We start from the raw sequence: 67,236 nt of genomic DNA, 5'->3' as shown, positions 1-67,236 counted from the left end.
AGGGCACGTGGGGTGGTGAACCCAATACTCACGTCCGTGAGACGGCTGCCCCTGGGGAAGGAGGAGACACCTGTGTTAGCCCCGTCTCAGCTGCACTCAGACATGACGTGACATGTGATGTGACAGACGTGACACGACAGATGTGACAGACATGACATAGTGATGTCAGACGTGACACGACAGATATGACAGATGCGACAAGTGTGACGTCAGACATGACATGACATAAGACATGGCATGACAGATGTAACAGACATGACATGACAGATGTGACAGACATGACAGCTGTGACATGAGACATGAAACAGGACAGTTGTGACATGACAGATGTGAGACATGACAGATGTGACGTGATGACAGATGTGACATGACACGAGAATGAGACATGACATTGCTGACATGATAGGACATGACAGATGTGACATGACAGATGTAATGTGAGACACGACAGACATGAGATGTGACAGATGTGACACAGCAGGTATGGCAGATGTGACATGTGACAGACATGACAAGTGTGACATCAGACATGACGTGATACAATGACGTGACACACATGTGACAGACATGACAGATGTGACAGACCTGACATACAAGGCATGAGACATGACATGGCTGACATGATAGGACATGACACGTGACACTTGACACGTGAGATGACACGACAGATATGACAGCTGTGATGTGACAGAGCCCGAGGCTCAAGGACGCACACCCACATAACCGGGAGGCTGGCCGTCCCCAGGCTGGACGGGGGATGCTGGGGGCACGGGGGCCGCCTCCCCCGCCCGTGCAGCCGGGGCGCACTGCGAGGGGCCCAGCCCGAGCTGACCGCGCCGCTCCCTGGCCGCTGTCCCTGCTGAACACAGGTGGCGCCCGGCTCCTGCCCCCACACGCAGCCCACACCCTCCAGCCTGGGGACACACGGGCTGAGGCCCCAACCTCAAACTCTGCCCTTCCAGGGGGGGTGGGGTCCTAACCTCCACGAGGCCCAGCGCCTGCTCTGGGCCAGTGACCCCGGGGCCACCCCACAGCCCCTGCCCTCCCCGCCCTCTGCACCTGGCCACCCCACAGCCCCTGCCCTCCCTGCGCTCTGTACCTGGCCACCCCACAGCCCCTGCCCTTCCCCTCGCCCGCCCTCTGTACCTGGCCACCCCACAGCCCCTGCCCTCCCCGCCCTCTGCACCTGGCCACCCCACAGCCCCTGCCCTCCCTGCGCTCTACCTGGCCACCCCACAGCCCCTGCCCTTCCCCTCCCTGCGCTCTGTACCTGGCCACCCCACAGCCCCTGCCCTCCCCGCCCTCTGCACCTGGTCACCCCACAGCCCCTGCCCTCTGTACCTGGCGTCCCCACAGCGCCTGCCCCTCCCCTCGCCCGCCCTCTGCACCTGGCCACCCCACAGCCCCTGCCCTCCCTGCCCTCTGTGCCTGGCGTCCCCACAGCACCTGTGCCCCTCCCCTCCCCGCCCTCTGCACCTGGCCACCCCACAGCCCCGCGCCCCCTCCTCTCGCCCGCCCCACCTGGAGCGACCCCACGTGTTCACCGCCCTGGCCACGCACAGGCAGACGGCGCGGCCGGCCACGCCCCGGCGCACTTGCTCCGGGCGGCCGCAGCACGGGGGCGTCGTGGGGCCCGCCGCGCCGCGCAGGAGCCCTGCGTGTCATTCTGATGCCCGCGGCCAGGGCGGGGCGGCCCCGCGTCGGCCCTCACCAGCAGTTGAGCTTCCGCACGTTGTGCAGCTCCGAGGCCTTGGCCCGGGACAGGACCATCTTCCGCGTCAGCTTCATGGCAGCCGCGGGACCCTAGGCCCCGGCGGGCCCTGCCGTCGCTCCCTGAGCGGGCGGCGGCGCGTCCCCAGGGGGCGGAGCCCGCGTCGTCAGGGGCGGGGACTGACAGCCTATTGGCGGCCGGGCGAGGGGCGGGGCGGCGCGGGCGAGGCGGGACCTCCTGAACGCCGCCTGAACGCGTCGGCTCCGCCCTCCGGCCCGCCCTCCGGCCCGCCGGCGCCTCTCTGCGCATGCTCCACAGTGGCGCCTGGCTCTGACGCATTTCTTCGCGACGCGCGGTGGGCGGGGCCTCGGGGTCCTGTTGGGGCGAGCACAGGTGTGCCGGGACAGTGGCTTCGGCGTCGGGAGGGCGAGTCGTGTCTCTGTGCCGGGTTCGTGGCGGGCAGTGGCCGGACCTTCCGCGCGTGGACTCTGCCATGGGACCCCCCCATGCCACCCGGCCCGCGCTGTCACAGGCTGTGGGCCTCTCCCAACGCCATCTCGGTCCGGGCTGTCGTCCTGTGCGTGGTCACGCGCGCTCGACGGGGTTCAGGGGCACGGAGGAGGGGCGGTGACGCTGGCCGGACCCGCAGCGGGACACGGGGCCTTGGTGGTGGCTTGCTGGAACGAGGAGGTGCTCCAGGCGGAGCGGCCCTGGGGCTGGGCAGTGAGGAAGGGGGTGTTGGCTGCGCTCGGCGCGGGCGGGGCTGTGGATTCTCCTGGTGCAGGAATCGGCGGCAGCCCGAGCCGCCCTCGGCGTGACGTGGGGGAAGAGGGGTGGCAGGCGCGGGGTCCTTGGCCTCGGGGCGGTGGAGCAGCGGCGGGCCCTGGCGGTGCTGGTGCAGTTGGACTTACAGAGGGCGAGGGCCGTGGTCTGGGCTCCGCGGCTGGTGGGGATCGGGACGGTGACCGCACAGGGACCCCGCACCGCGGGCGTCACCACCCTTGGAGGGGCTCCTGGCTCCCCACCCCGGCCCCACGCTGCCTTCTCGTGCGCCTGCTTCAGCCTCAGGAGGGAATGGGCCCCCCTTGCTGGCCAGAGCGGCCGTCTCCCGGCGTGGACAGCACAAGGTACACACACCCACCTCCCCAGCTGCCAGCCGGACGCCTGCGCCGTGCTCCTGGGCTTCCAGAACCTTCTTCACGCTGCGCTCGGTTTGCGGCGCCGGTCGGGAGACGCTGCTCAGGGACCGGCCTGGCTGCTCCTGCTCCCTGCCTCCCGCATCGCCAATGGCTGCACAGCCACGAATTCCTAGAATCAGCATCGGGACTCTCAAGGGTTCACTTCCTCGAAGGCGCCCTGACATGGGCAGAAACGCACCCCAAACTTTTCCGGCGCAAAACCGGACGGGGCTCCCCTGGCTGAGCAGCCCCGTGGCGTCTGGGAGCCTGGCTGGGCCTCGTCCCCACCCTCACGGCAGACAGGCCTCCCCACCACTCAGGCCAGGCTGGGTCACCTGTGGCTGTCGCTGGGCCCTGCTGGGCTTGCGTTTGACGTGCAGGCCGGAGCGGGGGTCCCCCGGGAACCCTGATGGGAAGTGGGTGCCGCCTTTCCAGCTTCCTTCTTCCCGCGGAGCTCCCTCTGGTGGGCAGCAGGCCAGGGTCGCCTGTCCATCTGGTGCTCAGGTTCCTGTGGGGTCACGGGGAGCCCAGGGCCAGCGGGAGCACGGGGAGCAGCAGTGACAGCGTGGGGTCCCTGGCTGCTCACAGGTGAGACCCTCGCCTGCACCTGCCTCGGGGGGCTGCTGGCCCTCGGTCCTGCGCCTCCCCAGAGGCCACTGGGCAGGGGCTTGGGGGTCCGCGGCTCCGGGGCCTGCAGTCCTCGTCCTCTTCCAGCCCAGCTCCTCCCTCCTCCAAAGTGGCGACTCCGGGGGCTCCTGCCCCTCGACACCCCCGGGGCCCGACTCTGAGCCTGCCTGGTGAGGGTGACACACCTGCTGACATCCTTCTGTTACCGTAGAACTGCAGGGTTCTTGTCTTCACGCAAGGAAGAATTCAGGCGTGAGACAGAGAGCAGCGGAAAGCAAACAGCAAGGTTTATTAGGGCAGGGACATCCGTAAGGACGGACGGGCACCTCTCCAGACAGGACCTGAGAGAGAGCCCAGTCGCTCGGACTGGGGAAAGCGGGGATACATGGTTGAGTGGAGAGAACACACCTGGGCAGGCCAGGCGGGCGGTCAGCAGAGAGAAGAGGGCTGAGCGCGCCATCCGGGTGAGGCCGGGGGGTTTTAAGAGGATGGGCCTTGCCTGCCCATCTCTGCTCCTCTTGGAACAAAGGACTTCTTGGATGTAAATAGAAAATCTCCTGAGTTTTCCCCCTGAAGGTATCAGACAGGGGGAAGCCCGGCTGGCGCTGCCCCCGGTTAGAGGAAGGATGGGCAGGACCCCCTGGAGTCAGGATCCGGAGCAGGGTATCTGAAATGCAGATGTCAGGCAGGCAGAAGGGCCGGGGACCCCACGGTAGGAGGGGGCGGGGCAGGATGCGACACTGGGCTGCCCCTGGAACGTTGTGGGGATGACTTTGAGATGCAGATGCTGGACCTGGATGTCAGCTCTGTGGGCCTTTGTCACACACACAAGCCCAGATCTGACTTCCCACCTAACACTTCCAGTAGCAGGGCCTGACACTGTCGGAGACCGTGCGACATGCGGCCTCTTAGTGGAAAACTACTGAAGTAGAGCTAAGCAGCCGGGCCGGGGAGTGCTGGTAACGCCACCCTGTGCCTTAAGACTTCATGACCGTTCCCCCACCTGCACAAGCATCGCAGCTGCAAGGTAAACTCCCCGTCTCCCCCCGCCCGACATCCTGCCTTTATGATATATAAGTGTGTGCTTGAAAAATAAAAATCGCAGCTTGATCGGCACTTGTCTTGCTGCCATCTTGGTGTCTCCTGTCCCTTTCCTTTCTCCTTCTAGGTGCTCGGCCCCAGTTGCTGTCCCGCGGGACGGGACAACTGGCGCCCAACGTGGGGCTCGAGTGCGGCCCTTGGGGTTCGAGTGCCTGCGAGATTGGAGGAACGCCGCCTTCCAGGAGGAAAACTTGGATCCAAGTGATTGTGCGACCGGCTCGGAACTGCCCACCCGAGATCATTAGCGTCGGTCGACGCTGCGGAGTGAAGACAGCGCAAGGTAAGTGACAGCCATGGGACAGGCATTATCGTCACGGGAAATGTTCATTTCGGGTCTCAGGGAGGCCCTCAAGACACGAGGAGTTCGGGTTAAAAATAAGGATCGAAAGGCATTTTTTGAGTATGTAGAAAGATTGTGTCCCTGGTTCCCCAAGGAAGGAACAATTGACAGATCAAGTGGGAAAGACTTGGAAGTTGTTTAAAGGATTTTCATGAGACCTTTGGCCCTGCAAAAGTGCCTATTACGATTTTTTCATATTGGAACCTGATTAATGACATTCTAAAAACCCGTCACCTAGATGAGACTATTGATGCCCTAGTAAGGGATGGTGAGGAGACGTTACAGCGATCCTCCCGACCTGCATCTAAATGCCCATCTGTCATTCTGGATACACCCTCCACTGATGATGACCCCAGCAATAAAATCAAAGAGCCCACTTTAGCCCCTACCAACGAAGCGAGCCGACTCTATCCTGCCATCCGAGACAAATCAGATTCGGATGAGGAAGCTGCCCCAGGGGAAGAGGTTGTGCACCATCATAATTCCAGTTGGCCCCACAATGTTAAAAATCCCCCGCCGTACAATACTCACCCGCACCCTCCCATTTGTGCCCCCGCTCTCTATGACCTTAACCCTCCCGTGCCTGACTTGTCGGCCTTGCGACAGTCACTTCAACACGGACGAGAGCACATCCAGCTCCGCCACCTTGCCTTAGAGCAGCCCCTCACAAAACCTGAACAAGGTAAAGTCAGGTCCAAAACCCAACCCCTTCCAGCCTTCCCTGAAGCCAGGAGGCAAGCCGGAGGTCGCTCTGAGCCTGCCGCTGAAGGGGAAAATGAGGCTGCGGAGAATTCGCCCCACCCCTCTGGGGAAGACAGTGAGGAACCTGTCGGAGGAGGAAGACCAGGACCCCAATCAAGGACCTGGTAACGGACAGCCGCCACCCTATAAAAGCCTTAGTCTCAGATTTATTGAAAAACTTAAAACTGCTTGCACCCAGTATGGTCCCACCGCCCCGTATACTCAGGCCTTACTGGAAAGCCAGAGTGCCCGCTGGCTTACACCTAATGATTGGGACTTCCTCGCCAGAGCCGCTCTCAGCGGAGGTGACTACGTTCTGTGGAGGGCTGACTATGTTCAAATTTGTAAAGAAATAGCCCAACAAAATCTTGCTAAAACTTCATCTAAAAATTGGACCCTCAAAAAACTTTTGGGAGATGCTCCGTATAATTCCAACAATTCACAAGTCCGGTTCCCCGATGGACTTCTGGCGCAAATTAAAACTGCCGGACTAGGGGCTTGGAGAAAGCTTCCTCAAAGGGGGCCAGTCACCGCCTCCTTGGCTAAGATTCAGCAGGGCCCGACGAGCCTTACAGTGATTTTGTCTCGCGCCTTAATGTTGCGGCTGAGAGACTAGTTGGCCAGGAGAAAATGGAAGTGCATTTGTTACGCACCTCGCCTTTGAAAATGCCAACCCAGCTTGTAAAGATATTCTTCGGCCTCAGAAACATAAGGGTGATCTTTCAGACTATGTGAGGCTCTGCGCTGGTGTGGGATCGGCCCATGCCGTGGGCTTGGCAATTGGGGCCGCGCTCAAACTGACCAAAAATCCCTCCAAGGGGACCTCCACTTGCCACGCCTGTAAACAGCCCGGACATTTTGCCCACAAATGTCCAACCGCCTTATCAAACAGGCCCACGGCCCAAGGCATGGCTCCATCTCCCCCAGACAGCCCCTCCCCTCCACCCCATGCCCCCATGTCATAGGGGTTATCACTGGGCAAACGAATGCAGGTCAAAGACTAATTCTTCAGGCCAACCCCTCCCTCCTCGCGTGCGGGGGGGGGGGGGGGGACTCCCAGAGGGGCCAGCCCCTGGCCCCGGTTTCTCAAAGGACAGACCCTGGGGCAGTACGGTTTGCCCCCTCCCAGCCTCAGGCTCAGCAACCCCAGGTAGGCAGCACTGGACCTCTGTGCCGCCTCCCATACAATATTAGGTTCCACCCAGGCCCACAAAGTATCCCTACAGGGGTGCGGGGCCCCTTGCCTTCGGGTACCTGTGCTTTTATTCTTGGCCCAGCGTCAGCCACCCTTAAAGGCATTCAAGTTTTTCCTGGTATTATGGACGGTGGCTTTACCGGGGAGATAAAAATCCTAGCAGCCGCTATCAGTGGAGTAGCTGCCGTTCCACAGGGCAGCCGTCCAGCACAGCTGGTTCTTCTGCCTTTAATTACTGGAAATTCATCCTCACTTTCTTCCAGGCCCCGAGGCACTACCCCTTTGGGCTCCCCGGATGCTTATTGGGTCCAGCCAATTACAAAAAATAGGCCTGTGTTAACCCTTACTATGACAGGAAAGGATTTCAAGGGCATTTTGGACGCAGGGGCAGATGCCACAGTCATAGCTCAAGATCATTGGCCCGCCCATTGGCCGCTGACCGCATCTCTCACCGATTTGCGAGGTATAGGCCAGTCCAATAACCCCCAAGTCAGCTCAAGGGTATTACGCTGGAAAGATAAGGAAGGCAATCCGGGCACTGTGACTCCTTTTGTATTACCAGGCCTCCCTGTTAACCTGTGGGGACGTGCCGTTCTCTCCCAAATGGAAGTTATCCTGTGCAGCCCTGATGCTGTGGTCACACAACAGATGCTGCGCATGGATTATGTGCCTGGCACAGGACTTGGAAAATGAGACAGGGCGTGACTCAGCCTATTACAGCCCCTCTATACAGATAGACATGGGCTCGGATATTCGGATTTTTAGCAACGGCCACTGGCCTTCCTGTACCCCATGCAGACGAAATCACATGGAATACTCAAACTCCTGTTTGGGTGGATCAGTGGCCGCTTACTCAAGAAAAGCTAAATGCCGCTACATGTAGCGCTTGTACAGGAGCAGCTCGCGGCCAGACACCTAGAGCCTTCCAATTCTCCCTGGAATACGCCCATTTTTGTCATAAGGAAAAAATCTGGTAAATGGTGCCTTTTACAGGATTTGCGCACCGTTAATAAGGTCATGGCACCCATGGGAGCCCTCCAACCTGGCATCCCAACCCCCGTGGCCATCCCAAATGGTTATTACAAAATCATTATAGATCTCAAAGACTGCTTTTTCACTATTCCTCTACACCCTGATGACCGTCCTTATTTTGCCTTTAGCCTCCCCCGTGTTAATTTGCAGGGACCGATGCAAAGATTTCATTGGAAAGTCCTGCCCCAGGGAATGGCCAATAGCCCCACCCTTTGTCAAAAGTTTGTAGCACAGGCAGTGGACCCGGTTCGTTTGCACTGGCCGCACATTTATATTCTACATTATATGGATGACATTTTACTGGCGGCTCAGAACAAGTCAGACCTACAAGATTGCTTTACGGCACTTTCTAAAGCCTTTCTTGCCCTTGGTTTACAAATTGCTCCTGATAAGGTCCAGTTACAAGACCCCTTTACCTATTTGGGTTTAAAATTACAGCAGGATTTGGTTTTTGTGCCCCGCATCCAGTTCCGCTTGGATTGCCTCCAGACCCTTAATGATTTTCAAAGACTTCTAGGAGATATTCAGTGGCTCAGGCCCTATTTAAAAATATCTAATAATGTCCTTTTGCCCCTCAATGACATTCTGCGAGGAGACCCAGGTCCCTCTTCCCCCCGCGAGCTCGCCCCTGCTGCGGGAGACGCATTAAACCAAGTAGCGCAAGCCATCAGCCAACAGTTTGTTTCACAGACTTCTTTTTTTTTTTTTTTTTTTTTTTTTTTTTGACAGGCAGAGTGGACAGTGAGAGAGACAGAGAGAAAGGTCTTCCTTTGCCGTTGGTTCACCCTCCAATGGCCGCCGCGGCCGGCGCACCACGCTGATCCGATGGCAGGAGCCAGGAGCCAGGAGCCAGGTACTTTTCTTGGTCTCCCATGGGGTGCAGGGCCCAAGCACCTGGACCATCCTCCACTGCACTCCCTGGCCACAGCAGAGAGCTGGCCTGGAAGAGGGGCAACCGGGACAGAATCCGGCGCCCCGACCGGGACTAGAACCCGGTGTGCTGGTGCCGCAAGGTGGAGGATTAGCCTAGTGAGCCGCGGCGCCGGCCTTCACAGATTTCTTATACTCTCCCCCTGCTTTTTGTAGTTTTAGCCACACCACATGCGCCCACTGGAGTTTTTTGGCAAAAATCCCTCATGCCCAATAAAAAAGGTCAACCTCTTTTCTGGGTTCATCTCCCCATTTCCTCATCTAAGGTAATTACAGTATATTTGTCTCAGGTTGCTTCAATAATCATCAAGGCTCGCTTCCTTTCCCGCCAATATTTCGGAAAAGACCCCGATGTTGTAGTAGTGCCATATACCCGAGAACAGACCCAGTTCCTTCTTCAAACTCCTGATGACTGGGGAATAGCCATGTCAGGATTTATGGGAGTCATTGACAATCACCTCCCTGATGACCCCGTGTTACACTTTGCCCGATCCTATTCCTTTATTTTCCCCAAAAATACAAAAAGTAACCCCATTCCAAAGGCTGTTACGGTGTTTACAGATATCCCTTCCCATGTTTTTAAAGCATCAGTCGGCCCAGTTGGTTGAGCTGTATGCCATACTTCAAGTCTTTACACAGTTTTCCAGTCAGGCTGTAAATATTTATACCGATAGTGCATATGTAGCTCACTCCATTCCGTTGCTTGAGACTTCTCCTTTTCTTACAACAACTTCCAACGCTATGCCCTTGTTTATACGAATTCAAAAGCTAATATGAGAAAGACAACTGCCCTTCTATTTGGGACACATTAGGGCGCACACAAGCCTACCAGGATCACTCTCAGAAGGTAATGCCCAGGCAGGTGCTGCTACAAGGCTCAGCTTCCCCACGACTGTGGGATCGGTGCAGAAAGCTCAGAACTCAGAAGGTAATGCCCAGGCAGGTGCTGCTACAAGGCTCAGCTTCCCCACGACTGTGGGATCAGTGCAGGAAGCTCAGAACTCAGAAGGTGATGCCCAGGCAGGTGCTGCTACAAGGCTTACCTTCCCCACAACCGTGGGATCAGTGCAGGAAGCTCAGAACGCAGAAGGTAATGCCCAGGCAGGTGCTGCTACAAGGCTTACCTTCCCCACGACTGTGGGATCAGTGCAGGAAGCTCAGAACGTGCATCGGTTGCGTCTCTTAAATGCTCAGCCTCTCCGTTTGTTTTGTAAAATTTCACGAGAACAGGCTCGTGAAAGAGTCAAAAAATGCCCCCATGCGGTACAAGCCAACCTGTACCGCATTTGGGAGTCCATCTGCGTGGTCTTCTCCCTAATCAACTGTGGCAAATGGATGTCACACACGTCCCAAAATGTGGCAAACTGAAGTATCTCCGTGTCTCTATAGACGCCTACAGTGGCTTTGTCTCTGCCCCCCCCCCCCCCCCCCCGGAGAAGCTGCTAAGGATGTTACCTCGCACCTTGTCACGGCTCTTTCTGTACTGGGAAACCTGTTCAGATGAAGACAGACAACGGTCCTGCTCATGTCAGCGCTAAGTTTGAACAGTTTTGTGAGGCGCTCCGTATTAACCACATTACAGGAATTCCCTACAATCCACAGGGAAAAGAGCCCGTCAAACACTACAAACTTGGCTCACTCGGCTTGAAGCCACTTCCTTATCCTTTGCCTCTCCCCGCGACCGATTGAATCATGCGCTCTGTGCTAAACTTCCTGACCTCGGATAATAATAATCATTCAGCTGCGGACCGTCAATGGCACCCTTCCCCTGACACGGCTCCGCCTATGGTAGTGTGGCGAGACCCCCTCACCAGTAGCTGGCACGGCCCAGATCCAGTACTCATTTGGGGACGTGCTCAGCCTGCATCCTGGACCAAAAACAATCGGCACCACGATGGCTACCCGAAAGATTAATTAAACAAGTTAATTCGCCAATTCCTACAATAATGATGTTGTTCCAGAGCCTGCACTTGGCCCTGAGAACACTTTTTCTTTATACCCACAGGAATGAAAAGACCCGGCTGGACTGGACGCTACTGGGACTCATTACAGGACTCCTTATTATTGCCAGCATTGTTGCCATTGTTGCTATTTGTGTATCTTATCTTCTCTCTGTTCTCTCCTCCCCCGCCACATTACCTGAGGGCTCGCTGATTAACCCCTCCAAAGGGCCCTAATAGAATGGCCCTCAGCCTTGCTCTCCTGATGGTGGCAATCTACACCATCCATTGGGCGCCACCAGTCTTTGCAGGGCTTGACACCCCTCAGGGCATTCAAAAACCCCTTCAACAGCATCACCCTTGTACCTGCTGGGGGGCAGGGGGGGGCATAATAGTATCCTTCCCACAAACCCATGGCTGCGCTCAAAAGCCGCATTTTACACGAGACTGCGGAGATAAAACTGCTTATCTGACCATCCTGGTTCCGATGGATGGTTCTGTGCTCCCAAACCTAAGCTAGACTCTTACCCGCGCTGGGGATCAGTGCCCGGCAGAGGGCAATAAAACTATCCGTTACTCCGTGCACTCCTCCTGTTATACGCAGTATCAAGCCTGTAACAAGGGAAATCAGCGTTTATTGTTTGCTGTTACATCAGGAGATTATGAGGGAACTTTGTTCGGAGGAGAGTTGTCCTCTTCACGCTTCAGCTCCCCCTCCTGCCCCACTAAGGGACAAGTAGCCTGCTGGTACCCCATAGCCCCTGTGGGAGTGTCTGACGGTGGAGGCCCTCAGGATACCCTTACACAATCAAAAACACAGAAGGTACTCGAAACCGTATTTGAAAGCCTTTACCCTTCCCTCCAGTACCACCCCCTGGCTCAAGTTCTTTCCAGAGGAAACAAAGACTTGGATGTCAATACCATCGATACCCTTCCCAACACCCATAAACTGCTTAATCTCTCTGCCCCAAACCTTGAAGAGACTGCTGGCTCTGTCCATGCCAGGGATCCCCCTTCCTCTTGCCATTTTTCTACCGCTTAATAATACCCTTGAGTTCAGTATCTCCTTGGGCCGCCCCCCCATGCAGCCCTTCCCTGTTCTTCCTGTCCCAACGGAAAATATCACTTGCCTTTACAGACCTCCCAACAACAATCCCTCCGATATCGACGTGGGCCTTGCTCCTTTCTGTACAAATAATATGCCCCTAATTCCACTGTTTTTGTATGTAGGGATAATTTAGCTGATACCATTTTACCAACAAATTGGACCGGTAATTGCATGCATGCTATACTTTTTCCTGATATAGAGGTTATCAATGGAGATACCCTGCTCCTATCCCCTCCCTTGATTATATTGCAGGGAGACAAAAACGAGCTATTCAATTTATTCCTTTATTAGCCACATTGGGAATTTCCTCAGCTATGCTTACAGGATCCGCAGGACTAGGAATCGCGGTCCACAAATATAGAGAGTTGTCCCAACAACTTATTAATGATGTGCAGACCCTATCCACCACCATTCAGGACCTTCAAGATCAAATTGACTCCCTAGCGGAAGTGGTTCTACAAAATCGTAGAGGCTTAGACTTGCTGAACAGGGAGGTATTTGCTTGGCTTTACAGGAAAAATGCTGTTTGTATGCTAACAAATCCGGCGTTGTTCGCGATAAAATCAAGACACTTCAAGAAGATCTGGCGCGTCCTCGAGGTGCCATGATGGAATGGACTGCTTCCCTATTTGCTACCGCTTTTAGGCCCCGTTGTTGGGTTGCTTGTTGTGCTATCTATAGGTCCTTGTCTGCTCAATAGGCTGATGACCTTTATCAGACAGCAAGTAGATAATTTAGCAGCCAGACCAAGTCAGATACATTACCAAAGTCTGGCCATGGAAGGTCCCCTGGAGAACGTTACCGCTCTCTCTGGCCGGTGAGGTCTGGCCGGTGAAGTCACGGTCCCTCCAACAACTGACTCTCCCCTTCGGTCTGCTGCTGCCCCAGTCGGGAGCCCAGGAAGGGTCCTAGGCCTATCAATTAAACGAGCAGTAAGCCAATGACGGGCACCTTCCCGGAACCTCACCCACCTAAGACGGGAGTCCTTGGGGACTGGCAGGGGTGTCCAATGACGGGTGAGAGGTGCTGGAGCTCCGGGTCGATTCCTAAGACAGGCGCTGCTCGCTCATCACGCTTGGCCTAACCAGCACCATTTCTGTTTAACTGATAAGAAAGGAGGAGATGTCGGGGACGTGCGATATGTGGCCTCTTAGTGGAAAACTACTGAGGTAGAGCTAAGCAGCCGGGCCGGGGAGTACTGATAACGCCACCCTGTGCCTTAAGACTTTATGACTGTTCCCCTACCTGCACAAGCATTGCACCCCCTTCATAGTTTCACCGGCGAATGGGGGGTTCCAGTGCTTCTGGTCGGTGCTGCTTGGGGGCACCGCCATAGGTGTGTGTGTGTGTGCATGTGTGTGTGTGTGCTGGGAGGCTGCGGGGTGTGTGTGAGTGTGTGTGCATGTGTGTGTGTGCTGGGAGGCTGTGGGGTATGTGTGAGTGTGTGTGTGCTGGGAGGCTGCAGGGTGTGTGTGAGTGTGTGTTGGGAGGCTGCGGGGTGTGTTAGTGTGTGTGCATGTGTGTGTGTGCTGGGAGGCTGTGGGGTGTGTGTGAGTGTGTGCTGGGAGGCTGTGGGGTATGTGTGTGAGTGTGTGCAAGTGTGTGTGTGCTGGGAGGCTACGGGGTGTGTGTGAGTGTGAGTGTGTGCTGGGAGGCTGCAGGGTATGTGTGTGTGCTGGGAGGCTGTGGGGGTATATGTGAGTGTGTGTGCAAGTGTGTGTGCTGGGAGGCTGCAGGGTGTGTGTGAGTGTGTGTGTGTGTGTGTGTGTGTGCGCGTGTCAGAGTGTGGCCCGGAGATGGCGGGAGGGACCCGGGAGTGACTGCCCGAGGTGGGCAGGGAGGGTTCGGTGAGCAGATGTGGAGGGGCGGGCGGGTGGGGGAAGGGCATGGGGAGAGGGAGCAGAGCCCTGACCCCGGGTGACCTTCCCCCACCTTCCGTGACCCCGCAGCCAGGTCAACTTCCACTTGGCGCTGTGGCCGCCGCACCGCAGTGAGGGCTACAGAAACTGAAAGCCGCTCTGGTTAGTGGGCTTGTTTGCCAGGGCTGTGCCACTTCTCGAAGTCACTCTGTGGGCATTGAGGGCTTTTTCTCATTTTTGGAAAGCGAAAAGGAAAGTGAATTGGCTTGTGCAGAAGTGGAACCGTGGGCTGGCGGGGGGCTCTCAGCAGGCGGCTGTGGCTACTGCCCCACTGGTCCAGGGTCAGGCTGGTCCATGGTCCAGGCCCCACCCCTGCCCCTGACTGACACCTGTGGTGGCCTGAGCGTCAGGAAGCCCCAGAGGCCAGGGTGGCCATCGGGACAGCCTGCAGGGTCACTCAGCTCCATCCCCACCCTGGAGCCCTCCTCGGGACCCCTTACAACTATGGCTGCTGACAGCGGGAGAGCGAGATTGGGGGAAGAGAGCGAGGTGGGGGGAAGAGAGAGAGATGGAAAGAGAAGGGAGAGAGACGGGGAGACGGAGAGACGGGGAGAGGGAGAGAGACGGGGAGACAGACGTGGAGACAGAGATGGGGAGAGATGGGGGGATGGGGAGAGAGATGGGGAGAGACAGGGGGACAGGGAGAGAGATGGAGAGAGAGAGAGATGGGGAGACAGGGAGACAGGCAGAGGGAGAGAGATGGGCAGACGGGAGAGACAGGGAGACAGAGAGACGGGGAGAGAGGGAGAGGGAGATGGGGAGAGACGGAGATGGGATGGGGAGAGATATGGGGAGACGGGGAGAGAGACGGGGGGACGGGGAGAGAGAGACGGGGGGACAGGGAGAGGCTGAGGCCCTGTCAGGGCTCAGGAGGCGTCGTCTTTGCGATCTCAGCTGACGCCAATGCCCCGCAGCCCTGGTGCAGTATGGGAAGTGGCCCCCAGGGTCCATCTTAGAGCTCTTGTCTGGCCGGCTCAGTGGTGGGCTCCATGGGCCCCTCCCCAGGTCCCCTCAGGGTGCAGGCTGGGCCCTCAGTCACCAGTTCTCCTTGCTAGGGGGGGTCTGTGCCAAGGAAACCGCCTCCCCCAGCTCCCAGGGCCCCCTCCCCTGTCCCAGCCCCGGGACCCCCAGGGTGACCCATGTGGGTGCCAAGCCCCGTTCCTCACCCCGACACCGGGCGCTGCTGAGGTGCGGGTGGCCCCGCTCTGGCCTGCAGCACCTGCTGAGCCCTACAGTGCTGGTGTCAGGGAAGGGGACAGGAGTCCCTGGGGCTCAGAATCCCAGCAGAGCATCATGGCAGGCCCCATCCGAGGGGCCTGCTGGGCCACGCGGGGTGGCAGGGTGGGAGCTCCAGCAGCGGTGAGCCGAGCTGAGGGCACCGTGCGCCTCGCGCAGCTGCCCCGGGCTCGTCTGGAGGCCTTTCAGGAGGGTGAGCGTGTGCAGGGTGCCCGGGCGGGGAGGGTGAGCTCGCACACAGGGCGCCCGGCCAGGAGGAGGCTCGGGTGGGGGGCGCAGGGAGAGACAGGAGGCAGCGCGGCAGGACAGGGGGAGTGACAGACGCGGATTTCTACCAGGTCCCTGGAGAAGGGGGAGCCGTGAGGGCTGATGGGAATTCCGGGGCAGCGGGAAGCTCAGCCAGGAGGGGAGAGGGGCACGGTGGGGGAGCCGGGAGCTGCCCAGGGTGCCCGAGCTGGGCCCTGGCACGAGGAATCTAGATCAGGGTCAGAACGGACGCCGAGGCCTGGCAGCGTGACAGGGTGGCTGTACGTTTAAGGTTTTCCTGTGGGACACAGCCTGCCTGGGGGGTTATCTTGGTTGTTTCAGAGCACTGAGAGAAACAAGTCAGAGGTACCGGTCTGCTCCTCCGGCTGTAACCGGCACATTTCTGGCTTCTGTTCGTCTGCCTGCTTGATAACAGTCAAGGCCACCAAAATGTGGTTTCTGCCTTTAACCCCCCCCCCCCCCCCAGCAACTCGGGGCTGTCTTCTCTGGACCTGCTCTGTGACAGGGCCGTCGCCAGCTGGCTAATAGACTCCTGATCTGACCTCAAAGTCTCGCTGTGTTTTTAGTCTGTGTGCCCCACAACAGCAGCCCCGAGAGCTCTGGGTGCCGGCCGATGCCTCCAGTGAGTGGGGTGCGCGGTGGCTGAAGTCGGGGGCTCCGGTCAGACACGGGGCACGGCCGGTCACTCCCAGCATGGCAGGCAATGCCGACACCGGCGCATTTTCCCAGGTCACCCTGACCCCAGGGAGACACATGGCAGGCCCCGTGGACGCTGCACACGTCCAGGGACGCCCAGCAGAGTCCATGGCTTCCAAAGCAAGCAGGAAGTGACCCCGAATTTGTCTGGGGAGACATTGCCAGTTGCAGGAGCCACCCTGAGAACTGGCCTGGGCACCCCAGCAAGACGGGGGTAGGGGTGGGCTGGGCCCCACAGGGGCTGCGGGTCATCCGCTTTGAGTGGCAGGAGAAGTGGGCGGGATAAGTGGGCGGGACAGAGAGGTGCAGGCTCGTGGGTGGGGCCGGTGGCTCCGCCCCCCGGGAGGGACTTGAGAAGGAATGGAGAAGGGGCAGAGGCAGCCTCAGATGTGAACACCCAGCAGGGGCTCAGCCACGCACAGTCACGGGGCCACCAGGCAAGAAAGCAGTGTGGGGCCAGCACCGCGGCTCAATAGGCTAATCCTCCGTCTAGCGGTGCCGGCACACCAGGTTCTAGTCCCAGTTGGGCCGCCGGATTCTGTCCTGGTTGCCCCTCTTCCAGGCCAGCTCTCTGCTGTGTCCCGGGAGTGCAGTGGAGAACGGCCCAAGTGCTTGGGCCCTGCACCCCATGGGAGACCAGGAGAAGCACCTGGCTCCTGCCTTCGGATCAGTGTGGTGCGCCGGCCGTGGCAGCCATTGGAGGGTGAACCAACGGCAAAAGGAAGACCTTTCTCTCTGTCTCTCTCACTGTCCACTCTGCCTGTCAAAAAATAAAAATAAATAAAAAGAAAAAGAAAGAAAGAAGGAAAGCAAGCAAGCAAGCAAGCAGTGTGGCCATTGGCATCCGTCACCACCATCCTTGGCTGTTCTGGCCACTGACGGCTGGGTGGGCACAGAGGGTAGGCACGGTGGCCAAGATGGAGGCCGGGCCTGAGCCACAGCCTGGGCTCCCTGCGTGCCAGGCTGACTTGGCTGCCACCCTTGCCCAGAGGCCAGCTGGCCAGTGGCGACTCCAGCCTGAGCCCCACGTGCAGCACCCACCCCAAGGACAGGTGGCTAGATTCTCGCCAGGGCTCACCCTTCCTGACCAAGGGTTCCCGGCCCCATAGCCCCAGGGCTCACAGGATGTCTGGCCCAACAGGTTGCTAGGGGGACCCATGCCCAGAGCCTGCAGGCCCCCTGACCTGCTGCTGCCCCACCCCCACCCAGTCCACAGCATCCTGGCTTGCTGTGCCGGCTGCCCCCATCTCAAATGCAAGGACTGGTGTCCCCGGGGACCCCCACCCTTACCTGCTCCGTCACTGGGCTTGGCCCCGCTCGTGTAGGCCACCCTGCTGGCGGCTGCCCGCCGTTCTCCCGCGGCTCCTCTGTGGATGAGCTCACAGCCCGAGACGCTGGACGCTGGGTGTGCCCGTGTCCTGGGTTCCTGCAGACCGCAGGGCAGCCGACGCCGTCTCCTCGTTCTCCCTGTGCACCTGCCCTGGCTGTGGCACTCACCACTCGCGGTTGTGGGTGAGCCGGGCAGAGCTGGGTTCCTGTCTACCTTTGGCTGTGTCCTCCCATGGGGAGAGAAAGGCCAGCAGGCTGCACCCATGTGACCTCAGCGCCTCCCAGACAGCCCCGCCCTCAACCACTGGGCAGTGGGGTTTGGACACCTCGCAGACGATGCAGCTCATCAACAGCAGAGACTTGGCCTGGACACGGCGAGGGTGGGGACTCCCCGTGATGGACAGCCCTGGCCGCCGACGCCCCTCGATCCCCCCCAGCGTGGCCTGGGGGGAGGGGGAGCAGAGTCTGTTCAGAGGTCACTTCCAGCTGTGCGCCCGGCATCGTAGCCATGGGGATGGGGGTGTGCCACCTGTCCGTGGAGGTGGGGGCGGGGCCGGGGGTGCAGCCCGGTGGCCGCACCACTCGCTGCCCTTCCACGGGTGTGGGCTTTCGATTCTAGAGCAGTGCTTTTGTACGCGATTTTTTTGTGTGTATTTTTAAAAAGCTGCACTTATTTGAAAGGTGGGGTGCAGGGAGAGAAAGAGAGAGAGAGAGAGAGAGAGAGAGAAAGAGAAAGGGGGGGGACAGAATCTTCCAGCCACTGGTTCACTCCAGAAATGCCTACAAGTCAGGTGTGGGCCAGAATGAAGCCCAGAGCCCAGCACTCCGTGGGTTTCCCACACGCGTGGCGGGAGCGCGAGCACTCGGGCCGTCACCGCTGCCTCCGGCGCATCAGCAGGGAGGCGAGCGGGAGCCGAGCAGCTGGGACTGCACGCAGCTCTCCAGCCGGAGGCCGGTGTCACCAGCCACTGCTTAACCTGCGCCGCCCGAGGAGCTGTTCTGCACGGCAGGCAGGCAGGCGGCTGGCGGAGAGCCAAGGTGGTCCCCAGCCTGGAACCCACTTCCCTCGACCAGGGCTCAGCAAATACAGTCCACCAGCTCCGTCTGCCCCGCTGCCTGCTTCTCAAGAATGTTTTATTGGCACAGCCACACCGGTCCAGTATGAACTGCCCGCGGCTGCTTCCCGCTGCAGAGCAGGGGCCGGCGGCCAGCAAGGCTTGTGGAGTGAGCGTGTGGCCCCTGCCTGTCCTCTGCCTTCTCCGGCCCCAGGGCTTCCTGGCTCTGTCATTGTGAGCAGAGGCCCCCATGGAGCCCGGAGCCCTCAGACAGGTCATGGTTTTCTTCCTACTGCCAGAGTCGGGGGGAGGGCTTGTGTCTTGGGCGATGGCTGGGCCGTGGACGGTTCCTGCCCTGGAGGCCGGGACCCGCGCTCCGCGGGGATCGGCCGGTGCCGCTCACGAGGCCTCCGTGTGGACAGGAAGGGTGTTTTGCAATAACCGCTGCGGTGGTGGCTGCAGGCGGAACACGGCCTGTGGATGTCAGCTCGCCCACCACTTCCCTTGAAGTTCCCCCTCAGAGGCTTCCGGGGACCTGGGAACCGAAGCCCAGCCTGCCCGCCCAGGGCTCTGCGGCGCCTGCCGTCTTAGGAAGTATTAACTGCCCTGCACGAGAGGTTTTAGTTCAAGAGATGGTCCCGGGGAGGGGGGGACGGTGCTGGGCATGGCTGGCTGGGGCCCAGGGCACCTGGCATCACACAGCCGAGTTGCCAGGCTCTGAGGAGGCAGCGGTGGCCAGGGCGGGGGTCTGTGCCACCGACCCTGGGCAGAGCTGCCCAAGCAGCGTGCTTCCCTGACGCAGCTGGGTGCGGGCGGGGGCCGGGCTCTGCCAACCACGCTTACCACAGCTCATCGCGGGCCAGGGAGGCGAGTGTGTGTGTGTGTGTGTGTGTGGTCGTGCCCATCAGCCCTGGTGTGGCAGATGCCCAGCGCCCCCAAAGAAGGTCCCGGGCTTGGGTTCCGCTGCGAGGTGGGCTGAGAGGTCTCAGCAGGGGGTCCCGGGGTCTGGGGGGTGGCGTCCACCTGGGACTGGCGCCCCGCCTCCCGCTCCAGAACGTCCGGGTCATTTCGAGGCCGGTTCCCAGGGTTTCGGGGGCGGCCGCACCAGCAGGCGGGGCGCCTCGGGGGCGGGGTGTGAGAGCCCCGCCTCGCCTGCCTGTTCCGTGCTCCAGCCTCGGGGGCGCGCAGGCATCACTCTGGGCCCCAGTGCCGCAGAACGCGCCGCGGGCGTCTCGGGCGGTGCGGGGCACAGGGCGCAGGGTGTTCGCTCCGCCCCCGATGCGGGCGGCCCAGCTAGCGCTGCGGCGCGAGTGAGGCGGGGCGCGGGGCAGGTTCGGAGCAGGTGCGCGACCCGGGCGCGCTGCAGGCACGCGCTCAGGAGCGGGGGTGGGGGTGCAGCGGAGGACAGTGCGGGGCGGGCGGGGCGCTGGCCCGGTGAGTGGCGCGTTGCTGCAGCCCGGGCTTGCGGAGACCGCGCTGGGCAGGCGGGAGGCTGTGCTTGGGTCCGGGGGCGCGGTGCAGAGTGCGTGCAGGGGTGCGGGTGCGAGGTGGTCCAGAGGCCCAGGCGGTGACGGGATCCCTCGCGGTGTCTGTGGGGGGCTGGGGAGGTTGTGCCCCACAGGGGCGACCTTGTCCCAGTCGGGCGAAGCGGGGGCTGAAGGACTTCAGCTCCTCAGACCAGAGGGCAGGGGTCCCAGCCTGTGGCTGACAGAAGTGGCTTTCAGAGGCCTGGGAGGGGCACCACCGGGCTTACAGCGGGGCAGCTGAGTGCGGGTACCCAGCGCTGGGGGAGACCCCGGGACTGGGTGCCCAGCGTGGGCGTGGGGCCGAGTCCTGCTGCTCCTGGCCTCTCTTCCTGACCCGGGGCCACGGCAGGTGCAACACCACCCCTCCGCCCTCTCTGGGGCTCCTCCAGGGCCTCTCTCCTCCAGGAGGTATTGGGGCAGAGTTCAGCTTTGGAAATCCGCCTGCCCCAGCTTGCTCGTCCTGTGTCCGCCAGGTGCCCGGGTCAGGGAGCAGTCACGGAGGTCCTTCTGGTACCGACACGGATCCAGGCACCCGATCCTGGCTGTTCCTTCTAACTACAAAAGGTTTTAGGCTCCAGCTTGTGTGGATTTCGACCGTAAGCCCAGGTGGCCAGCAGGCATCCAGGTGCTGTGTGGAACAGAGAGCAGCCACGGGGGTTGGACGGAGGAGCCGGGGAGGAGGGTGTGGGACCCACTGAGGCACCGGCTCCTGCTGGACCCTGGCTTTCTGGCCTGGCAGGGCAGGGGCTGGGGGGCCTCCCCGTGATCAGGTGCCACTGGGGTCCCGGGAGTCTGCCTGAGGCCCGGGGGGTGCTGAGACGGCCCCCGTCAAGGCCCCCGTGGCGCCATCGTCCGTCCTGCCCGGGCCCGACCCCTTCCAGACCTCGGCCCCTGGTGGGGTCTTGCCCACAGCCCTGCACGGGCAGGTTGGAGGCCAGGTTGGCTGTGGAGGGAGGGACAGTACCCTGCCTTGCTCCCACCTCCCAGCAGGCTGGGAGGCTGCGGGGTGTGTGTGAGTGTGTGTGCTGGGAGGCTGCGGGGTGTGTGTGAGTGTGTGCTGGGAGGCTGCAGGGTGTGTGTGTGAGTGTGTGTGCTGGGAGGCTGTGGGGGGTATATGTGAGTGTGTGTGCAAGTGTGCGTGTGCTGGGAGGCTGCAGGGTGTGTGAGTGTGTGAGTGAGTGTGTGTGCGCGCGCGTGTCAGAGTGTGGCCCGGAGATGGCGGGAGGGACCCGGGAGTGACTGCCCGAGGTGGGCAGGGAGGGTTCGGTGAGCAGATGTGGAGGGGCGGGCGGGTGGGGGAAGGGCGTGGGGAGAGGGAGCAGAGCCCTGACCCCGGGTGACCTTCCCCCACCTTCTGTGACCCCGCAGCCAGGTCAACTTCCACTTGGCGCTGTGGCCGCCGCACCGCAGTGAGGGCTACAGAAACTGAAAGCCGCTCTGGTTAAGTGGGCTTGTTTGCCAGGGCTGTGCCACTTCTCGAAGGCACTCTGTGGGCACTGGGGTCCTTTTCTTAATTTTGGAAAGCGAAAGCGAATTGGCTTGTGCGGAAGTGGAATCGTGGGCTGGCGGGGGGCTCTCAGCAGGCGGCTGCGGCTGCTGCCCCGCTGGTCCGGGGAGGTGAGGGCCCTGCTCAGCTGTGCTCTTCCCGACTGCCCGGGGCGGGGCCGTGCCCTCTGGAGATGCTGGGCCCTAGAAGCCAGATGCAGAGGCAGGCTCTGGGCCCGCCGACCTCATCTCCCTCTCTCGCTTTCTGTCCAGAGCCCGGTCCCAGCAGCAGGAGGCGAGCGCGGGTCAGCATGGAGCCCCTGGTCTCCCAGAAGGCCAGCTCGGAGCTGCAGGAGGGCTCTGGGGGGCCGCCCAGGAGTGTCCCGGACGGGGTGGTCCTCCGTATACAGCGGAGCGACAGCCTGCGTGGCAACCGGAGGCTGCAGGGCTCCATCGACCACACTGAAAAGGTGGGCTCGCGCCGGCCCTCGTGGGCACAGCCCGCACCGCGGAGTGGGCACGTGTCCTGCCCGGGTGGGGGAGTCTGCTGAGGGACAGCGGGGAGAGGAAGGCTGGGGGGCTGCAGCGGCGAGATTGGCACAGCTGTTTCCCGTCCTGGGCTGACTGGGGAATCGGCTGCCCCCCTGCCCCTTGCACCCCGATTTCATCACCTCCATCCCACTGAGGGCTCGGCGCATCGCCACGAGGCCCAGGTGCCCTCGCACCAGGAGCCCCGGGGAGCTGTGCAGGTCGCACCGGCGATGTCTGGCGCCCTGGTCAGGGCGTGGGCAACAGCAAGGGCAGGGCATTGGCCCAGGTTCCCAGGCGGGGAGGCGGGCGGAGCCCCGGGGAGGAGTGGGGGGCTCGTTCCCCCTCGCCTGGGAGCCCACCGTGTGTTAGAGGGTGCGGCCTGATGCGTGTCGGGGGCGTAGCCATGGCGCAGCGTGGCCACCGGTGGACACCGACTCCATGGCCCGGGAACCTCACGCCGCTCTCTGCCCTCAGCGAGAGAGTCTCAGGTCGTGGATTCCAGAAAACATCAAGAAGAAGGCGTGCGTGTATTTCGTGGAGAGCTGCAAGCTTTCGGATGCTGGGTGAGTGGCGCCTGTGTCCCAGGCTCCCTGCTCGCCCTTCTGCCCCGGGCGGCCAGTGACGCCCGGAGCACGCAGAGCCTCTGCGGAGTGGACAGGACATCCCGGTGCCCACTAAGGCTGAGCACCCCCAGAGCGTGTCCACTTGACCCCCACGTGGGGAGTGGGCCAGCCTGCCCACTCTGCTTGCAGGTGAAGAGACTCAGGTGTGCGGTGCGGGTGGCTTGTGGGGTGGCACGGGGCCGCCGTCCTCGCTCTTGGGTGCAGCTGGGGGTCTCAGCCCCACTGAGGGCACGTGGAGGCCCTGGCTCAGGCCCAGGTCCCTCCTCCCCAGGGAGCTGTCCTGGGGGCGGCTCTGGCACTGCCCAGGGACCCCCGGCCACCCCGTTCACACCGGTGCCTTGGGCCACGTTCTCGCTTCACGTCTTCATCCACTGCTGGGCTCCTGCTCCCCCTTTGGGGCCTTTGCAGGTGCCACCGCTGCCGTGCAGCCCTCCTGGGCCATAGGCTCCTCGTGGCTTTGCCTTGTCTCCCCTTTCAGGCTGGGATGCAGGCTGAGTTGTTTCCTGTTTCCTGGGTGCTGTGGGGAGGAGGAGCCTCCCTGGGGAGCAGGAGAGGGTCCCTGTGGAACTGTGGGCACCCCGATGGGCGCATCCTTTCTCTGGGGCAGCGCGGGGAGCACACGCCGGTGGGGTCGCAGGCGGCCACCTCGCCCGGCTGACGGCCGCGGTGTCCTGGGACACAGCCAGAGCGTTCTAGTCGCTGCTCCCAACAACCGGCAGAGCACCTGCCGCCAGGTGCTGGCAGTTGTCTGGATGCTCCGGCTCCCGCAGAGAGGGCGGAGCCGAGACCGCGGGGTGCAGGCGGGAGCAGGGCTGGATTGGCAGTGGGGCCATGAGAGACTCGCGTGTGGACTGCGGGGTCCCCGGGACCCTGGAGCAGGTACTGAGAGACAGCGGACAGAGGAGGAGGACGGGGTGCCCCGTGGGAAGAGTGGGGTCTGTAGCATGGGCTGGCGCCGGCACGTGCTGAGCAGGCTGGGGTGGGACCCCTGCAGCTGCTGCCCCCCCCCCCCCCGTGCACTCAGAAGCGAGGGGGGCGGGGAAGGGGCGTGGCTTTGCTGTGGTTTGCTTCTGCTGGCCACACGGAGGCGGATGGGACTGTGTGGCTCAGCTCCTCGCCACCGAGCATTGTGGCCGAGGGACCCATGGCTGCTCGGCCAGGGGTAGGGGCCAGGCGGGGTCTGCGTGCTCCCCTGCTGTGCTCGCCCACGGTGGAGGGGGACGCAGTGCACCGCTGGCACAGACATCTCTGTGCGTCAGCCCTGTGTCCCTGACTGTCCAGCGTGAGCCCCAGTGTTTGCAAGCTGGGGTCAGTCATTGTCGTATCTATCAGTCATGTCTGTTCTAGCTGTCTTGTCATATCATGCTGTGTCACGTCTGCCACATGTGTCATGTCTTGACATGTCATGTCAATCAGTGTTGTACGTTATATCTGTATGTCAGGTCATGTCGTGTCTCATGTCACGTGTCTCGTGTCATGTCTGTTATATCTGTCACATCTGTCATGTCCTAGCTATCATGCTGTCTCACAACTGCCACATGTGTCATGTCTGGCATATCATGTCTATCATGTGCTGTATCTGTCATGTCTGTATGTCAGGTCATGTGTCTCATGTCACGTGTCTCATGTCATGTCTGTTATATCTGTCACATCTGTCACCTCTGTCTCTGGGCCCTTGGGCACCCAGCATGTGTTCTGGTTGATTCCTTTCTGGGTCAGTTTCCGGATTGTCGAGGGTGGGGCCCAGGGACTCTGGGAAGGAGGCCACTTGGTACAGACCAAGCCTGGAAGTGAGAGCAAGGGGGCAGCGCTGGGCCGGGCTTTCTTTCCTGCCTTGGAGCCAGGTCCTGTCCCCTCAGAAGGGGGTCACGCGGGGGTCTCTGAGGTCCCCGCGGGGTTTCAAGTACCGGGATCTGCCTCAGGAGCAGCCGAGGGTCAGAGCCCTGGCCCTCCTCCTCCTCCCCCTACTTCACCCCTCCCCCTCCCCCTCCCCCTCCCCCTCCTCCCCTCCTCCTTCTCCTCCCCCTTGTCATTCTCCCCCTTCCTTTCCCACTCCTCCCCTCCTCTCCTCCTCCTCCCTTTCCCCTCCTCCCTCTCCCCTCCTCCCCCTCTTCCTGACCCTATTCTCTTTCCTCCCCCTCCCCCTCCTCCTCATCTCCCTCTCTGTCCCCTCCTCCTGCCCCTTCTCATCCTCCCCCTTCCTTTCCCCCTCCTCCCCTCCTCCCCTTCTCATTCTCCCCCTTCCTCTCTCCCTCCTCCCCTCCCCCTCCTCCCCTCCTCCCCCTCCTCCTTCTCCCCCTCTGCCCCCTCCTCCCCCTCCTCCCCCTCCTTCACCCTCCTCCTCCCCCTTCTTCCCCCCTCCTCCCCCTCCTCCTGCTCCTCCTCCCTGTGCGAGTGTCACACAGGTGGAAGCGGGCACTGCGTGACCTTTGCCCTCTGTGCGGAGCACCTGAGAGCCCCCAGGGTGTGCTTGTCGGTGGTTTGCTCTTTTTTATTGCTGAGCAATCGCCTCCTTCAGCCTGGCTAGTAATTATATCTGGAGTGGTAATGGCACCCTATTTTTTAAAAATACAAACTGCCTGTCTCTTTTCTTTTAAATATTTATTTATTAGGAAGGCAGAGTTGGAGAGAGAGAGAGATCTCCCATCTGCTGCTGGTTTACTTCCCAAATGACCACCAGGAGCCAGGAGCTTCTTCCAGATCTCCCACGCGGGTGCAGGAGCCCAAGCACTTGGGCATCTTCTCCTGCTCTCCCAGGCCACAGCAGAGAGCTGGATTGGAAGTGGAGCAGCCGGGACTCGAACTGACGCCCACATGGGAGCCGGCACTGCAGGCGGCAGCTTTACCTGCTACACCACAGCACTGGCTGCTGTCTTTGGCTTTTCTGGGCTACTTTTCTGAGCACATCTCCTCCTGGACAGTTTAAAGTTGTCACTATCAGAGCTGCATAAGCAGCGACTGGTGCCATGTGGGAGGTGCAGAAACACCGCCTCTGCAGTGCCGGCATCACATGCGGGCGCCAGTCCGAGTCCCGGCTGCTCCTCTTCCCATCCAGCTCTCTGCTGTGGCCTGGGAGAGCAGTGGAGGATGACCCAAGTCCTTGGGCCCCTGCACCTGCGTGGGAAACCCGGAAGAAGCTCCTGGCTCCTGGCTTTGGATCGGCTCAGCTCTGGCTGTTGCAGCCATCTGGGGAGTGAACCAGCAGATGGACCTCTCTCTCCCCGCCCCCAACCCTGCCTTTCAAATAAATAGAAAACAAACCTTTACAAAAGAAGCACCTCAAGCATTTAAAGCGCTTCCTCCCGTGAACCAAGACCCACGAGAGACAGGGTTGAACCCAGGGAATTCAGGCCACGGAGCGGGTGTCCCGTGGCCACCGTGACTTCTTCCCTCAGGATCCCAGGCCTCGTGCTGCTTGTGTCTGCTTGCCAAGCTGCCCCTGGTCCTCGCTGTGGGAGCCGACCCGGGGAGCGCCCCCCTCCTCGCCGCTGAGTGGGGTTCTGGCTGGATGGTCACCGTCTTCCGGGTCCCCAGAGCCTCTCTGAGGCCGAGTGTTGGAGGCTGACTGGGCTGTGCCATGACAGCCTCTGTGGCTTCTTCCGGCTGCGTCTTTAGGCTGTGGTCGGGGGGGGGGGGGAGATGGGGAGGGCCTGACCCTCCCCCCACCTCCCCCGGGGCTGCGGTGACAGGAGAAGAGCCCCCATGACTGTCCCCAGGCCCCATCCCGCCCTCTCCCCTTCCCCCCACCGTGACCATCGATGACAGGAGTGGAGCCCCCATGACTGTCCCCAGGCCCCGTCCCGCCCTCTCCCCTTCCCACCTCCGTGACCATCGATGACAGGAGTGGAGCCCCCGTGACCGTCCCCATGCCCCGTCCCGCCCTCTCCCCTTCCCCCCTGCCGTGACCATCGATGACAGGAGTGGAGCCCCCGTGACCGTCCCCAGGCCCCGTCCCGCCCCCCGGTGACCATCAATGACAGGGTGGAGCCCCTGTGACCGTCCCCAGGCCCTGTCCCGCCCTCTCCCCTTGGTTGATTTGCCATCTGTGGTCCGTGGCGGTGACTTCTGTGGTTTCACCTCCTGGCCCGAGGATCCGTCCGCCTCCTCTGGCCCCTGCAGCCTGCTGCTGAGCCCATCTGGGGAGCTTCTTTAGGATTTAGGTTTCTGTATTTCTCACTGCTGAATTCCCCACGTGGCATGTGGTTCCTGTTCTCTGTCTTTGCTGAATCAGCGTTGTTCACGTTTCCACACAGACATGACTGCTTAGTCACGATGGCCACTTAGATCCTTGTCTGAGGATTCCCACAGCCACGTCCCTCCATGTGGTGGTCAGGATTCCCCAGACCACGCCCCCTCCACGTCCCTCCACAGCCACGCCCCCTCCACGCTGTGGTCAGAATTCCCACGGCCACGTCCCTCCATGTGGTGGTCAGGATTCCCCCGGCCACGCCCCCTCCACATCCCTCCCCAGCACGCCCCCTCCACGCGGTGGTCAGAATTCCCACGGCCACGTCCCTCCATGTGGTGGTCAGGATTCCCCCGGCCACGCCCCCTCCACATGGTGGCTGTTGATTCTTTCCTCGTTCCCGGGTTCTCTGGGTCCCCTGGTGGAGCCCCGGCCGTGGGTTTTGTGGGCTGAGCCTCCGGGTCCCGGGTGGAGCTGCCCCTGGATCTTGCCGCTGGGCGCAGAATCTAACTTGTCCTCAGCCTGAACTTATACTTGGTGTTGGGGGGGAGCAGGAGAAAGAGGCCCCACCCTGCGAGCGTCCCTTGCCCCGCCCTCACCTGTCCCTGCAGGGACCTGAGCGGCCACTCCTTCCGTGGTGACCCGTGTGCCCCGTGTCTTGCAGGAAGGTGGCGTGTGAGTGTGGCTACACGCGTGAGCAGCACCTGGAGGCGGTCCCCCAGTCCCCCACCTTACAGGGCAAGAAATGGGATCCAGAAACGCACGTCAAGGAGCTGCCCACGGACGCCTTCGGCGACATCGTCTTCAAGGGCCTGCGCCAGAAGCAGGGGAGGGTGAGCTCCATCTCCCGCGCTGCCTGGCGGCTGGCGCTGCGGTGACACGGGGACCTCTGAGCTTCCCGGGGCGACGGGGAGATGGGCGGGCACACGGGCCCCGAGCACCCCAGGTGCCGAAGGAGGCCCAGACTGTGCTGTCCCAGAGTGTGGCCAGTGCAGGCCCACGGGACGCTGGCAAATTCCGGCGGATTCTGGTGAATTCTGGCTGGGTAGCCCAGGGCATCGTGGGAAGGAGGGGCCCGGGGTGGGGCTCACTCGGAGGTCTCTGAGCCTCAGAGCCTGCCCGGAGAAGAGGAGATGCGGAGACTGCCAGAGGGAGCCCAGGCCCAGGTTGCGGTCCCCCCGCCCCTGTGGTCCCCGCAGCAGCGCCCCCTGTAGCCTGGCACAGCTTCCGGAGGCTTCCGCCAGGGCTCCCGACGCCACTGCCCCGTGCTGAGGGTGGGGCTGGCATCTCCTTTAGCACTGGGGTTGCTGACACCCCAGCTCCCCAAGTGTCCCCAAGGCCCTTGGCCAAGGGTGATGAGGAGGACAGTCCTGGGGAGGGGGCCTCGTGGCCTGGGGTCCCTGGTGGGGTGGGGCCCCAGGGCCCCCTGCTCTCACCTGGCTTCAGGTAAGGAGCCCTGCCCGCTGCTCAAGGCCATGGTGGGTGTCCAGGTCCTGAGCCCTGAGCCCTCCTGGCTCCAGCTCCTCTGTGCAGGTCCAACGGGGACAGCTGGTGACCAGGACAGCGCTCAGTCCCTCGGCGAGAGGGCGTCTGGGGACAAAGTCCTGCGGGCACCTGCCAGCCCCGGGGGCCTGCTGCTCTGACCAGGGACTGGCCGCTGCCCCTGTGGTGCAGATTAGGTCTTTAAGAAGAATGTTTACCTATTTTCCTCCACCTGAAGGGAGGAGTGGGGGCATGGAGAGAGAGAGGGGGAGGGAGAGAGAGAGAGACAGAGACTCAGAGGGGTCTTCTGTGTGTCTGTTCACTTGCCATATGCCTGCAGCAGCCAGGGCTGGGCCAGGCTGAAGCCAGGAGCCAGGAGCTGCATCGAATCCCCCTTGTTGGTGGCAGGGGCCCAGACTTGAGCCCTCGCCCGGTTCTCTGCCAGGGGCTTTGGGCAGAAGCGGAGCGGCTGGGCTGGAACCCAGGCAGCGGCCGAGCTGGGACCCGCGCGCTCTGAGGTCACCTTGGCCATTTCCTGGGCTCTGTGACCACTCTCGGGTCTGGGTGGGTGAGCCAGGCCAGGTGACCGACATGGCCGAGCAGAGAGAGGACGAGGCCCCGGGGGCTCCTGGGGAACAGAGGCTACCTCCCCGCCCCCAGCAAGAACCGCCCCCCCCGGGAGGGGGGATGCGTGGGATGGGCGGCGGGCAGCCCTAGGAGGCCAAGGTCAGGGCGGAGGGCGCCCGTGACGGCTGAGCTGATCCTGAGACGTGGAGACAGAGCGGGTGCTGTTCTCTCCCGGGTCCCTGCCCCGCTCACTCCTTGCTGGGTCTGAGGCTCAGGTGCCTGGTGTCCTCCACCCAGCGGGCATTGTCCGAGGCTGTGTCACATTGCTTGCGGCTGCAGGGCCCTGGGCTTGGCACTGGCGTCTGGTCCCCCTCAGAGGCCCCACCCCCACAAGTGACAGCTGCCATGCTCCGGGGCTGAGCTGCCGGGCTCAGGGCCGGGGTGGCGGGGCGGGTGGACAGCGCCGCCTGCTGAACCCGGCTGCCCACTGCTGTGCCCTGACCCCTGCAGTACGTGCGCGTCGCCCAGGATACGCCGCCCAGCGTCCTGTACCACCTCATGACCCAGCACTGGGACCTGGAGGTCCCCAGCCTCCTCATCTCGGTGACCGGGGGCGCCAAGAACTTCAACATGAAGCCGCGGCTGAAGAGCATCTTCCGCAGGGGCCTGGTCAAGGTGGCGCAGACCACAGGTACCCGTGATGCCCATGGCCCAGGCCGCGTGGCTGTGGGGCCGGGGCCAGCGGGAGGGGGAGAGGCCGTCCCTGTCTCCGGGCCGCTGGGGTGGCGGCAGAGGTGAGAGCCAGGCCAGGCCAGGCCGGTGCGCGTGGGCGGAGTGACAGCCAGGAGGTCCCCTCGGGAGGCAGTGGGTGAGGGGCTCTGAGGTCGCGACCTGTGACACGACGTTACAGGGACCCTGGTTTCTTGTGGTTCTGGGTGCTGCTGGCAGACACGGGGTCGGCTCATGGGCAGACGGCGGGGCGGGGGTCCCTGCAGCCCCCTTCGTGAGGACACGAAGCCCACCGGAGACCTAACGGCGCGGCAGGGCCCCACTCGTAGCAGCCACAGAGGGGTGTGCCTGCATGGCAGCAGCAGGAGCCATAGGAGGCCCTGGGAGCCCTTGTGGGGGCAGGGGAGCCTGGGGTCTCCCACCGGTCATCCAGCTCCTCCTGGGATTGTCCAGTGCTGTGTGGGGTCACCCAGTGCACCCTGGGGTCACTCTGCATCCTGGGTCACTCTACATCCTGGGGTCACTCTACATCCTGGGTCACTCTACATCCTGGGGTCACTCTGCATCCTGGGGTCACTCTGCATCCTGGGGTCACTCAGTGCATCCTGGGGTCACCCAGTGCACCCTGGGATCACTCTACATCCTGGGGTCACCCAGTGCACCCTGGGGTCACTCTACATCCTGGGGTCACTCTGCATCCTGGGGTCACTCTGCATCCTGGGTCACTCTGCATCCTGGGGTCACTCTGCATCCTGGGGTCACTCAGTGCATCCTGGGGTCACTCTGCATCCTGGGTCACTCTACATCCTGGGTCACTCTACATCCTGGGTCACTCTGCATCCTGGGTCACTCTACATCCTGGGGTCACTCTGCATCCTGGGGTCACTCTACATCCTGGGGTCACTCTGCATCCTGGGGTCACTCTACATCCTGGGGTCACTCTGCATCCTGGGTCACTCTACATCCTGGGGTCACTCTGCATCCTGGGGTCACTCTACATCCTGGGGTCACTCTACATCCTGGGTCACTCTACATCCTGGGGTCACCCAGTGCACCCTGGGGTCACTCTACATCCTGGGGTCACTCTACATCCTGGGTCACTCTACATCCTGGGGTCACTCTGCATCCTGGGGTCACTCTACATCCTGGGGTCACTCTGCATCCTGGGTCACTCTACATCCTGGGGTCACTCTGCATCCTGGGGTCACTCTACATCCTGGGGTCACTCTACATCCTGGGGTCACTCTGCATCCTGGGGTCACCCAGTGCACCCTGGGGTCACTCTACATCCTGGGGTCACTCTGCATCCTGGGGTCACTCTGCATCCTGGGGTCACTCAGTGCATCCTGGGGTCACTCTACATCCTGGGGTCACCCAGTGCACCCTGGGGTCACTCTACATCCTGGGGTCACTCTGCATCCTGGGGTCACTCTACATCCTGGGGTCACTCAGTGCACCCTGGGGTCGCTCAGTGCACCCTGCGGTCACTCTGCACCCTGGGGTCACTCTGCATCCTGGGGTCACTCAGTGCATCCTGGGGTCACTCTACATCCTGGGGTCACTCTGCACCCTGGGGTCACTCTACATCCTGGGTCACTCTGCATCCTGGGGTCACTCTGCATCCTGGGGTCACTCTACATCCTGGGGTCACCCAGTGCATCCTGGGGTCACCCAGTGCATCTTGGGGTCACTCAGTGCATCCTGGGGTCACCCAGTGCATCTTGGGGTCTGGCCACAACAGGGGCGTGGGGGCGGCCTCACTGCCCTGGTCCATGCCTGAGCGAGGTCTTCGCCTAGGCCAGGCCAGGCGGTGAGGCTCCGGGCCCCATCGGCTTTGCCCCAGCTTTCTCCCCTCTGCCTCTGCCCCGCCTTGTCCACGCCCACGCCTCCCACGAAGCCTGGTCCTGTGGGGCTGGGTCTTGCTGTGTGCCCGAGGTCGCTGTCCCTGCTCTCCCCGCCGCTGCCCCAGCCCTGGAGGGATTTTGTTGTTTGCGTTTTTTCTCCGGGTGACACTACCTCGGCTGCCGGGCCTGGGTTTATGGGCTCTGGTTCAGCTCGTGCTGAACGTGACCCAGGTGGTGCCATCGCCACGGCCCAGCCCCCACCTGGGCTCCTGCTCTGTGGCCCAGGAATCCCCGGTGCGGGGACCTGGAGGGGCAGCAGGGGAGCAGGGCGTGAGGGTGGGGCATCGGAAGCTGGGGTCCCTGTTCCTGCGCCCCGCCCGCCCCCAGCAGTGGGAGCACCTCGTCCCCGAGCTGTGACGTGGAGCCACTGTCCCTGAGACCCCTTCCTCGGGCTGTGGAGCCTCTTCCCCCGGAGGTTTGCAGGCTCCCGAGCGAGACGCAGGCACAGGTTCCCCGTGGCAGGTGCGTGTCACACTCAGCGGGCGTCTGCTCTCCCCAGGGGCCTGGATCATCACCGGGGGCTCCCACACCGGGGTGATGAAGCAGGTCGGGGAGGCGGTGCGGGACTTCAGTCTGAGCAGCAGCTGCAGAGAGAGGGGCGTCGTCACCATCGGGGTGGCCACGTGGGGCACCATTCACAACCGGGACAGCCTGATCCGCCGCACGGTGAGTGGGGCCCGGGTGGGCTTGGGGAGAGCCAGGCAGGACGCAGGGGCCCTGGCTGGGTTCCGGCCATGCCGCACCCTTGTGTCCAGGAGTGAGCCAGGACAGGCCCCTCGTTTGGCTGCGGGATGGGTCCGCACAGGGGTGCCAGGCTCCTGACTTTGAGGACGGGGGGAGGGGCCTGGGCCAGGGGGAGTGGCCGGGGCTGTGTGGTTTCTTGCAGCTCGGGTGCGGGTTTGCAGACGTGTGCAGCTTGCCCTGGTGCGCTGTGCGTGCGCTGGTTCCGTGAACCCGTGCTTGCCTCCCTGACGCCGTCTCTGGCCTCGCTTCCCCTGCCTCCCGGGAGAACGCGTCTCAGCGCAGCTCCTGTGTTCCCATTATGTGTGGTCTGAAAGCTGAGAGTGTTCCGAGGCATCAAGTTCTAGGTTTTTTTTTGCCTGTTGCTTCTCCCCTCTCCGTGTCTGTCTGCGTCTGCATTTTGCGAGAAGCCCCAGGCTGTGCCCTCGATGCTTTCTGGAAGTTTCTTTACTAAAAGAGCTCAGTTCCTGGCTCGCGGCTCTGCCTCCCACATGGAGCGTGGCGCCCACATCCAGCCCGGCGCCCTGCCCCGGTGCAGCCATGCCGGACCACGCTTCTCATTCCTTCCAGCCCCTTCCACGTTCATATCCGTGGGACTCACGGGTCGAGATGCGGCCTGGGATTCTGGCGTCGAGTTTTGGGCCCTGAGGGACGGTGCGGGTCCATCCTGCCCGGCTGGGGCCCCTGTCCCGATCCCCTGGAGATTCTTTCTCCAAACGAGGCCGCAGCCGCAGGTCCCCCGGGCTCCCTGGCTGCGGGTTTGCTCATTCTGTGTCTGCCTCCCCAGCCGTCCCAGGGGGACTTCACCGCAGAGTACAGCGTGGACGAGGAGGGCCAGGGCAGCCTCACCTGCCTGGACAGCAACCACTCCCACTTCATCCTGGTGGACGACGGCACCCACGGGCAGTACGGGGTGGAGATCCCGCTGAGGGCCACGCTGGAGAAGTTCATATCGGAGCAGACGAAGGGGAAAGGCGGTGAGCGGGGCGCCGGGAGCCAGGGGCAGCGGGCGGCCGACAGGCGTGGCAGCAGGAGCCGTGGGCCGCAGTCTCCCGGGCCTCCTCCCCGGCTCTCCTCACACTCAGTGCCGTGGTGGTTGCTCTCCCGCCCTTCCCACCAGGGGGTGCCTCAGTGCGCAGGGGTTGTCCCTGCGGGTGGAGGGGAGTCGGGCGGGATGGGGGCAGCGAGAGGACAGACATGGCCATGGGGGGGATGCACGCAAGCCCGTCCCAGCCCCAGGCCAGGCCTGCAGCCCCGCCCAGCTGTGGGACAGGCATGGCTGCCAGGGTGCTCCTGCACCTGCCAATCTGCAGCAGGGTCTGAGGCCCCTCCAAAGCTGCTTGTCACTGACCACGCCTCCCCACGGAGGCCTCAGCTGGGGCTACACTGGGGTTGGGGCGGGCAACCCCAGGTCCCCTCACTCGGGCTCTGTGCTTTGTCCAGGCATGGCCATCAAGATCCCCATCGTGTGCGTGGTGCTGGAGGGGGGCCCTGGCACGCTGCACGTGAGTTTGGGCTCCGGGGGAGGTGGGTGGGGGCTGCGCCCGGGATGTGGGAAAGAGCGGCCCCACGGGACAGGGCTGTTTCCCAGAAGGCTGAGGGGCTGCTCCGTGGCTCTGGCCGGGGTGGACGTGGTGGCCCAGGCAGCTGCTGATGGACAGGAGTAGGAGGCGGGCCCTAGGGGTGGGCCCTGGGGCGAGGAGAGGGCTGGAGTCTCAGTGCTCCAGGACCCCAGTGGGGACAGCAGCGGCTCCCAGAAGCCCACCCTGGCCCAGTCCAGGCCTGAGGCCCCGCCCAGATGTGGGAGCAGTAGCTGTGGCTCCCTGGGGCATGGCCCCCTTTGGGGCACCAGCAGCCTCGGCGGACACCTCGGGGGTGTGGCCTGTGGCATTTTATGACCCCGGGGCTGTCCAGGCTGGACAGGAATCGTGGCACGTGGGGTCTCCACAGGGTCCGTGGGCCGAGTCCCCCGTTGCGGCCACACTCAGGGCATCACTCACGGGAAGGTGGCCTTTCTGTGGGTGGCTTTGTCACAAGGGCCCTCCTGCAGCAGGCGCAGGCTGGGCCCTGGGGGTCTCCCCCGGGCTCTGGTCCCCCTCGGGGCCTTTGTGCGTCCAGGTGCGGGTCGCTGGGTGGTGACGTCGGGAGCTCTCACTGCGGTGATGCCGAGTGGCGCTGCCACCCCCTCAGCAGGGGGGCCCCTGGCGATGAGCGCCCCCTGCAGCCAGGGGGCAGCGAGTGGACAGACATGGCCCTGAGCCTGGCCGCTGCCCGAGCTCTGTGCCCACGTGCACCCCCCACAGACCATCTACAACGCCATCACCTGCGGCACGCCCTGCGTGGTGGTGGAGGGCTCGGGCCGCGTGGCCGACGTCATCGCGCAGGTGGCCGGCCTGCCCATCTCTGCCATCACCGTCGCCGTCATCCAGCAGAAGTTGAGCCTCTTCTTCCAGGAGGCGTTTGAGACCTTCACGGAGCGCAGCATCGTAGAGTGGACCAAGATGGTGAGGCCGAGCTGGGCGCGCAGGGGCGCGGCTGCTGGGGGCTGAGAGGGCGCAGGGGAGGCCTTGGCTGAGGCTGGGGCGGCAGGGGAGTTGCTGGGTACTGGGGAGTGAGGTGGGGCCAGGCCAGGCTCACGGCCTCCCAGGTAGATTAATGGAGGCCCTCCAGGCCGGCAAGGAGGGAGGCAGGGCGGGAGGAGTGGGAGCCCCCCCGCCCCCACCGTGTGGCCCAGGCGGGAGCTCAGAGCAGATGAGTGGGGCGGGGGCAGCCGTGGGCCCTGCGTGTCCTGGGCCTGGCCGGGGACCTCGGGTCTCACGTCACTGGGATGGCTTTGCCCTGAGCCCGCCCTGGGGAAGGGGGGTAGTTGGGGTGGGGGGCTCACCTGACCTGTACCCCCGGGGGAGAGACTGACTGTGCACCCCTCAAGTGGACACATCCAGGGGGACTCTCGAGGTGGGGAGGGGCTGGGAACATCCGTGTGGGAGTGGGGTGAGTTACACCTCCCCCCGCCTTGCTGTGCTGCTCCCTGTGGGGGTGCCCTCTGCGGGGGGGGGGACAGGCAGTGGAGGCCGACCCTGCAGTGGGGAGGCTGGGGGCGGCCCTCCTGGGCGGGCGGGGCCCTTGGCTGCCAGCCCCCAGCAGCCTCCTGTTTTGGAGCGCTTTGAGCGGCCCCAGGGGTGACCGCCGGCCGCACTCAGCCCGCTCCTTGACTCCCGTTTTCCCACTAATGTGTTTTTTCTGTCCGGGATCCAAGCCACAGCTGGGCACTGTGTCCAGCCTGCTCGCTTTTCATAGCCGCCTCCCCCTTCAAAAGGCCGGCGCCTCGGGCAGCCAGATCCCAGAGGTGGCGGGCAGGGCGCTCTGCCAGCTCGGACGGCCTGAGGGCCCCTCCCCATGCTGGCCCTGGCAGGGCCACGGTCACCCCCGACTCAGCCGTTTGGCTCTGAGATGCTTGGACACCTGTGCCTTGCCTGGCAGTGTGGCTGCCAGGGTGTCCTGTGGCTCCTCCCCCAGGTCACCTGAGGCTGGGTGGCCTCAGCAGTGGCCAGTCCCCTCCGGAAGTTGGATCCTGGGTGCCCCTGGTGAGCCGATGGCCATGACCCCAAAGGGTGGGTGTGAAGGGCGGAGCTGGGCAGCCCTCGTCCCAGGAGCTCCGGCCGAGCATGCCCCGCCCCTGCGGGTGGCTGTGGTTGAGCCAACCTCGCCGTTTGTCTCACTCAGAACCCCGGGACTTGGGGGTCCCCTGACCTCTATTTCCTGCAGGGTCCAGGGCTGGCAGAGCCGCCAGGCTGCTCCATCCTTGTGGCTCCTTGAGGGAAAGTGTGGTCAGGGCTCCCGCACCTTCAGGGCTACCTGTGGAGCAGCGCTTGGCCTGGGTCCTGTGGGCAGCCAGGCCCCGGCCACAGCCTGCAGGGACAACTGTTAGGCTGTGACCTGCTGGCCCGGGCGGGGCTGCGGCACCTTGGGCAGCACAGGGCCCCCGTTGTGGCCGCCTGGGGACACCAGGGTCCGGTGAGACGCTTGTGTCCGAGGGGCCCGATGGCGACCCAGCCCCCACTTCGGGGAACGGCCGGCAGGCCCCCGGCGCCTCTGCCCTGAGCTGGACGGCACTGGGCAGCTCCGAGCCGAGTCCGATTTCCTGTCGTCCAGAGCTGCCTGTCCACGCTCCACTGCCAAGTGCAGCCCAGACCATGCCGTTTCCAACAGCTGCGTCGGGGGCACCGCTGGCCAGCGCCGTCCCTTCCACAGAGCTCTCTGGGCCTGGTCTACACTGAGGGAGGGCTCGGCAGTCTCACAGGCGGGAGACGGGCGTCCACCGAGGGGTCTCACCGCCCTGGGGCCAGCGGCGGCTTCCTCTCTCCTCACCTGCAGCAGAGGGACTGGGAGCGCCTGGCACAGCTGGCGGGACGGGGCCCGGCGTGTGGGGTGCCAAGTGTGGCACCAGCATAGCTGTGCTCGGTGGCGGCAGCCGCTCTTGCGCGCCAAGGGCAAGGTTAGGTTCTGGAGGAGGCGGATGCAGCTGGGGCCGGTGCGAGCCGGGGAGCATCGTGGAGTTGCCGTGGAAGCTGGACCCTGAGGGGTGGGGGGCTCTGGGGCCCGGAGGCGGGGGAGGGCTGAGGGCTCCTCCAGGTGAGCACAGGGCGGTCAGGCTAGGGAGCGACAGGGAGGGGTCAGGTGCTCGTGGGGCACCCTGGTGAGATGCAGTTGTGCAGGGCACACTCTGGCCGCAAGGCGGAGGAGCTGCTGGAGGAGGAGCAGCTGCGGGGGACAGCGTGCTGGATATTTGGACAGCTGGTGGATGAGTGGACGGACAGACAGACAGGCAGACACACGGGTAGATGGGTAAATGCATGGGTGGGTGGACACACACATGGGTAGATGGGTAAATGCATGGGTGGACAGACAGGCAGACACACGGGTAGGTGGGTAAATGAATGGGTGGGTGAACAGACAGGCAGACACACGGGTAGGTGGGTAAATGAATGGGTGGGTGAACAGACAGGCAGACACACGGGTAGGTGGGTAAATGAATGGGTGGGTGAACAGACAGGCAGACACACGGGTAGGTGGGTAAATGCATGGGTGGGTGGACAGACAGGCAGACACACGGGTAGATGGATAAATGCATGAGTGGACAGACACACACATGGGTAGATGGGTAAATGCATGGGTGGACAGACAGACAGGCAGACACACGGGTAGATGGGTAAATGCATGGGTGGACAGACAGACAGGCAGACACACGGGTAGATGGGTAAATGAATGGGTGGGTGAACAGACAGGCAGACACACGGGTAGGTGGGTAAATGAATGGGTGGGTGAACAGACAGGCAGACACACGGGTAGGTGGGTAAATGAATGGGTGGGTGGACAGACAGACACAGGCAGATGGATAAATGCATGAGTGATGGACACACACATGGGTAGATGGGTAAATGAATGGGTGGGTGGACAGACAGGCAGACACACGGGTAGATGGATAAATGCATGAGTGGACAGACACACACATGGGTAGATGGGTAAATGAATGGGTGGGTGGACAGACAGGCAGACACACGGGTAGATGGATAAATGCATGGGTGGACAGACACACACATGGGTAGATGGGTAAATGCATGGGTGGGTGGACAGCAAGACGGGTAGGTGAGTGAATGGAGAGATACAGAGAGACAGCCACATGGTGGGCGGATAGATACAGGGGTTGACGGACAGGTAGCTGGGCGGATAGACACACACCCGTGGAGGGGTAGATGAGCGGGCGAGATCACTACCTGGCTGACTGGCCAATAGATCTACAGACTGCAGGTGTACGTGGACAAGTACACGCACGGGTGTTACACAGGTGGATGGATACACAGGCAGGCAGACGTGGATAGCTACTGGCTAGATACATGGACACACACCTTAGGTGGGTGATGATGGATATAGAGTAGTGGATGGATGGATAGATGGGGAGTCAGGTCCATCAACAGATAGGTGATGGCGGGCTGGCTGGCTGGCTGGCTGGATGATTGACAGGTATGCAGGCAGGCAGCTGAGGTGCGGAGCAGCTGGGCCCGGGCAGGTGGACATGGAGGAGGGGCCTTGTGTCCAGCAGGTGCCGTGTCACCGTTAAGGGGAGGGGTCTGTGGGTCGTGTTTCCCACGTGTGATCCTGGCGTCTTCCCCTTCCCCGTGGTGTCAGTGGGGAGGGCAGGTGGCGGCCCAGGTCCCTCGAGGGGCGGGACCTGCGTCCAGGGCCGGGCTGACACGTGCCCGTGGCCGCGGCTCTCACCGGGAGATGCTTCTTGCAGATCCAGGACATCGTCCGGCAGAGGCAGCTGCTGACCGTCTTCCGGGAGGGCAAGGACGGCCAGCAGGACGTGGACGTGGCCATCCTGCAGGCGCTGCTCAAAGGTGGGGGTGGGGTGCGGGGTTGCTGGAGGGGGTGCTCTAGTGGATGGGGTGCTCTGGTCTTGGGGTGTACTGGTGGTGAGGTGTTGTGAGGGGGTGCACTGGTCTTGGGGTACACTGGTGGGTGGGGTGCTGTGAGAGGGTGCACTGGTCTTGGGGTGCACTGGTGGTGGGGTGCTCTGGTCGTGGGGAATACTGGCAGGGGGTGCTCTGGTGGGTGGGATGCACTGGTGGGTGGGGTTCTCTATCAGGGGGTGCACTGGTCTTGGGGTTCACTGGTGTGTGGAGTGCTGCGAGGGGGTGCTCTGGCGGGTGGGGTGCTGTGAGAGGATGCTCTGGCAGGTGGGGTGCTCTGGTGGTGGGATGCCCTGTGGGTGGGGTGCACTGGTCTTGGGGTGCACTGGTGCTGGGGTACTCTGGTGGTGGGGTATACTGGCAGGGGGTGCACTGGTGGGTGGGGTGCTCTGGTGGGTGGTGTGCTCTGGTGGTGGGGTGCACTGGTGGGTGGGGTTCTCTATCAGGGGTTTCTCTATCAGGGGGTGCTCTGGTGGGTGGGGTGCTGTGAGGGGGTGCACTGGTGGTGGGGTGCACTGGTGGGTGGGTGCTCTGGTGGGTGGTGTGCTCTGGTGGGTGGGGTGCACTGGTGGGTTGGATGCACTGGTGGGTGGGGTGCTCTGGTGGGTGGGGTGCTGTGAGGGGGTTCACTGGTGGTGGGGTGCACTGGTGGGTGGGGTGCACTGGTGGGTGGGGTGCTCTGGTGGGTGGAGTTCACTGGTGGTGGGGTGCACTGGTGGGTGAGGTGCTCTGGTGGGTGGGGTGCACTGGTGGTGGGGTGCACTGGTGGGTGGGGTGCTCTGGTGGGTGGGGTGCACTGGTGGTAGGGTGCTCTGGTGGGTGGGGTGCTGTGAGGGGGTTCACTGGTGGTGGGGTGCACTGGTGGATGGGGTGCTGTGAGGGTGTGCTCTGGTGGTAGGGTGCTCTGGTGGGTGGGGTGCACTGGTGGGTGGGGTGCTCTGGTGGGTGGGGTGCACTGGTGGTAGGGTGCTCTGGTGGGTGGGGTGCTGTGAGGGGGTTCACTGGTGGGTGGGGTGCTCTGGTGGGTGGGGTGCACTGGTGGGTGGGGTGCACTGGTGGTGGGGTGCTCTGGTGGGTGGGGTGCACTGGTGGTAGGGTGCTATGAGGGGGTTCACTGGTGGTGGTGTGCACTGGTGGGTGGGGTGCTCTGGTGGGTGGGGTGCACTGGTGGTGGGGTGCACTGGTGGGTGGGGTGCTCTGGTGGGTGGGGTGCACTGGTGGTAGGGTGCTCTGGTGGGTGGGGTGCTGTGAGGGGGTTCACTGGTGGTGGGGTGCACTGGTGGATGGGGTGCTGTGAGGGTGTGCTCTGGTGGTAGGGTGCTCTGGTGGGTGGGGTGCACTGGTGGGTGGGGTGCTCTGGTGGGTGGGGTGCACTGGTGGTAGGGTGCTCTGGTGGGTGGGGTGCTGTGAGGGGGTTCACTGGTGGTGGGGTGCACTGGTGGGTGGGGTGCTCTGGTGGGTGGGGTGCACTGGTGGGTGGTGTGCACTGGTGGTGGGGTGCTCTGGTGGGTGGTGTGCACTGGTGGGTGGGGTGCACTGGTGGTGGGGTGCTCTGGTGGGTGGGGTTCTCTATCAGGGGTTTCTCTATCAGGGGGTGCTCTGGTGGGTGGGGTTCTCTATGAGGGGTGCTCTGGTGGAGAGACAGCTGCCTCGGCCGTGCTCCCGCCCTCCACCTGATGCTGGGGTGGGAGCTCCTCGCTCCGTCTCCCCCTTGCAGCCCGAGCTGGCCGTCCCCTTTGTGGCCATCCCAGTGTCTCGTGAATTTTCAGTGCAGGCTAAAGGAGCCCCAGAGTCCCCCCCTTCAGCCGCACCTGAGCCCTGGCCAGGAGGCGGTCGCAGCCGAGTGGTGAGGACATTCTGTGGCTCCCGGATCTCTGAGCTAATCCTGCCTTCCAGGGAGCCGCCGTGGGGCTGTTTCCTGATGTTGCTGCTGCTGGGCGTGGAGGAGCCGGGCAGGGGGAGCGGGGGTGGGCTGAAGGGGCGTCTGTCTCGCAGGGGTGCCGTGGCGGGCCCCCAGCGTGAAGCCCCTGACCCGCAAGCTCCTCCCCACAGCCTCGCGGAGCCAGGACCACTTTGGCCACGAGAACTGGGTCCACCAGCTGAAGCTGGCAGTGGCCTGGAACCGTGTGGACATCGCCCGCAGCGAGATCTTCACCGACGAGTGGCAGTGGAAGGTAGGGCCCTGGGGGCTGCCCCGGGAGGTGGCTGCGTGTGGACCCCCTGCGGGGTCACCCACACGGGCCGGCTCTCAGCCCTCAGATCTGTACCCCATGCTGGAGGACGCCCTCATCTCCAACAAGCCCGAGTTTGTCAAGCTCTTCCTGGAGCACGGGGTGCAGCTAACGGACTTCGCCAGCTGTGACACGCTGTGCCGCCTCTACCAGAACCTCAAGTCCTGCCTGTTCAACCGCAAGCTGAAGAAGGTGCAGGACGAGGGTCCCGAGGACACCCTGCACATCATGCACCACGTGGCCCAGGTGCTGCGCGAGCTGCTCGGCGACTTCACGCAGCTCCTGTACCCGGGGCCCGGCCACAACGACCGCCAGCGCTCGCGGCGGCTGTTGGTGTCCCCCAACAAGCCCAAAGTACGTGCTGGTGACAACCCCGCCCACGTTCGTGGTCCAGCGATCCGGCCTGGGCTCTGAGAGGGAAACGGGCGCCGCGGCGCTGGGGGCTGCGCTGGGAAGTTGGGGTGCCTGTCGGGTGGTTTCCGCTGTGGCCGTGTGGGAGGAGCTCCCGGGGTCTTCTTCCTCCTACGGGATGGGGGCCGCACCCCAAGACTTCCAATCCTGCAGCCACGTTGAGGGTTTGGGCCTCCCCATAGGAATTTTAGCGGCTCACAATTCAAAGATTTCGCGTGGGGAGCGACCCCCTCTGCCTTGAGCCGGGGTCTGGCCCCCAGGAGTCCTGGGGCCTTCGAGTGGACAGGCCAGGAACGACCCCCGCCCCTCGGGATCCCTGAGGTCTGGGGCTGGGAGCGCTGCTGCTGTTTCAGTCTGTGTTGCGGAGCTCCCCCCGCTGGCGTGGGTGGGTATTGCACAGCACAGCACCGTGCTTTGCTGTAGGGCCCCGGTTGTGGCTGGGCTTCGGGCCTGGCTTCCTCCTCCGCCCGCGGCACAGCCATGGGTGATGCCAGGCCGGATTCCTTGGCCAGCTTTTCGGGTCTCGCCGCCGGCAGCCTGCCTCCGACTGCGGCTGGACTCGGGGACTCTGCGGAACCCTGGAAAGCTGTTTTCTCTCTCTCTGCCCCGGACCGGCTCTCGTGGCCGAGTCCCCTGCCCAGTCTGGTTCGGGTGAAAACTTTGGCGGTTTCCTCTGTTTCTTTCCCAGTTGTTTCTGTCGCCTGTCAGGTTCAGGTCACTTTTTTTTTCTTGCTAGAAAACGGTCCATTTCCTCTAAGGCTCTCAGTCTGTCCGTTGTCCCAGACGAAGGACGACACGGCTGCTCCTCCTCCTCTTCATTTAAGGACTGGTTTATCTATTTGAAAGGCAGAGTTTTATACACACACACACACACACACACACACACACACGAGATAGGTTCCCCAAATGGCCACAACGGCCAGGCTGGGCGGGGAGGAAGCCAGGAGCCGGGAGCTCCATCCGGGTCTCCCATGTGGGTGGCGGGGCCCAAGCGCCCGGGCCGTCTCCTGCTGTGCTCCCAGGTGCAGGGAGCTGGGTCAGAAGTGGAGCAGCTGGGACCAGATCTGGTGCTCTCACGGGCGCCATGCCTGCGTCTCAGGCGCCGGCCCCCGGGGTCCTGCCGTCGGGATTTGAGGTTTCCTTAAGGTGCTGGGCGGGAACGTGTGTAGGCAGGTTCAAAGCAGAAGTTCAGTTGGCTGTGCTGCGGCCTAGAAGCGGGTCGGTTTCCTTATAAAGAGAAGCCTTCAGGACATTTCTGCAACCGCGGACAGTGTGGCTTCGCGTGTGATGTGGGGGATACGTCCTCTCCCCTGGGAACGGTCGGTCCAGACACGATTTCTGGGCGCTGGAGCCGTGGGGCACCATGGTCTCCCCTGTGGGACTCACTGTGCGGGGCCCCCAGGGGCTCAGCCTCGTGTCGGCAGCAGGAAGACGGAGGAAGCTAGGGCTGGCATGAGCCGAGGGCCCTTCCACCTTCTAGATGCTTCTAGATGTCTCCAGAACAGTGGTTGTCAGAACTTCGGTGTGCACGAGACCGACCTGGGGGTGGTGGAAAGGGCAGTGGCAGCGCTCAGCATCGGGGGTGATCCTGAGAGGGCGGGGCCTGCACCCCAACAGACCCCGGGGGTGATCCAGAGGGTAGGAGCTGGATTGGGACTTGCACTCCCAGGCTCCCCAGGACCCCAGGGCCGTGGGCGGGGACTCCAGGGCCGTGGGCGGGGCTCCAGGGCCATGGGTGGGGCTCCAGGGCCATGGGTGGGGACTCCAGGGCCGTGGGCAGGGACTTCAGGGCCGTGGGCAGGGACTCCAGGGCTGTGGGCAGGGCCCTAGGGCTGTGGGCAGGGACTCCAGGGCCATGGGTGGGACTCCAGGGCTGTGGGCAGGGCCCTAGGGCTGTGGGCCGGGACTCCAGGGCCATGGGTGGGACTTCAGGGTTGTGGGTGGGACTTCAGGGCCGTGGGTGGGACTCCGGGGCTGTGGGCAGGGCCCTAGGGCTGTGGGCGGGGACTCCAGAGCCGTGGGCGGGACTCCAGGGGTATGGGCGGGGCCCCAGGGCGGTGGGCAGGACTGTGAGTGTGGCTGTCCTTCAGGTGCAGGGAATGAACCTACAGAAGCGCACATCAGACCACATCACCTTCACCATGGACCCGGTCCGTGACCTTCTTATCTGGGCTGTTGTCCAGAACCGGCAGGAGCTGGCTGGCATCATCTGGGCTCAGGTAAGGACAGCCGCTTCCCTGGGGCACAGCCGCATGGGGACCATGGGCAGCTCTCGGCCGCGGGGTGAGGGCGGGCCAGGGGGTGGAGACACCAGGAGGGACTCGGGTGCCCAGGGCTGGAGAAGGCACAGCTGAGCCCTGGGCAGGGGTGGGTTCTTCCTCTCCAGGACCGAAGCTGGCTGAGCCCAGGCTGGCCAGGCGGTGCTGTAGTCCTGAGGCCCATCGGGCAGACCGTGCAGGCAGAGTGGACAGTCCACCAGAGAGGGCGACTCCAGTTGTGTGCATGGGCTGGGGCTGTCGCAGCTCACTGCTGTCGCCCCACTGCCCCCGGGCGGAGTGGCGGGTCCCCAGCCTGGGCGAGCCGGCGTGGGCCTTGCGTGTCCTCACTGTGCTACCCTGGGCCCCCAGAGCCGGGACTGCACTGTGGCCGCCTTGGCCTGCAGCAAGATCTTGAAGGCGCTGTCCGAGGAGGAGGAGGACACGGACACCTTGGAGGAGATGCAGGCTCTGGCCGACGAGTTTGAGCACAGGGCCGTCGGTGAGCCCATGGGGCAGGTGCCGGGTTGTCACCCTGGGGCCCGGCCCCTGGGATGGGCACTTCGGGAATCCAGCCCCACGTTCCCACCCTGGCCTGGGCCCCGCCCCTGTCCCCAGGGACCTGGCAGGGTCGTGACTCGGCTCTTCCCTCCTGCCCAGGGGTCTTCACCGAGTGCTACCGGAAAGAAGAGAAGAGTGCCCAGAAGCTGCTGACCCGCGTGTCCGAGGCCTGGGGCAAGACCACCTGCCTGCAGCTGGCCCTGGAGGCCAAGGACATGAAGTTCATGTCCCACGGGGGCACCCAGGTGACTCTTCCAGAGCCTGCTTCGACGGGGTCTCAGCCTCCTTCTCACACACACGCACACACACACATGCATGCACGCACACACATACATGTATACACACACGCATGCACACACATGCATAGTTGCACACACATACATGTACACACAAGCACACTCATACACACACGCATGCATGCACACACATACATGTATACACACACGCACACACATGCACATGCATAGATGCACACACATACATGTACACACAAGAACACTCATACACACACGCATGCATGCACACACATACATGTATACACACACATACACACATGCATGCACGCACACACATACATGTATACACACACGCACACACACGCACATGCATGCATGCACACACATACATGTATACACACACGCACACACACGCACATGCATAGATGCACACACACATACATGTACACACAAGCACACTCATACACACACGCATGCATGCACACACATACATGTATACACACATGCACATGCATAGACACATACACACAAGCATACATGTACACACACAAGCACACACACGCATACACACAGGCACACACACGCACACACACAAATACACATATGCATGCACACGCATGTGCACACATGCACACACATGGTGCAGGTACTCACATGTGAATCAGGGCCTCCGGCGACCAGGGCTGGCACCTGACGGGCAGTCACCTGCTCATGGCTACAGGCTCCTCCCACGCTGCCCATGAGGAGGCCACAGCCCAGCAATCAGGGGGGAAGGTGGCGCTCCGTGCACAGGGGTGTCTCCTGCAGGGAGCGGGGACAGTCCACGGTGGCCCTGGAGCCACGTCAGCGCCCCCTTCTGGGGACATCGGGAGGGACGGTGTCCTCCCTGCCCTGCGTCTGGGTCCTCCGTGGGGCCTGGCTGGAGCTGAGTGTCCCTGGACGCTGGAGCCCTGCAGCTCGACTTCGTGCTGTCACCTCGTTCCCCAGGCTCTATCACATCCAGGGCCGGGCCTGGGCCAGAGCCCCCTGCCGAGCCTACAGAGCACAGAGGGGCCAGGACCTGCGGCCGTGGAGGACAGGGCCCGGATGGGAGTGGGATTTCCCGTGGGGGCAGGGTGTGCGGGCTGGGGTCAGCGGCCACTGTCCTGAGGCCCCGCCTGCCCCCGCAGGCCTTCCTGACCAAGGTGTGGTGGGGCCAGCTGTGCGTGGACAACGGGCTGTGGCGGCTGGCCCTGTGCATGGTGGCCTTCCCGCTGGTCTTCACGGGGCTGGTGTCTTTCAGGTGCGCGGGGGCTGAGGGCTGGGGGCCGGGATCCAGAAGCTTCTCCCTTGCCTGCAGCCCCTGAGAGCGAGTGGCTGTGGCAGGACACGGGAGTGTACAGGAGCCAAGGCGGGACGCCCCAGCACAGCTCCCCGTGGGCGGTGTTGGGGCCCCAGCCCCACGGCGCCCCGTGTGCCACCGGCAGGGAGAAGAGCCTGCAGGCCCCAAGCAGCCTGGCCCGCGCCCACGCTTTCTTCACCGCGCCCGTGGTCGTCTTCCACCTGAACACTCTGTCCTACTTCGCCTTCCTCTGCCTCTTCGCCTACGTGCTCATGGTGGACTTCCAGCCCACGCCCTCCTACTGGGAGTACCTCGTCTACCTCTGGCTCCTCTCGCTCGTGTGTGAGGAGATGCGGCAGGTGCGGGCCGGCCGGGTGCCACAGCGCTTTGGGGGGGGCCTGGCCGAGTGCCCGTCCCCACTGAGCCTCACCCAGGTCCTGGAGTGGGACCGAGGCCTCTCCCCCGGGGGCCCCTCGGTTCCGTCCCCCCACTCCCTCCCCACTCAGCTCTGATGCCTGAAGCCTCATCCGACCACAGGAAGCCCTCACTTGTGTGTCCCCCACCTGGCGAGGGGCGTTGCCATGCATTGGGGTCCCCATGGCCACCTTCGGGCTTGAGAATTCGCCCAGTGGGCTCAGGCCTGTTGAGAGCTGTGGCACTCAGGGTCCAGCTCAGGCTGGGCCCGGGAGAGCTCTGGATCCTGGGTGTGGGCACTGCTCAGTCCTCCGAGCGGGAGAGTGACACGGCCCCGTGGGCTGGCTTTGGTGTCCTGTGGATGGGACCACAGCCTGTGTGGCCACCCTGCTCTCAGCCCCTCCAGAGGCCAAGCTGGTTCCATGTGGTGTGGGCCCCACCCCAGGGCACACTGCAGGCCCCCAGACCCCTGGCACACAAAAACTGTCAGGCGGGACGCTGCCAGGCCTCGGGGGGGACCCCAGGGGCTGAGGCGAGGGCCAACGCAGGGGGTCTCGCTGGGTCACCTGGCTGTCTCCCGGCTGGGATGTCCTCGGGCTGGGATGAGGCCCCGCTCAGCCTCCCTCTGCCACGAAGCAGGTGGGGTGGGGTGTGCACCTGCCTGTCGGCCCTGGGAGGCCTGTGGGCTCAGGTGGGCCGTGGCCCTGGCCCTGCCACACTCTCCTCTTGCTTTCGTGTATTTTTAAAAAGATTATTCTTATTTATTTGAAAGGTAGAGAACAGAGAGAGAGGGAGAGAGAGGGAGGGGTGAGATCTGTCCACTGGTTCACCCCCCAGTGACTGCAACAGCCAGAGCTGGGCCAGGCTGAAGCCAGGAGCCGGGAGCTGCAGCCAGGCCCCCGGGGGGTGGCAAGGACTCCGTCACGGGGCCGTCGTCCAGCGCCTCCCCAGGCCAGGAGAGGGGAGCCGGATGTGGAGTGCAGCAGCCGGGGCTGGGATGAGCGCTCTGACCGAGGGGCTGGCGAATGCAGCTCAGCCCTGGCCCTACACAGCCTCCCGCTGTGGCCACGCCCCTGCCATGGGGTCCAGCGTCCCCCACGCCCCCGAGACCCCGAGGAGACCGACTTGTCCTGTGCTTGAGCCTGTGTCTCCCGCTGGCCCACCTGCCCGCAGCTGGGCTCCCCCACTGTCCCGGCTGCCCCTCCCCTCTCGGGCCCCCCCCCGGGAGCATGGGGCGCAGGGGGCGGGCACTCCCTGGGCTCCCTTGCCCCGAGGGCAGGGTTTCTGGTAATGGCATGCTCTCTGCAGCTCCTCTGTGGCCCTGACGAGTACGGGCTGATGAAGATGGCGGCCTCGTACTTCAGCAGCTTCTGGAACAAGCTGGACGTTGCTGCCATCCTGCTGTTCGTGGCGGGGCTGACCTGCAGGTACGTGGCCGTGGGCTGTTCGTGGCAGGGCTGACCTGAAAGTGCACGGCCGTGGGCGGGCTGGGGTCCATCCAGGGCTGACCTGCAGGTGTGCAGCCGTGGGCTGTTCATGGGGGGGAGGTGCGCGTGCTACTGGGGCCCCCAGGTCACCCCCATGGGTGTCACTTGGTGTCATTGAGGCCTCATGTCCCTGTGAGGCTGTGGCCGCTCCCAACCAGCAGAGGGCCTGGCCACACCTCCTCGCCTGCCGTGTTCCCATCGTGTCCCCAGGGCTCTGCCCTCAACCTCCCACCCAGACTGGACACAGCGAGGTCCTGGGGCCATGGCTGGCGAGGGAGCTGAGACGGCTCACTGCGCCCCCCGCCCCCAGGCTCATCCCAGCCACGCTGTACCCCGGGCGCGTGGTCCTCTCGCTGGCCTTTATCATGTTCTGCCTGCGGCTCATGCACATCTTCACCGTCAGCAAGACGTTGGGGCCCAAGATCATCATTTTGAGGCGCATGGTGAGGGGACGCGTCCCCGGGGGACACCGCCCAGGGCCCCGAGTCCCCCAGCCCGCCCCTCCGGTGCCCTGCGCAGCCCGCATGCCACCTCCTCCTGATCTCACAGCTCCTGGTTCTTGGCTGACCCCTGATCCGGCTGCAGGCGCCCCCGGGGCCCCTCATCGCCTTGGGGGCACCCAGCGCTCAGGGCTGCTCCCCGTGCACACTGTGGCGGGAGCTGCAGCGGCGGCCGCTGTCTTGGCAGATGAAGGACGTCTTCTTCTTCCTCTTCCTGCTGGCCGTGTGGGTAGTGTCCTTCGGGGTGGCGAAGCAGGCCATCCTCATCCACAATGAGAGGCGTGTGGACTGGATCTTCCGGGGCGCCGTCTACCACTCCTACCTCACCATCTTTGGCCAGATCCCCGCCTACATCGACGGTAGGGCTGGGCCCAGCTGCTGCCCCTGTGGCCTATGGGGTGGTCAGCGTCGACCCGGGGTTGTGACGCCTGCATGGAGGAGAGCGAGGGGACCTGTGTGGTTCCTTTGGGGAGGGGGTGCCTGCCGGGGGGCCCGGAATGCACCGAGCTGAGATCAGAGGTGGGCGCGGTGTGGCCTGGGCACTGGGTGTCAGCCGCCAGCGGCCCCAACACTCAGTACTGCCTGGTCCTCTCCTCCCCTCCCCGCCGCTCTGGGGCAGCACCAGTGGGCCGTGAGCATTTGCTGGTTCGCTCTCCAAATGCCCACATCAGCTGGGGCTGGGAGCTGGGCACTTGGTCCAGGGCTCCCACGTGGGTGGCAGGGACCCAACTACTTGAAGCCCACCTGCTGCCTCCCAGGGTGCAGAGTGGCAGGGAGCTGGGACCGGGAGCCAGGGTCAGGGATCAAACCCAGTGCTCAGACGGACACGGGCACCTGCAGCTGCCCCGCTGCGCCCCCTGTGTGTCCGTGGCAGCACGTGAGGCCCCGTGGCTGCCCGCTCTCCCCACGCGGTGGGGTGGGGTCTCTGCCTCCAGCGCTCAGGGCGCCGAGCTTCCGTGGCGAGAGGGCTGCTTGGCGGGCATGGGGGCCCCACGTGAGGCCGGGGCTGCTGGGAAGCGGTTTTCCTGTGCCCCGCCCCCGCTTCCCTGGGCTCCCCGAGGAGCCAGCGCCTCGTGTTGTGGCGAAGTCCGTCGGCCGTCGGTGTCCCCGTGCCTGAGCCCGGGCGTCGGAGGTGAGAAGCGTTCGGCTGAGCGCCGGTTGTGGCTCGCGCTGTGTTTTCCTCTTCTGAGAGTTTTACGGCCCCGGCTCTGTGGCAGCCTTCGATTCAGTTAAGCGGATTTTTCCACGCGGTGTGCTGTGGGTCCCTCCTCAGCCCGTGGGGGGTGGCCTTTCTTCACTGCCCTGTCCCCGCCCTGCGGAACCACAGCTGGCCATCGCCTGGGGGTTTGCTTGACGAGTCTGGACGCTGTGCTATAGGTCTGCATGTCCGTCCCCAGGTGCAGGTGGGTCTGTGTCCATCCCCGGGTGCTGGTGGGTCCGTGTGTCCATCCCCGGGTGCTGGTGGGTCTGTGTGTCCATCCCCGGGTGCTGGTGGGTCCGTGTGTCCATCCCCGGGTGCTGGTGGGTCTGTGTGTCCATCCCCAGATGCTGGTGGGTCTGTGTGTCCATCCCCGGGTGCTGGTGGGTCCATGTGTCCATCCCCGAGTGCTGGTGGGTCTGTGTGTCCATCCCCGGGTGCTGGTGGGTCCGTGTGTCCATCCCCGAGTGCTGGTGGGTCCGTGTGTCTGTCCCTAGGAGCCGGTGGGTCCATGTGTCTGTCCCTGGGTGCTGGTGGGTCCGTGTGTCTGTCCCTAGGAGCCGGTGGGTCCATGTGTCTGTCCCTGGGTGCTGGTGGGTCCGTGTGTCTGTCCCTAGGAGCCGGTGGGTCCATGTGTCTGTCCCTGGGTGCTGGTGGGTCCGTGTGTCTGTCCCTAGGAGCCGGTGGGTCCATGTGTCCATCCCTGGGTGCTGGTGGGTCAGTGTGTCCGTCCCTGGGGTCGGGCCCTGTCGGCAGGGGCTCTGTAGCTTTGCAGTAAGTTGGTGCTGGGAAGCGTGAGTCGTCCAACTTCATTCTTTCGAGGTTGTTCTGAGTCCGCTGGACCCGCAGGGAGTTTGCGCCAGCTCTCAGGCGTGGGGGACTCTGACCACGGCACAGGTCCCCGTGCCCCTAGACCTTGCTCTGAGCCGCGTGTTGCCGTCTTCCACGTCACGCATCCCCAAGGATTTCCTGCTTTTCCACGTCATTCTGAATAGAGTTGCCGGCCGTCTTCATTTTCAATGTTGAATCCCCCGTGAAGCACGTGGTGTTTTGCATTGAAACCGTGATGCATTCTGTGCTCTGTCGGGGTTTGGCGGGGGTGTCCTACACAGGACCACGTCACCTGCGCACGGGACCTCACGGGTTCCGTTCCAGGCTGGATGCCTGTCCTGTCCCTTCCTAGTCATCCTGCCTGGAACCTGGGAGTAGAACGATCCAGAGCCGAGTCTCTGCCTGGCTCCTGGCTTGGGGGCGCCCCCCGGGGCAGGGCGAGGCTGGGCAAGGCCTCACGAGTGTCCTTTATCGGGTAGAAGGAATTCTCCTGTCCCTGGCCCCCGGGGTGCTTGCCTTGTCTGCCCCTGGGGAAGCATCCTTGTGGCTTCTGTGCTTCGTGCTGTGGACATGGTATGTGGCACGTGTCCGTGGCACGTGGCCGGTGACACATGGCCAGTTGGAGTTGGTGTGACGTGTGGCCGGTGGATGTGGTGTGTGGCCGGTGGACATGGCATGTGGCTGGCTGAGTTCCTCTGATGCAGCTCCCTTGTCACGTCGTGGGACTTCCTCCAGGTTGCTCAGTTCACTTGCTTGCACTGGCTTCACATGGGCCGTGGGTCTGTGCTGTCTGGAACGCGCCAGTCTGGTTTGGGTGCCAGGGTCCCGCTGCTCCCACACACTGGCTGGGAAGAGTTTGTGGAGGCCTGGGCTAAGCTCCGCCTTCAACACCTGGATGATTCACCTGGGAAGCCATCTGTGTCCCTCCTTCCCTCCCTCCCTCACTCCCTCCCGTTGAAAGGCACAGTAATAGAGACACAGAGAGAGGTCTTCCATCCGTTGGCTCACTCCCCAAATGGCTGGAGCTGCGCCAATTCAAAGCCAGGAGCCAGGAGCGTCTTCCAGGTCCCTACAGAGGTGCAGGGGCCCAAACACTTGAGCATCTTCCACTGCTTTCCCAGGTGCACTAGCAGGGAGCTGGATGGGAAGTCCTGGATGGCCAGGACTAGGACCAGTGCTGGCGTGAGATGCTGGCGTCACAGGCACAGCTTTACCGGCTACACCAGAGCCGGCCCCTCCTCGGCGGTTTCAGCGCCACAGCTGGGGACACGTTCGCATCGCATTGCTCAGCTGGCTGACTTCTGATGCGCTCCCCACGGCGGCCGCTGCCGTTCTCGCTGCTCTTTGTGATGGCTGTGAATGGTTGCCGATCCTTTCCCACCGAGCTAAGCTCCTGGGGCTGCATCTGTGTCCTCTGCTGAGCCCTGGCTGGGGTCCGGGGAGAGCCTGGGGCAGCTCCGGCTTGGGGTATCCCTCGGAGCCAGCTGCCAGGAGCCCGGGCTCCCGAGGTGCCCCGTGTCCTGGGGACCCTCTGTGGTGACCGGGTGGCCAGGCACCCCCGTGACTCCACTCTCTCGGCTTTGCCAATGCCAGGCGTGGACTTCAACCTGGACCAGTGCAGCCCCAATGGCACCGACCCCTACAAGCCCAAGTGCCCCGAGAGCGATGAGACGCGGCAGCTGCCCGCCTTCCCGCAGTGGCTGACGGTCACCCTGCTCTGCCTCTACCTGCTCTTCACCAACATCCTGCTGCTCAACCTGCTCATCGCCATGTTCAAGTGAGCGCCGGTGGGCGGGGCCCGGGGCCCGGCGCCTTCTCGCTCCCTGCAGGCCGCGGTGGGCCCCGTTCCTGCTGAGCGGCTGTGGGGACGCCGTGTGACTCAGTGCACGCCCCAGAACTTGCTGGCTGCCCACAGCCGTGTCCCTGCTGCGCCTGCTGCCCACCTCTGGCCGCGCCGGCCTGCAGCTTCCTCGGGGCGTCTCCCTGGAGTTGGGGTCTGGTTCTCCAGCACCGTGAGGGCTTTCTCAGCCCCGCTGCTCCTTGTGCGCCTGGCCGCTGGGCAGCTACCCGTGGGCACACCTGGGGGTGCTGTGGCGTCACTGTGCTGTGTGCCCAGTGGGGAGCTGGGCCCCAGGGATGTGCACATCCTGGTCCCCTGAGCCCGCGGGGATGGGTGAGTTAAGGGCCTGTCCAGGATTATCGGGGTGCTGCAGTGTCAGCGCAGGGTGGTGTGAGGGAGGCAGGAGGTTGGCAGGCGGACGGGGCAGCGGCAGCGGAGGCAGGAGGCCGGGCAGCCCCGAGCCAGGCCCTGGGGAAGGGCGTTTCTAGGGTTTTCTGGGAACCCTTGGTTTTTGTTGTTGGCAGGCAGGAGAGCAAGGGAGAGAAAGAGACAGAGGGTCTTTCATCCCCGTGCCCTCCCCAGATGCTACAGTGGCAGGCTGGGCCAGGCTGAGGCCGGGGGCTCCATCCGGGTCTCCCGCACGGGAGCAGGGCCCCAAGCACCTGGGCCACCCTCTGCTGCCTTCCCAGGCCATGAGCAGGGAGCGGGGCTGGAGGTGGAGCCTGCGGGATGCCGGGGTCGCTGGGATCGCCGGGCGGCAGGTGGCGGCTTCACCGGCTGTCTCTCGGCGCCGACCCCATCCTTGGCGTCTGGAAGCATCCCGTCTTGGCTAGGGCTTCGAGAGTATTTGCTGTCTTTGTGAAGCAGAGAGCGCTTGCTGGTGGTGGAGGTGGGGGGCAGGGGGGAATGAGGGGCTGGCTCCTGGCCGCAGCCCTGACAGATGGCCCCCGGGGTCCCCACCTCTCCTGCCACACCCCGTATCCCCCCAGAAAGCCCTCCTGGCCCACAGAGCGCATGGAGACCCTCATGCAGACCCCTCACCCTGGCTTGGTCAGGCCCTGCTTCTCTCCCTCTCCACTCAGTGGCCTTTTCTGTCCTAGCATCTCCGGACACAGAGCCCCCACGTGGGCCGGAGCCCTGGGGCAGAGGCTTGGGCATGGCAGGGCCCTGTCCCCGCGGCAGTGAGGGTTTGTGTGTGTGTGTGCATGCATGTGTGTGTCTGCGTTCCTGTGTGTGCATGTATGTGTGTATGCATGTGTGTGTGCATGTGTGTGTCTGCATTCCTGTGTGTGTGCGTGTGTATGTATGCATGTGTGTGCGCATGTGTGTGTCTGCGTTCCTGTGTGTGCGTGTGTATGTATGCATGTGTGTGCGCATGTGTGTGTGTGCGTTCCTGTGTGTGTGCGTGTGTGTATGCATGTGTGTGCGTGTATGTGTGTGCATACCCGTGCGTTTCACGCCTGTGGCCTCTGCGCCCTGGCCTCTCCCGCTGTGCCGAGAGCCCCACCCCCAGGATGCCCACCTACCCGTCCTTGTGCTCGGTAGAGCCCGGATGAGCCCCTTCCTCTCTGAGCTCAAGGCACACAGTGCCCCTCCCCCGACAGACACGCACTGTCTTCCGTGCCCGTGAGCTTTGTCCAACCTGGGAGCTGCAGGCGCTCACCCTGCGTGTGCTCAGCTCCCAGGGGACTGGCAGCTCTGCAGCTTGCTGGGTCCTGGCCGGTACTGCGCTGCCCCCCACGGTGTGCTGGGCTCTGGGCTCTGCCGTCCTGGGACGGCCCCCCGAGGCTCCAGAAGACCCCTCACGGTGCTGCCTGCCTCTCGCCCCGGCAGCTACACGTTCCAGCAGGTGCAGGAGCACACGGACCAGATCTGGAAGTTCCAGCGCCACGACCTGATCGAGGAGTACCACGGCCGGCCGCCGGCCCCGCCCCCGCTCATCCTGCTCAGCCACCTGCAGCTCCTGCTCAGGAGGGTCTTCCTGAAGGCCCGGGCCAAGCCGCGCAGGAAGCTCAGTGAGTCCCGGGCACTCCGGCGCAGGGGGTGGGCGCGGCAGCTCCCCCGGCCCGGCCCTGGCTGCCCGGTGCGTGTGCGGACCCTGACCCCGGTGGTGCCCGGTGCCCGGCCCCCGCAGAGAAGACGCTGGAGAAAACCGAGGAGGCTGAGCTGCTGTCCTGGGAGATGTACCTGAAGGAGAACTACCTGCAGAGCCAGCAGTCGCAGCACAGGCAGAGCCCGGAGCACAGGATCCAGGACATCAGCAGCAGGTACGGGAGCCGGCCGGTGCCAGCAGGGGCCCGGGAGGGCGAGCCGTGGCGGGCTGAGTGGGGCCGGGCGGAGGCACACGCCTGGGGAAGTGGGTGTGCACAGCCTGCCCAGCCCCCGCCCAGCCCCGGAGCTCGGCGCCGCCCTCTCCATCCTCCCTCGGTTTTCTCACACTGCCCCCTCCCCAGGTAGGTCTTTGTGCCCCCTCTCTCCTCGCCCGACCCCACAGCCAGGCAGGCACCCCAGGGACAGCTGGCCTCTGGGCTTGCTGTCAGTGTGTGTCCCCCGCCTGGCGCCAGCCCCTCAGTGAGGGAGGGAGGAGGAGGCAGGGCTCCTGCAGGCGATGGAGAGGGGGTCCTGGGGCAGGGGGAGCATGGACGGACGCCCCGCCTCTGTGGTCCCTCACCTGCCTCACCTGATCTCTGGCTGCCGACCACAGTGGCATGGGTCAGCTGCTGCTGTTGCGGGCTGCTGGGCTTGGGCTAGTACAGCGCCGGCACAGGTTATGCTCGAGCCGTGGCCAGTGCTTGGCCAGCACGGTGGTTATGCTTTTGCTCTCGTCCTCACTCGTGCTGTGGGTGGTGACAAGGGTGATGATGTGAGGATGGAGATGATGGTGAAGATGACGATGGTGGTGGTGAGGATGGGGAGGGTGCTGATGGTCGTGAGGAGGGGGAGGGTGACGTAGTGATGGTGGTTATGATGGAGGTGAGGATGGTGATGATGAAGGTCATTGGTGATGGTGATAGTGGTGATCATATTATGGTGATGATGGTGATGATGGTGGTGGTGATGGTGGTGATGGTGCTGGTGATGATGGTGATGATGGTGGTGATGGTGGTGATGGTGGTGGTGATGATGATGGTGATGGTGATGAAGGTGATGGTAGTAGTGAAGGTGATGATGGTGATGGTGGTGGTGATGATCGTGATGGTGGTGGTGATGATGGTGGTGATGATGGTGGTGAGGGTGGTGAGGGTGGTGATGGTGGTGATGATGATGAAGGTGATGGTAGTAGTGAAGGTGATGATGATAGATGATGGTGGTGATGATGATGGTGGTGAGGGTGATGATGGTGATGATGGTGGTGATGGTGGTGGTGATGATGATGGTGGTGATGGTGGTGGTGAGGGTGGTGATGGTAGTGATGGTGGTGGTGGTGGTGGTGGTGATGATGGTGATGGTGATGGTGGTGGTGGTGGTGATGGTGGTGGTGGTGGTGGTGGTGGTGATGATGGTGAGGGTGGTGATGGTGGTGGTGATGGTGATGATGGTGGTGAGGGTGATGATGGTGGTGAGGGTGGTGATGGTGGTGTTGATGATGATGGTGGTGAGAGTGCTACTGCTGCTACTGACGTGGTAAGGACCTCGGAGTGAAGCTGATGGCCAAGGTCCTTCACAGGCCCCACACTGAGTGGGCCAGACACACATGCCCTGTTGGCGGTAGTTGGGCGCCAGACAGTAAGTTCAGCCCTTGGCATGCCCTCTGCTTGGGAAGCTTCTCCCCGGGGAGGCGGGACTTGCTGTCACCTGTCTTTCACGTGTCACTTCATCAGAGAACTTCCGTGCCTTTCACCTCTGTCCCCACACCTTGCTCTTTTAAAATTCCAAGTGTGGGCTGCTGGTTGTGCGTGAGTGGGCCGGCGTGTTGCTGGGTTGGTTGGATGAAGGTGTGAGCTCCGTGAGGGCAGGGACAGAGTCCCACACGCTCCCCGGTGACCTGGAGCTGCCGCTAGCCCTGGCGCAGCAGGGTCGCAGGGCCCTGGGGTGGCTGGTTTGCAGGCCGGCTCAGCCTCGATGTCCAGTTTCTGGGGTGCCTGTGACCTCCGAGCACCTTCTCAGACCTTCCCTGGCCAAGAGCGACCTCCACCGATGGCCTTGTCTGGTGTCATTGGACTTTGGACCGTGGCTGTGGCCGGGGCTGGGCTCGGGGTGTTTCTGGGAACGTCCATGACACAGCCCTGCTGCTGGGAGGCCCTGGCCATGCTGATGACCAGCAGGGTCGGCGCGAGATGGCCAGGACCACTGAGTGGCAGGGCCCTGTGACTGGGCGCGGCCGCTGGACCATCTTGCTCTACTGAGGCGTAAGTGGAGACCCCAGAGGCAGCCTGGATTTAGGGTGAGCCCCTGACATTGCAGTGTCCTGCCTTAAGGAACGAGGCTGCACCCGAAGAAACGGGCGCCGGACGCCAGCTCCGAGCCCCGCCTGCCCCGGACCTCGCAGCTGCAGGAGCCTCAGGGCTGTCTGATGCCGGAGCCCCGGCCTGGGGTGGAAGGAGCTCAGAACACCAAGATGGGCCTGCAGATGGCGACAGAGCTGGCCTGGCGCCTGGGGTGTTGAGCTGTCCCTCGGGCTGGTTAGAAGCCCTGGTTTCCGCAGCCCTTAGCAGGCCCCCTGGCCGAGCTGCCTGCTCCCTGTGGCCTGGTGAAAGGTGTGAGGCCCGGGGCGGGGCTGCTGTACTGTGCCGTGCCAGGACTCGCTGCCTCGTGGCTGAGCCGAGCACGCGGCAGGGCCGGCGGCTGGGGTCTGCGCATCTCCTAGTGAGTGGTGCCATGGGGAGCACGGAAAGTGCCCGGCACGATCCGGGCGCTGGGCGGACGAGGCGGGCGGGAAGTCGCTCTCGTGTGTTAGCGAGCCGGACAAACGGCCAGTCTTTCCGTGGGGTGCTCTCTTCGACTGTTTAGAGGTCTCCTCCGCGACGCTGGCCGGTTCTGAAATGCTTCTGACGCTATCACAGGAGCTGACATGGGGCCTCAGGCCGCGCGTGGGCGGGAAGAGCCGACAGAACCTGGGACGGGTGCTCCACCGCAAACACAGCTCTGGACGGGTGCTCGTGCCCCCTCGGAGGGCCCGGGTCTGAGCCCTGCCTGTGCTGGCAGTCCCAGCTCCCTGCTACGCACGCCCCGGGGGCAGCAGGCGATGGTTCAAGTACTCGGGTCCCTTCCATCCACGCGGGAGAACCGGACTTGAGGTCCAGGCTCCTGGCTTCAGCCTGACCCAGCCCTGGCTGTTGCGGGCATTTGCGGAGTGGATTAGCAAGTGCGAGATCTCTCTCTGCCTGTGCCAATGAAAACAAATGAACGCAGCGAGCCAGGGTTGGGTGAAATTCCTATGTTGTAGCAAAATAAGACAAACAGCAAACACGCCCCAAACAACAGCTTTGCCCCGCCCCCTCCCGCCTCCACACACCCAGCCGTGCCCAGCAGGGACTCAGCCATTTGTGACTTGGTGGCAAACGAGGGGAGTGGCTCAGGTGTGTGCAGTTCTGTCCTCGCTTCTCTCCCTGTCGACCCTCCGAGGCGAGGCCTGGGAGCCCAGGTAGTCTGTGCGCTGAGGCCCCTCCCCGTGGGGCAGGGGGCACTGGGCAGGGGGCAGGGGGCACCGGGCAGGGGGCAGGGGGCACCGGGCACTGGGCAGGGGGCACCGGGCCAGAGGAGCTTTCATGTGAAGAGGAAGCTGACGGACGTGAGAGCCACCGCCGCAGAGCCGGCCTCAGGCCTCTGCCGTGGCCTGGCTGCGGCCGGCTCAGCTGTGCCCTCTTTCAGGGTGGACACTATGGTGGACCTGCTGGACGTGGACCCCCTGAAGCAGTTGGGCTCGGTGGAGCAGAGACTGGCTTCCCTGGAGGAGCAGGTGGGTTGTGGGCGGGCCCTGGTGGGGCGGGGCGGGGCGGGTGCTTCCTGCTGGCGGCGTGAAGACGGCGTTGCAGGCAGAGAGGTCTGCGCGGGCAGCCGGAGGAGGACCTTCCTGAGCTCCAGCCAAGCCTCCCGCAGTGGCCGCTGCTGCCCTCGCGTTGCGGGAACCCTGCTCCCCTCTTCGGGCCTCCTTAGGGTGCTGGTGGTGCGCTGGCTGGGCGGCAGCACCGAGGGTGTCCATGGGCAGGAGGCCACCAGGTGGCGCCGTCCTGCCGAGGCCGGGCCCTCGTCCTCGCCCAGAGGCTGGAGCAGGGCGGCTCTGCGGCCTCACAGCAGCTGGGTGCCCTGGGCAGACCTCAGCGGAGCCCCAGGCACCCCCTCACCACCACTGGTCCACTTGACACTGAGCATCGTTCAGCCCCTGCCCACCCCAGGCAGCCAGCGCCGGCTCCCGCTTGGGTTTCCGGGTGCCGTCCGCACAGTGTCACCGGTGCTGCTGCCTCCAGCCCTTGTGTGATGGGGTCTGCCTGCCCGGCCCTGCCCCCTGAGCCCCGGCGAGCTCCCTGGGGTCCTCGCCTCACCGACACCTCATGTAGGCCGAGGGGCCACCGAGCTGCGTCTCTGGGTGCATCATGGTGGCTCCTGTGGCTGCACACTCGGCCTTTGTCGCTATTTCCTGGGGAGGGGGCGCAGAGGACTCCACCCCCGAGGAGGCTCCCCCCCGACCCCAGGTTCAGATGCGTCCCTTGTGGGCCTCAGGCTGGTTCCTGGCTCCGTGTCTGCCCTGGCTGTGGCTGCCTGCCAGCCGCAGGGGTGTGGACAGCACCCTTCCTTCACATCCTGTCAGTGTGCAGGCTGCGGGGCGGCGGCTTGTTCTTTCCGTCCGGGTGTACGCAATGCCCTGGCCTTGCTGGCCGGGCGCGGGCAGCAGGTGCTGACCCACCTGCCCTGGGCTTTGCCTTCCAGGTGGCCCAGACGGCCAGAGCCTTGCACTGGATCGTGAGGGCCCTGCGGGATAGTGGCTTTGGCTCGGAGGCTGATGTCCCCACCCTGGGTGAGCGTGGCCGTGCTGTGGATGGTTTGGGCCAGCCTGTGAGCTGTGGAGTCTGGGGGCAGCTGGCGGGGCTCTTGCTTGGGCTGGGGGAGGCTTTGGGGGCACCTGCGCCTGAGCCCCACAGGCCTGTTCCACCGCTGTGGGCATGCAGGTGCAGCCTGCCCCCGACCTGGCCAGGTTGCTGGGCTCCTGCAATGGGCGGGGGCTGGGCAGCTCCTGCAGTCACCCCAGGCCTGGTCCCTGGGTGGGCTGAGTGACAGCTGTCTGTCCTCCTCAACTTGCAGCTGGCAGAGAAACCTGAGCGGCCCCAGGGCGCGTCCGCCCACGCTCACTGGGGGGCCTCTGTGGCCAGCAGCCTGTGGGCTCTGCTCCTTGCCGGGCACAGAGGCAGGGGCCGGCCGGGGACACCATCCCGGTGCAAGGCCCCGGGCAGGGGTGCCCACTTGTGGCCGGCTTGGCTGTCTGGCTCTGGGGAGGTGAGGTGGCCCAGGAGCTTTGGGCCAAGGGCAGCAGAGGGAGCCCCCGTCCCGCTGGCCCCGGGCTCGGCTGTGCCTCACGTCCGTGTGGCTGTTCCCAGCACCCCAGAAGGCCGCGGAGGAGCCGGATGAAGAGGCTGGCAGCCGGAGGAAGGCGGAGGAACTGGGTGACGGCTACCACATCAACGCCCGGCACCTGCCCTACCCCGACAGCCCCGTCTCCCGCTTCCCCGTGCCCAACGAGAAGGTGCCTTGGGAGGTGAGAACCCGGCCCGGGCCAGGAGGGGTCGCTGCAGCCCCACAGCTGAGGCACAGAGGGCACACAGGGAGCTGTGGCCTGGGCTCTGCACAGCCACGCTGGCCCTGGCACGCCCCCGCCCTGACCCCGGCACGCCCCCGCCCTGGACCCTGGCACGCCCCCGCCCTGGACCCTGGCACGCCCCCGCCCCTGGCCCTGACCCCCTGCCCCTGACCCCCTGCCTCCACCCTTGACCCCCTCCGCCCCCATCCCTGACCCCCTCCGACCCTGGCTCCGCCCCCCGGCCTGGTACTCCCTACCCCCATCCCTGACCCCCTCCCCCGAATCCCCAACCCCTTCCACCTCCACGCTGGGCTCCAGGTGTGGAAGAGGGGGAGCCCCCCAGGGACAGGGAAGGGGGTGCTGGCACTGAGGGGTGCCCCTGCCTGCTGGCCCTTCTGGAACATTCTGGGCTGTTGCTCCCGGTGCCTTCTCCCCACGTGGACTCCTTGCCTCCTGCTGAGTCCCACCCCTGCCCCCTCCCGGCTTCCCCGGGCATGGGGGTCCTTGCTGAGCCCCTTCCTCAGTCACCCCAGCTCGCAGCTGGGTGCTCCACCCCTGGGTACACACCTGAGGGGGCCACGCTTCCCTGCAGACGGAGTTCCCCATCTACGACCCCCCCTGCTACACGGCCGCCACGGACCCCACGGGAGAGTGAGTGCGAGTCTCCGGGGGGCCCGGGGCGCCTCTGAGGGACAGACCCGGCCAGCGTCTGCTTCGTTCCTGGCTTGGGGAGGCCAGGGGGCTGCAGATGGCCTGTGGGGTGGGCCAGGCTGTGGGGGAGGGGGCAGCCTACGCCCTCTCCACTCCCCTCTCACCAGCACCCATCCTCTCCTCCTGCACCCAGTGCCCTGGAGCCTCGGTCCAAGATCAGCTACAATGCGGTGGACGGCCTGACTGACCGCCAGAGCTTCCACGGGGCCTACGCCGTGCAGGAGGGGCTGCCCCTGTGAGTGTGGCCCCTGCCCGACTCCCCCGGGCTTGCCTCTTGGCAAAGCAGGCGTTGTTCTGGCACAGCCCAGCCAGGACCCCCTTCTGCGCCCCTCTCCCCGACTCCGTCACCCTCCTGAGCCCAGCCCTGTCCCCCCCAGGAACCCCATGGGCCGCACGGGGCTGCGTGGACGCGGGAGCCTCCGCTACTTTGGGCCCAACCACCAGCTGCACCCTGTGATCACGCAGTGAGCACCGTGCCCCGCTGGGTCCCAGGCAGACCCCAGCCCCGGGCTTGAGGGAGGCGCCTGGGGTCCTTCCCGCCCAGGCAGACTCAGGCCGCGTCTCCACAGTCCGGGACCTGTTCTCCACAGGGTCCGGACCTGTGCTGGGTAGAGGGTCCGGGGCCCTCAGGCGGGGTCAGGGCTTGGGGAAGCTGACCCCCCCCATCATGCTCCCTCTGGCAGGTGGCGGCGCAACCAGGATGGCGCCATCTGCAGGCAGAGTGGCAGGAAGATGTTGGAGGTGCTGGTGCTGAAGCGCCCGCGCTGGGAGCACTGGGCCCTGCCGGGGGTGAGCCTGGCCGCACCGCGCCGCGCCGGCGCCGTTCGTCTGTCTCCCAGGCCCTCGCCTGGGGTTGAAGGACAGTGGGTGCAGGCTGTCTGCTGGCCGGAACCCCTCCTCGGAGCACGTGCAGGGACTGGGCGGGTCGGGAGGGCCCCTCACAGGCACCTCAGCTGGCCACCGCCCTCCCGCTGCCTGGGGTTTGCGACTGGCTGCCTTGCCCAGGGCCAGCGCTGGCCGTGAGGCTGAGGGCCGACCGCATGGGAGGCTCCTGGGGGCAGCAGACAGAACCCAGCGGCAGGCCAGGTCTTTCCTGTCCAGTGGCTCCGGCCACTCCTGTCCTCTCCCGGGTTGCCCTGTCCAGAGGGCCCGAGGCGCTCGTCCTGCCAGGAGGACCAGCCCCAGGCGAGGCGCGGGGGTCTGGGTGTGCAGGGGCAGCCGTGCAGTGGGGCCAGGACCCTGCCACTGGCTGGAGGAGCTCTTAGCTTTGGGGTCCCCTCGTCCTGGGGTTCCTGCCCCTACACACCCTACGCTCTCAGGCACTTCCGTCGGGGCCCTGCTGCCCAGCAGCCCCGTCTACTCCAGCTGGACACTGCGGGGTGTTCTGATGAGTCTCCCAGCGTCCTGCCTCTGCAGGGGACTGCCTGTGCTCCCCAGTGCCGGGAGTGCCCCAGCGGGCTGAGGTGGGCCGGGCGTGACAGTCGCCAGCGACCCCTGTGTGCTTCAGCGGGCAGCTGAGTGACAGCCGAGTCCGGGGTGGGTGTGGCAGGGCCACGCGGCAGCCTGGGGGGAGCCAGAGCTGGGCCTGGGACTGCGGACTGAGGAGGCAGCCAGGCTGTGCCAGGGTGGCCTCGGGGGCCCGAGCGTGTGACCCAGGCCTGGGATCGTGGGCGCTGCCCCTGCCCTGCAAAGTGGTGGCCCTGCTCGGGCTGCACCGGCGCTCGGAAGCTGACGTGGACGGTGGGTTCTGGGCAGTGTCACTGCAGCCTGGAGACAGCCGACGCCGGGCTGCCAGAGCCCCGTCTGCCTTCAGCTCCCCGGGGCTGGCCGGCTGCCCTGACCGGGCAGGTGGCCAGTGCTGCTGGGCCCCCGGGCGGCCTGGGATCCGGCTCGGGCGCCTTGCTGACCTGCCTTCTCCCCGCTCTGCCCAGGGCTCCCGGGAGCCAGGGGAAACGCTGCCCCGGAAGCTGAAGCAGGTGCTGGGGCAGGCGTGCTGGCTGCCCTTTGAGAACCTGCTGCGGCAGGGCACCGAGGTAGGGGCGGCCTGGGCCCTGTGGCTGGGAGGGCCATGGGAGGGGCACAGGTGGCGCGGGGTCAGCAGCGCCCCTCTGCCCCGTGGGGACCCTCCGCAGGGGCTCCCTCCACTCCTGCATCGGGGGGGGGGGCCGCAGCCTTCCCAACCCCGGCCCACGGACGGCCTGTTGTGCACAGTGGGTGCAGAGGACTCCTGGCACCCGCGGCGCTGGCGTCTGGCTTGTCTCACCGAGCGGTGTTTACAGTGTTCCACCGAGCCCTTCCGCTGGCTCCAGAGGCCAAGGCCGGGCGGGTGGGGTCCCCGAGGCTCAGGGGAAGAGGAAGCGAGGGCCCCGGGCGGGACGGGGCGGGGGCACCTGCTCACTGCCGCTGTGCCCCTGCAGGTGTACAAAGGGTACGTGGACGACCCCAGGAACACGGACAACGCCTGGATCGAGACGGTGGCCGTGAGCGTCCACTTCCAGGACCAGCAGGATGTGGAGCTGACTAGGCTGAACTCGGTAGGGGGCTGGCTCCAGGAGGGCGGGGCAAGGTGGGGGAGGGGCCTCCCAGGGGGTGCTGGGGCCAGAGCCCAGGACCAGAAGATGGTGGCACTGGGGGGTCAGAGTCTTGCCTCGGAAGCACCGCAGCCCCAGGGGAGATAGACAGCAGACAGTGGGTCGGGGGGTGGGACAGTGGCCACGAGGGACTGGGGGGAGGGTTGCGGGATGGGAGGGAGAGCGGATGAGCAGCCACAGGCGGGGCCGTGGGCTCAGCGCAGGCGGGCAGTGAGCTCTGCCTTTGTCTCCCAGGACCTGCAGGTCGGCGACCCAGGGATGTCCATCCAGTGGCAGGTGGTGGACAGGCGCATCCCGCTGTATGGGAACCAGAAGCCCATCCTTCAGAGGGCGGCCACCCTGTTCGGGGCTCACTACTGACCCCAGACCCGGCCTGTGGCTCCACGCTCAGGGCTGGGCTGTCCCTGGGGGCCCCATGGCGCCTGGGCTGTGCTCTCCAGTGGCCTGCACATGACTCGGCTGACCCCGAGGCCCACGCGGGCCTGGACTGCTGAGCAAGGTCAGTCTAGGTGGACCCTGCTTCAGCTGGCCACATGGACTCATCTCAGGTGGCCGAGAGACCTCGGGACAGGGACAGTTCGGAGTCGAGGGGCCACTGGGACCGGCAGCCTCACTTCCTGTCCTGACGCGTGAGCTCGTCATGAACAGCACATCCACCGTGGGCCCCCACGGCCGGGGCAGCCTGCCATGCCCGACAGGGCCTCGCGCTGGCCTGGGGGCGCCATGCAAGCCCCTGGTTCAGGGAGGTGACTGTGCGAGCCCAGGCTTCCCTGGGAGATGTCCACCCTCTAGGGACCGGACTCTGCCGCAGGTGTGGGTGCTGCCACAACTCACAGTGGCAGGAGCTGTGGGGGCCTTCAGGACCGGGCATGACAGAGGCCGAGACAGGAGTCTCTGGCCAGCTTGGCCAGACCCCTTTGTTGTCTACAAATAAAGTCTTGGATGCACCTGCTATCAGGGGCCGTGTCTGTGTGGTCTCTGCTGCCCTGCGGGGGCCTCCCGCGACCTCTCCGTGGATGCCCCGAGTGCCTCTGAGCCCAGACTCTCTCCTGTGCCCCCTGCTTCACTGCTTAGACCCACACCACGGCGTCAGCCCCGAGTCCCCTCATGCTGGACACCCACCCTCCGTGCGAGCCGACGCCCCCGTGGCTGCTGATGGCAGGGCCGTGGGTGCCACTTGCTCCATCCTTGGCAGCTGAGCGCCACCCGCAGGTGATGCCCCCTCCCTGGCAGAGACCCACTGACTCATTCCCAGCCCAGACCCCTCCTCCAGCTCTTGGCAGAAGGCCACTCTGGGAGCCCGGCACAAATCCTGACCCTGGGCGGTGGCAGGTCTGGGAGGCACTGGCCGATGGCGCCCACCTGCCTGGCGGCTCTGAGGTGGCAGCCACGCCAGCCATGGCCACACGGGTCCCATGCCTCTGTGTCCTAACTCCCGGGGCCAAGCCTCAGCCTGGCCGGGGTGTGGGCTGGCAGCGCCCCTGAGAGGCAGGTCAGGAGTGCCAAGGGCGACCACGCGCTCAGGTCCCACAGGAGCCACCCGCCAGGCTGTGGCTGTCCCGAGGGAGGCGGGCACAGGGCGCTGAGCCCAGGCACCTGCAGCTTGTGCGGAGCTGGAAGGCTGATGGCCCCTCCTGGGACTGCCACTGACGCCCTCCTGGCCAGCGCCTCTGGGCTGCTCATGAGAAGTGATCTCACGGTTGTGCAGCTTCCGCCGACGGATTTGAAACTGGTGGGCAGGCAGCCAGCAGTTTTCACTGAATCACAGGGCGGCCTGGACCCTCAGAGCTCCGAGGGAGCCTTTCTGTGCCCAGCGCCCGGCCACGCCCCTGACCCAGGGGACACGGGTGCCCAGGCATGTCCCCGACCTGCCGGGCGTCCCCGTGGCCACGCCACACACACATGTGTGTGTATACCGTGGCCAGAAAGCAGGCTCGGGCACTGTGCAGCAAGGACTGTCCCATGTGTCACCATGGCGACCGAGATGCGTCCACAGCGTCGGCCATGGTGCACGACTCCACACACAGGAGCGAGCGCCGCGGACACGTGTGACGGGGAGTGGTGAGGGAGGAGCCCGCCCTGCAGGAAAAGCCCACCAGAATGTAAGAAAAAAAAAAACCCTCCAAAGCGAGGAAAAGCAGTAAGCACCACCAGCAGAGACACTGGGCTCAGAGCCGGCGCACGGAACATTCCGGAAGAGGGCAAGCTGTCACCGGCGTCCGAGACGCAGAAGCTGTTAGAAGGAAAATGGAGGCAGGAACACCAGGACTCTGAACGTGGGCGAGCTCAGGGGCGGCGGGCGAACCAGGTAGAGGAGCCCCAGGCCCGGCGCGGGGCCGTCCCCAGGACGCGGCCTCCTCAGAGCCTGGCGCTGCTGTGACTTCTCCGGGTGTCGTCCGTCCGTGACATCTGCACACAGCAGGAGGAAAGAATCGGGGGACAGAGGGCAACCCCCAGGCCAGGCAGCGGCGCCCTGTGCGGGGGAGGGGGGACGGCAGCATCACCTGCTCCCACGGCTCTCCCCGTGGATGTCCTGGCTGGCGGGGTGGGGGGCTCGCAGAGGGCTGCAGATCTGAGAGGCATCAGGGACACACGCCGGGCCCCTCTCCATGAGTGCAGCACAACTGGGAAACGAAGCCTTGAACGCCACCCCCGCCAGCCCACCTGGCCGCCCCGTGGGAGCCGCACCCTGCCAGCCCACCTGGCGCAGCCTGAGGACCCGGATGCTGTGCCGCCCAGGTGGCCCCGGCGGAAGAATGACAAAGTGTCCGGGCCCACGGCCGAGACGGACTTCCTCAGGCTCCGAGGCCAGGGGCCTGCAGAGTCGGGTTCTGGTGAGGGCCTCCTGCTGGCTGCCCTTGGGCCCAGTGGGCAGGGTGGGAGAGAGCACAGGCACCCCTCCCCCTACCTCTGCGACTTCTTGAGGCCCCATGCAGCGAATATTCAGAATATTCAGGCCCTAACAGACCAAGTTCTGCAGGAAGAAAGGCACCAGGGCCGGCAAAGCTCAGTCTCGGGGCTCCTCAGGTTGGGGGCAGGGGTGGGGGGCAGATGTAGGGGTAGGTGTGGGGGGCACAGATATGGGGGGCAGGTGTTGGAGCAGGTGTTGGAGCAGGTGTTGGGGGGCACAGGTGTTGGGGGCAGGTGTTGGGTGGAGGTGTGGGGGGCAGCTGTGAGGGGCTTCATGCTGGGGGAGGGGCACAGCAGGAGCGGGGGAGGGTGGCCCAGCAGTTCAGATGCCAGGATCCCTCCTGTTAGTGCCTCCCGTTGGTGGCAGTCACCCGGTCCTTCCCTCTGTCAGACGTGTCACCCTGGGGGTGCGTCTCTGCCCCTCCCTCTGCAGCCATCCAGCCACCCATCGCCCTCGTCAGACACCAGACCGACCGGGCTGCCTGATCCTGGATCCTGGGGTGTGCCCGGCGAGCGAGGCGGTGCCTGCGGGCAGCAGCGTCACACCAACCCTGCCACGCAGAGAAGGGGGTCCCTCCACCCTCAGGCTCTCTGTCTCACAGGGTGCACACATGTGTGGCAGGAGGGCTTTGGTGCCACGGGCATCCTGATGCAAACCACTTCAGTGGTCAGGACCCGCGGGGTTGAAAGCCAGAGAAGGGAAGGAGAGATCCCAGCGTCATCTGAGGACAGCTGGAGGGGCTGTGCTAACGACGCCAGGGACTCCACGGGCACATCGCAGCACAGGGGTCCACTCACCAAGGGCACGTGACAATCCGAACGCAGGGGCCGCAGGGCACCAGATGAGGACAGAACCGTGAGAAGAAGACTCCCCAGGATTACAGCCCAGGTCAGCACCCCGTCCCAGCAGTCAGAGGAAGCAGACACCCGTGCGTCCGTCGCGGCAGCCTCACAGTGATGGCTGCAGGACACTGACTGCGCCATGACGCGAGTCAGGTAGAAAAGCATCCAGATGTGCAGACCACATCCCTGAGGACGACGGACTTCAAATTAGCCATCGACTCCAAGCAACCTCTGGGCTGTCCCCAAATACCTGAAATGAAACTTCACACATCTACATCCAAGGGCCAAGAAAGAAATTAACAGGGAAGTTAGAAAGGATTTGAAACTTGATGGCAACAAAAATGCAATGCATGGACCTTCCTGGGATGCGGTTAAAGCAGGACCTAGAGGGGGTTAATAGCACTAAGATGCCCACACGGAAAAGGAAAAGGCCACAGAGCTGGGCTCTCACGTTGAGAAACAAGACAGAAAACCAACCAAAAAAAAAAAAAAAAGAAAAAGACCAATGTAAATAA

General features: G+C 64.0%; 2 protein-coding genes, 1 long non-coding RNA gene and 1 other non-coding gene across 11 annotated transcripts in view; 3 read left to right on the top strand and 1 right to left on the bottom strand.

Annotated features, from left to right (window-relative positions):
* CFAP410 (cilia and flagella associated protein 410) overlaps positions 1–1,868 on the bottom strand; it is a 6,544-nt gene extending 4,676 nt beyond the window's left edge. The window contains exons 1-2 of one of the 2 annotated variants that reach the window (XM_051839960.3): positions 1,712–1,868; positions 33–51 (exon numbers count right to left, since the gene is read on the bottom strand). In XM_051839960.3, the coding sequence (XP_051695920.3) occupies positions 33–51; positions 1,712–1,788 (96 nt within the window). In that variant the 5' untranslated portion in view covers positions 1,789–1,868. The remainder of the gene's footprint in view (positions 1–32; positions 52–1,711) is intronic. The other variant, XM_051839959.3, reaches the window with a different exon arrangement.
* A 150-nt stretch (positions 1,869–2,018) lies between these two features.
* Positions 2,019–11,380, top strand: LOC138849222 (uncharacterized). Of its 7 annotated transcripts, none has more exons than XR_016232204.1 (5): positions 2,019–2,838; positions 4,384–4,543; positions 4,685–4,897; positions 8,655–8,778; positions 10,861–11,380. It is a non-coding gene; the product is annotated as an uncharacterized LOC138849222 (long non-coding RNA). The 7 variants fall into 7 exon arrangements; XR_016232203.1 differs by having other exon boundaries at positions 4,381–4,543; XR_016232202.1 differs by having other exon boundaries at positions 2,019–3,477.
* An 8,181-nt stretch (positions 11,381–19,561) lies between these two features.
* On the top strand, positions 19,562–63,922 carry TRPM2 (transient receptor potential cation channel subfamily M member 2). Its single transcript, XM_051839924.3, has 34 exons — positions 19,562–19,747; positions 20,405–20,556; positions 21,690–21,886; positions 22,422–22,510; positions 27,421–27,589; positions 29,316–29,496; positions 31,938–32,104; positions 32,967–33,156; positions 33,623–33,684; positions 34,483–34,683; positions 38,475–38,577; positions 40,702–40,823; positions 40,902–41,234; positions 43,382–43,510; positions 43,919–44,048; positions 44,207–44,352; positions 45,513–45,625; positions 45,810–46,023; positions 47,387–47,505; positions 47,876–48,008; positions 48,253–48,424; positions 51,688–51,871; positions 53,768–53,949; positions 54,069–54,201; positions 57,746–57,833; positions 58,802–58,889; positions 59,467–59,624; positions 60,259–60,317; positions 60,511–60,612; positions 60,755–60,841; positions 61,061–61,166; positions 62,309–62,410; positions 62,795–62,911; positions 63,203–63,922. The coding sequence occupies exons 3-34, from the start codon at positions 21,728–21,730 to the stop codon at positions 63,326–63,328; spliced, it is 4,464 nt and encodes a 1,487-aa protein (XP_051695884.2). The 5' UTR covers positions 19,562–19,747; positions 20,405–20,556; positions 21,690–21,727; the 3' UTR covers positions 63,329–63,922.
* Positions 62,278–62,352, top strand: LOC127489038 (Z6 small nucleolar RNA). The gene has a single exon (XR_007916962.1). It is a non-coding gene; the product is annotated as a Z6 small nucleolar RNA (small nucleolar RNA).
* Positions 63,923–67,236: the final 3,314 nt, after the last annotated feature.

This window comes from Oryctolagus cuniculus, chromosome 4 (assembly GCF_051225735.1).
Source record: "Oryctolagus cuniculus isolate XC-2025 breed Fujian yellow rabbit chromosome 4, ASM5122573v1, whole genome shotgun sequence".
NCBI classification, from domain to species: domain Eukaryota; kingdom Metazoa; phylum Chordata; class Mammalia; order Lagomorpha; family Leporidae; genus Oryctolagus; species Oryctolagus cuniculus.
This window is presented reverse-complemented; position numbering and strand designations above follow the sequence as displayed.

Bases quoted from the DNA above. Each gene is read 5' to 3' on its own strand.
- TRPM2 (XM_051839924.3), top strand. From the start codon at position 21,728: ATGGAGCCCCTGGTCTCCCAGAAGGCCAGCTCGGAGCTGCAGGAGGGC. The intron at 45,626-45,809 runs GTGCGCGGGGGC...TGCCACCGGCAG, and splicing joins ACGGGGCTGGTGTCTTTCAG to GGAGAAGAGCCTGCAGGCCC. The intron at 57,834-58,801 runs GTGGGTTGTGGG...TTTGCCTTCCAG, and splicing joins TGGCTTCCCTGGAGGAGCAG to GTGGCCCAGACGGCCAGAGC.